Raw genomic sequence first — 72089 nt, 5'->3', positions numbered from 1 at the left:
TACTTCTGGAAAGAAGAGTTCTTCCCAAAACAAGAGAAAGGAAAGAGTTCCCTTCTCAAACAACAAGTTCGAAGTGGGTGAAGGTAGTGGGGGCCCTAAAGTGAAAGTCAGCAAGCAGGCTGATGATGTTTGCCATCACTGTGGAAAGAAAGGGCATTGGCGCCGCAACTGCAAAGCTTACCCAAAACTGAAACGTTCTAAAAAGGGTACGTATTTCATTGACGTATTTTTTCTGTAAACTCTTCTTCTTGGGTATTAGATACAGGTTGTGGCTCACATCAATGTAATGATTTGCAGCTAATGACAAGAAGTAGAAAGCTTAGAGCGGGTGCGACCTACCTAAGGATGGGGAATGCAACAAGAGTTGTTGCTGAAGTCATTGGGACTATTTACTTAAATGTTTTGGTTTCCAGTTTTCCTATTGTTTCGAAAGATTATTTATTTGTTCCGTCTATCATTAGAAAAACCGTATTTCTATTCTTGTTTTCGATATTGAAGGTTTTACTTTTGTGTTTGGAAATTCGATTTGCATCATACAAAAGAATGAAAATGTGATTTGCAAGGGATGACTATTAAAAAACTTATATGAACTAAATGTTGGGAATATGGCACGTGTGCGTAGCGCAAAACAAAAATTTTACATTAAATAAACAATTTAATTCACATAATCACATGCTCGATTCATATTAAACAATTAATTGCGTACCTTAGCGCTTCTAGCGACAACATGCATACAATTAATTTGATAATAAATCACATAGTATGCTCGAAATAAATCATGGATTTCATATAAAAGATAACATATAGCAATTCACGAAAAACATACTGTGAATATAAACATATAATTTAATCTAATTATATTAATACCTAATTAAAAACGGATCCAAAAAATACCTCTTGAAGCGTGAGGCAAGCACTCGGATCGAAGCAAACTGCCACGGAAACCAATCCGTGCAGTCGGGTGCAGCGGCGGCGACGGACGCGCTCGCAGCGGCGGCGCGTGTGGATCACGCACTGTCTTCGGGCGGCGCGTGCAGCATCTGCTCGGCGGATGCTTCTCTACGATTTGACTCTTTGGTCTTCTTCCTCTCGGATTTCACCTCGTATACCGAAATCAACTAACTACGTGGCACTAGACACGTAAAAGTCAGAATAAACGGAAGAAAAAGACAAAAGGTAAATACTACCAATAGTATTAACAGTGCGTGAGGCCGACTCCGGCGACGATGACGACAACGGTGGCGATGGCGGCGGTGGCGGAGAAGGGGAGATTGGCCGAAGATGTGAGAGACAGCGGCTAGGGTTTTTCTAGTGTGTTGTGTGTTGCAAGACCTATAAATCATGTATTTATAGTGTCTTGTATAAAAGCCCTCACGGGCTTAAGTTGGACCGGGCCCAACAACTTAAGTTCGTTAGTTCTTTACGTGCTTGTTTCTCACAACTCAATGATCGGAAAATTGTTACGATTACACTTTCGGAATTATTGTAACATTCTTGTCATTACGATTGCCAATTCTCGATTTCCAATTTCTAAAAGTGGAAACCCTAATTTAGTGGACCTTCTAAATTTGGAAACTTCCCAATTTAGAAAGTTGACTAAGATGTTCGTCTATTCTTTTCATTTTCTTATTCTCATTCATAATTCTAAATTACAAATGTTGGACTCAATCACATTGACTTCTAATCATGCAAAGATTAAATATTTTTATCTTTGACCGTTTATTCAAAGATCTCGAGTGCAAGAGCAGTGTGACCCTCGATGGTTCAGGTGTCAGCTAGTCGTGGGTCCACAACCCTTTGTGGCCTAAACTCCTCCCATAGAGTTACGATTAAGATGAAGCTCGTTTCAACTTAATCACCCAACGAATCAAGATTGGCGTCTAGCAACTACATGATTCCCTAGATACAAATGAAGTGCGTGCAAGAACCTTCTGATACAGTTAACGTACAGTACGATCCCTTCGATTCATATGTCCCGATTGAACTAGAGGCATTGGTTCATCGAGACCTTCTTAGTAGTTCAATAACTGTGCGATCGTTCTAAGTGTTGTAATCGGTACGTGCATGACTTAGAGAATCGAATTCTCTAAAACATCACTTAGTCAGCTCTGGCCAGAGACTTAAAGATTACAAACTATGAGAACACACAGGACATCCAAGACTATTCTAGCAATCGAATCCCCGACTACAATGCACATACCTCCTACTAGATTTCGGACTGCACGAACACTGGCCCTTGGGGCGGTCCTCGATGGAACTCAGGGACAAGTCACGATACAGCTGGTCCTCTATTAAAGTCATGGTGATGTCTAGGTCATAAGGACTAATGGTGTACAACTATACCATAGATATCTCTACTCGATTATTGAGATCCTAACGATCAATTACTAGTAGTTGTAATAACTCTAAGGACTATATATATGCTTGTGACAAAGGGAGAAAGATATAGAATGCCAAGTTGTTTTATCATTAATACGAATAAAGGTTCGTTTATTACAATAATAAATACGAAAGACCACAGCCACATGTTGGCTTGTTGGTCACCTACTCTAACAATATCCCACTTGACCTAAAGCCAACTACCCATAAATCATAATCCCATCGATTCTCGATGTTTCTCGTGGACCGACCTTGGTAAAGGCTTCGTGAAGGGGTCTGCAACGTTCTCTTCTGATGTGACTCGTTCTACTTTCACTTCAACTCTATCAATGATCTCTCGGATCACGTGATACTTCCTCAGAATATGATTGGACTTCTGATGAGATCTTGGCTCCTTAGCTTGCGCCACGGCTCCGGTGTTATCACGGTACAACGGTACTGGATCATTAGCATTAGGAATGACACCCAGCTTGGATGAATTTCCTTATCCAATTCCCTTCTTTTGCAGCTTCAGACACTGTAATGCATTCAGCTTCGATAGCGGAATCGGCCGTCGTGCTTTGCTTGGAACTCTTCCAACACACGGCACCACTATTAAGCGTGAATATAAATCCCGAGTTCGACTTTGAGTCATCCACATCCGATTGAAAACTAGAGTCGGTGAAGCCCTCTAATTTCAACTCGGCACCCCCATAGACCAAAAATATATCCTTAGTTTTTCGTAAGTACTTGAGGATATCTTTCACAGCCTTCCAGTGAGCTGGACCGGGGTTAGACTGATATCTGCTTGTGACACTCACAGCATGCCATACAATATGATTCCTATGGCAGAAGTATAAGGCGTCATTTTCATCTCCTCGATCTCATTAGGTGTCTGAGGACACATGGATTTTGAGAGACGAACCCCATGGGACATTGGCAAGAATCATTTGTTGGATTCTTCCATGCTAAAGCGTTTCATAACGGTGTCTATGTATATGCTTTGGGATAACCCAAGCATCTTCCTTGCTCTATCTCTATAGATGCGTATTCCTAATACATAAGATGCTTCTCCCAAATCCTTCATTGAGAAACGTGTGGACAACCAAGCTTGGATTTAGTGTTAGAGTAGGTGACCAACAAGCCAACTTGTGGATGTGGTCTTTCCATTTATTCTTATAATAAATAATCATTTTTCGTATTAATGATAAAACAACTTGGCATTCTATATCTTTGTCCCTTGTTTCAAACATAGGTATAGTCCTTACAGTTATTACAAGTACTAGTAATTGATCTTTTAGGATCGTGAGATATTTACTAAAGTATTATAACTGTTAAACGTGTTCTTATTTGAAGGGTTACGCCACCAATGAGGATATCGGCCTTTCCCATTAAGAGACTAGCACTTAGTGTATGTGTACTGCGTCTCATCAGTAAACAGTATTGTGATATCGGCATGCATAAGTGGGTGCTCGTAAGTTGACGAGTTCACTGAACTCCCTCACCCTAGAAATTAGAAATCTCTAAGTGGTTCCCAATAATCGAGTAGAGATATCTATGGTATAGTTGTACACCATTAGTCCTTATGACCTAGACATCACCGTGACTTCACTAGAGGACCAGTTGTATCGGGACCTGTCCCTGAGTTCCACCGAAGACCATCCCAAGGGCCAGTGTTCGTGCAGTCCGAAATCTAGTGGGAGGTATGTGCATTGTAGTCGGGGATTTAATCGCTAGAATAGTCTTGGATGTCATGTGTGTTCTGATAGTTTGTAATGACTTTAAGTCTCTGGCCAGAGCTGACTAAGTGATGATTAGAGAATTCGATTCTCTAAGTCATGCACGTAACGATTACAACACTTAGAACGACTGCGCGGTCATGGAACAAATAAAGAGGTCTCGATGAACCAATGCCACTAGTTCAATCGGGACATATGAATCGAAGGGATCGTACTGTACGTTAACTATATCTGAAGGTTCTTGCAGGCACTTCATTTGTATCTAGGAAATCATGACGCGTAGTTGCTAGACACCAATCTTGATTCGTTGTGTGATTAAGGTGAAACGAGTTTCATCTTAATCTTAACTCTAAGGGACGGGTTTTGACAGCAAAGGGTTGTGGGCCCACGGCTAGCTTACACCTGAACCACCGAGGGTCACACTGCTCGTGCACATGAGATCTTTGAATGAACGGTCAGAGATAAAATGGTCAATCTTTGCATGATTGGAAGTCAATATGATTGGGTCCAACATTCGTAATTTGGAATTATGAATGAGAATAAGAAAAGGAAAAGAATGGGCGAACATCTTAGTGGAATTTTTAAATCGGGAAGTTTCCAAATTTAGAAAGTGCACTCAATTAGAGTTTTCACTTTTGGAAAGTTGGAAATTGAGAATTGGCACTCATAGTTACGAGAAAATTATAATGATTCGGAAAATGTAATTGTTGCAATTTTCCGATCATCGAATTGAGAGAGAGAGACGAGTAAATAAAAGAACTAACGAACTTAAGTTGTTGGGCCCGGTCCAACTTAAGCCCGTTAGGGTTTTATGCAAGACACTATAAATACTTGATTTATAGGTCTTACATAGAGTAACGAACACACAACACACGAAATAACCCTAGCCGCTCCCTCTCTCTCGGCCGTTCTCCCCCCGCGGCCAACACCGCCGTTGTCGCCGACGACTCATCGGAATCGGCCACTCTTTGGCCGATCCTTTTGGTAATTCTTTCCTTCTTTCTTTTCTTCCGTTTTTCTAACTATTACGTGTCTAGTGCCACGTATTTAGTAGATCGAACTATACGAGGTGAAATCCGAGAAGAGGAAGATCGAAGATCGAAGAATCGAGGAGTAGCCACCGAGCCGACGACGCACGCGCCCCCACGCGCCGCCCGAAGATAGCGCGTAAACCACACGCGCCGCCGTAGCTTGGATCATCGCCGTTGCTGCCCCGGATTGCACGGATTGGTTTACGTGGCAATCTAGCTTTGCTTAGTCCGCCTACCTCACGCTTCAAGAGTTAAAGTTTTGAATCCATTGTCGTTCGATTCGTTTTGGTTTAAATTAATATATACATGTTCGTTTTAATAATGTGATTGTATGATTTTATGTGACTACATCAAATTGTTTATTTACTACGAGCATGTTATTTGATTTAAACGCGAGCATGCTAATTGATTTAATTTCGATTAAGTAATTAAGCATGTATGTTGTTTTTAAATTTCGCTGGAAGCGCAAAGGAACGCAATTAATTGATTTCAATTATCGGGCATGTGTTTATGTGTTTCAAATTTGTTTAAACCGCATAAAATTTTTGTTTTCCGCTGCGCGTACACGTGTCTGATTCCCAACAGTGGTATCAGAGCTCGTTGCGCAATTAATTGCGTTCGTTTTAATATGCTATGAATTTATGCATGTTCGATTTATTAAAGTAGCGATTGTTGTATTATGTAATTGGGAGTTTTCGTAAGTTTAAAATATTTTTGAAATATTGTTTATAATTTTTCCAGCTTTAAAATTGTTTGAAATTGGAAAATCGGATCTGAGATTATTTTTATAACATCGGTTTTTAATTATTCGGATCGAACCGGTCGAACCGGCCGGTTCGATGGTTGTGTGCGATCCAATTGACCGAATCCACGTGGATTCGGGTCGGTCAGACCGGTTCTCGGTCCGACTGACCCGGCCCACTGATTTGGGTCAACTGGACCGGGCAGAACCGGACCGATTCGGCCCGAATCGGTCATACCGGTCGGCCGAACCGGTTCACTGAAAATAAAAAAATAAAAAAATTATTTCAGATTTCTAAAATTAAACTTAAAACAAATTGATTTTAATTTTCGGAAAATTATTTTCAATTAATCCCAATTAGATAATCGAGTCAACAATCATCTATTTTAGTAAATAGGTGTTAGATTAATTAATTAATTTAAATTGTTAAATTGATTTTAATTAATAGAACACACATATAATATTGATTATAGTTCAACTTAATTGCTAGTACCTCAAACTTATTTGATTGATTTATGCTAGTTGAGGTTCTATAATTATTTTGAAAAACTCGATAATTAATTATTGTAATTAATTATGTAGTTAGGTCGTATGTTCCTCTTAGGACAATATGCGTTTCCATATACCTTTAGAGAACATAGATGTAGGAATCGCATAGACCAATCTGAACCTTCTGATGAGATAAATTTTTTTAATCAAATCCCTCATTCTTAATCTAATTAAGAATCATTTCAGGCTATAAAGAAAAACCAACATGTTGAATTTTTTTTACTTCTGCCAACGGTTGAATTATGTGTAGCCCTTTACTGTAATGCAGTAAGCCGTGTTAGCGGGGAGTGCTATGGTAATGTAAGCTGTAATTCAATTGACATAACGATGAAGGTAGCCATAGAAAAGGGTTATGCTAGATTAACGTGGTTGTCTAGATTAACTAGGGACTGCATTAGTTTGGCATAATCAAGTTCTATGAACATCTTTGATTGGTAGGTTAGACTTGACACACGACGATTTTGATATTCGCGAGATTAACTCAGGTCATTATCAAGTGTGAGGAAAATTAATTTAGGGTCATATTGTGGATATGACTGATTGTGATCTACCTTTGGGCAAATATAATCAGGCTAGATTAACTACGGGTTATATTTGTCTATTGAACCTAAAGCCCATTAAGAATAAAATCAGTTTTCTCGTTTGTCTACTAGAGGGAAGTGGAACTCGATAAAATTAGTGGGAGAACAATTAAATAACATAAGGCCAAACATTTAATTGTAACAATCACTTAACGCGAATCTTTAATAATCCTCTTCTCTAAACCTCTCAGATAATCATGTCTAAGAATCCCCTTATGTCAATCATCGACAATAAACTCAATGGCCCTAATTACCTAGATTGGTTGCGTAGTCTTAAGCTTGTGCTAACTGTTGAGGGGCGTCTATATGTTCTTAACGAGAGACTTCCTGCCACAACGACTAATGCTGAAAAGGAAACTTATGAAGCATGGAAGAAAGATGACATTCATGCTAGGTGTTATATGATAGCCACCATGGAGCCCGCATTTGCGAGGAAATATGAGTCTCACTTGCATGCTTTCGATATAAAGTCTCATCTCGATCGCATGTACAGTGAGAATATTAGGGCATCGAGGTACGCTGCTACAAAGGATTTGATCACGGCGAGACTGCGCGAAGGAACTTCGGTCCACGAGCACTGTCTCAAAATGATCACTCTCCTTGAAAAGCTAGTGAATCTCGATGTCACCCCCCCGGCCGATCTCTCGTTGGATTTGATCCTGTTGTCTCTTCCTAGTTCCTATGAATCGTTCATAGTGAACTTCAACATGAACAAACTAGATCCTCCCTTGGATGAGTTAATGAACATGTTGGTCAGTTTCGAGTCCACCATTAAGAAAGCGAAGTCTGTTCTCGTTGCTGCTACTTCTGGAAAGAAGAGTTCTTCCCAAAAGAAGAGAAAGGAAAGAGTTCCCTTCCCAAAATAGCAAGTTCGAAGTGGGTGAAGGTAGTGGGGGCCCCTAAGGCGAAAATCAGCAAAACGTAAGGAGATAGATCAAAACCCCGCACAACTTTGGCACGCTAGATTAGGTCATGTTTCTTTAAGAAGGATGAACAATTTTGTTAGTGAAGGATTGTTCTCTTTGGATGACGTGAAATCACTACAAACTTGTGAATCTTTCCTTAAAGGGAAAATGACCAAGTCACCCTACAAAGGGAAAATGGAACGAGCCGAGGGTCTTTTGGATTTGATCCATACAGCGTATGTGGTCCACTAAGTGTTAGTGCGAAGGGTGGATACAACTGCTTCGCTACCTTTACCGACGATTATTCTAGGTATGGGTATGTGTACTTGATGAAATACAAGTCCGAAACGTTTGAAAAGTTCAAAGATTTTAGACACGAAGTAGAGAAGCAACTCGGAAGAAGTATTAAGAAACTGCGATCCGATCGTGGTGGAGAATACTTGAGCATCGAGTTCATTGACTATCTAAAAGAGAATGGAATACAATCTCAATGGACTCCACCTGGAACTCCTCAACTTAATGGAGTTTCCGAACGTCGGAATAGGACCTTATTAGATATGGTTCGATCTATGATGGGGTTCACGAACATACAGGCATACTTGTGGGTTCATGCACTTTGTACTGCCGCGTATTTGCTGAATAGAGTTAACACCAAAGCAGTTAAATCCACACCTTATGAACTTTGGCATTCCCGGAAACCCAACTACAAACATATTAGGATATGGGGTTGTCACGCTTATGTGAAGCGATAAGTGGGAGATAAGTTGGATAGTAAATCCGACTTGTGCTATTTTGTGGGGTATCCCGAAGACTCAATGGGATACGAATTATATTATGTCAAGGAAGCAAAAACGTTTGTCTCGAGAAATGCCACCTTTATGGAAAGGGAGTTTCTATCAGATAGAAAAGGCAGCATGATAGAACTTGAAGTAGTTCAAGAACCGCAAAGTGCAGTTCAAGCGCAAGAACAAGTAATCGAACCAATACAACAATCCACTAATATACATCCTGAACCTACGGTACGTAGATCCGAAATAGTTCGAAAAATGCCGGATAGGTTATTCCTCCTCGAAAATGATGAAGATCATGTTGATCTTGGACAAGATCCAAGAACATACAATGATGCCGTATCGGATGCGGACATGGGACATTGGCTAAGTACCATGAAATCCGAAATGGACTCCATGTACTCCAACAAGGTGTGGACCTTGGTAGACCCACCTAAGGGAATTGTTCCTATAGGCTGAAAGTGGATCTATAAGAAGAAAATTGGAGTGGATGGAAAGGTATCGACCTATAAAGCTAGATTGGTAGCGAAATGATATACTCAAAGGCAAGGAGTTGACTATGAGGAAACCTTTTCGCCAGTCGCGATGCTGAAGTCCATTAGGATTTTGCTGGCCATAGCTGCGTGGTACGACTATGAGATATGGAAAATGGATGTGAAGACCGCCTTCTTTAATGGAGATATTGAGGAAGAAATTTACATGGCGTAGCCGGAAGGCTTCATATCTTCTGGAAGTGAGCAAAAGGTTTGCAGGCTCCAGCGATCCATTTATGGATTGAAACAAGCATCCCGAAGTTGGAACATTAGGTTCGACTCAACAATCAAAGAATTTGATTTTGAGAAGAATTCGGAGGAACCTTGTGTATACAAGAAGGTTAGTGGGAGGGCAGTGATATTTTTAGTGCTTTACGTTGATGACATTCTACTCATTGGGAATGACGTAGGAATGTTGCAACAAACGAAAGCATGGTTGTCCACACGTTTCTCAATGAAGGATTTGGGAGAAGCATCTTATGTATTAGGAATACGCATCTATAGAGATAGAGCAAGAAAGATGCTTGGCTTATCCCAAATCCTGTACATAGACACCGTTATGAAACGGTTTAGCATAGAAGAATCCAAGAAGGGATTCTTGCCAATGTTCCATGGGGTTCGTCTCTCAACATCTATGTGTCAGCAAACACCTACTGATATCGAGGAGATGAAAATGACGCCTAATGCTTCTGCCATAGGAAGCATAATGTATGGCATGCTATGTACGAGACCCGATATTGCGTATGCTGTGAGTGTCACAAGCCGATATCAGTCTAACCCTGGCCCGGCTCACTGGAAGGCCGTGAAAGATATCCTCAAGTACTTACGAAGGACTAAGGATATATTTTTGGTCAATGGGGGTGCCGAGTTGAAATTAGAGGGCTTTACCCACTCTAGTTTTCAATCGGATGTGGACGACTCAAAGTCGAACTCGTGATTTATATTCACGCTTAATGGTGGTGCCGTGTGTTGGAAGAGTTTCAAGCAAAGCACGACGGCTGATTCCATTACCGAAGCGGGATACATTGCAGCGTCTGAAGCTGCAAAGGAAGGGACTTGGATAAGGAAGTTCATCCAAGAGTTGGCTGTCATTCCTAGTGCTAGTGATCCAGTACCGTTGTACTGTGATAACACCGGAGCCGTGGCGCAAGCTAAGGAGTCGAGGTCTCATCAGAAGTCAAAGCATATTCTGAGGAAGTATCATGTGATCCGAGAGATCATTGATAGAGGTGAAGTGAAAGTAGAACGAGTCACCTCGGAAGAGAACGTTGCAGACCCCTTCACGAAGCCTTTACCGAGATCGGTCCACGAGAAACATCGAGAGTCGATGGGATTGCGATTCATGGGTAGTTGGCTTTAGGTCAAGTGGGAGATTGTTAGAGTAGGTGACCAACAAGCCAACATGTGGCTGTGGTCTTTCGTATTTAATATGGTGATAAACGAACGTTTTTCGTATTAATGATAAAACACCTTGGCATTCTATATATTTGTCCCTTGGTCACAAGCATAGATATAGTCCTTACAGTTATTACAAGTACTAGTAATTGATCGTTAGGATCGTGAGATATTTACTTAAGTATTATAACTGTTAAACGTGTTCCTAGTCGAAGGGTTACGCCACCAATGAGGATATCGGCGTTTCCCATTAAGAGACTAGCACTTACTGTATGTGTACTGCATCTCATCAGTAAACGGTATTGTGGTATCGGCATGCATAAGTGGGTGCTCGTAAGTTGACGAGTTCACTGAACTCCCTCACCCTAGAAATCTCTAAGTGGTTCCCAATAATCGAGTAGAGATATCTATGGTATAGTTGTACACCATTAGTCCTTATGATCTAGACATCACCGTGACTTCACTAGAGGACCAGCTGTATCGTGACCTGTCCCTGAGTTCCACCGAGGACCATCCCAAGGGCCAGTGTTCGTGCAGTCCAAAATCTAGTGGGAGGTCTGTGCATTGTAGTCGGGGATTCGATCGCTAGAATAGTCTTGGATGTCCTGTGTGTTCTGATAGTTTGTAATCACTTTAAGTCTCTGGCCAGAGCTGACTAAGTAATGATTAGCGAATTCGATTCTCTAAGTCATGCACGTAACGATTACAACACTTAGAACGATCGCACGGTCATTGAACAAATAAAGAGGTCTCGATGAACCAATGCCTCTAGTTCAATCGGGACATATGAATCGAAGGGATCGTACTATACGTTAACTATATCTGAAGGTTCTTGCAGGCACTTCATTTGTATCTAGGGAATCATGACGCGTAGTTTCTAGACGCCAATCTTGATTCGTTGGGTGATTAAGGTGAAACGAGTTTCATCTTAATCGTAACTCTAAGGGACGAGGTTTGACCACAAAGGGTTGTGGGCCCACGGCTAGCTTACACCTGAACCATCGAGGGTCACACTGCTCGTGCACATGAGATCTTTGAATGAACGGTCAAAGATAAAATGGTTTATCTTTGCATGATTGGATGTCAATATGATTGGGTCCAACATTCGTAATTTGGAATTATGAATGAGAATAAGAAAAGGAAAAGAATGGGCGAATATCTTAGTGGACTTTCTAAATCGGGAAGTTTCCAAAATTAGAAAGTGCATTGAATTAGGGTTTCCACTTTTGGAAAGTTGGAAATTGAGAATTGGCACTTGTAGTGACGAGGACATTATAATGATTCTTAAAATGTAATTGTTGCAATTTTCCGATCATCGAATTGAGAGAGAGACGAGCAAGTAAAAGAACAAATGAACTTAAGCTGTTGGGCCCGGTCCAATTTAAGCTCGTTAGGGTTTTATGTAAGACACTATAAATACTTGATTTATAGGTCTTACACAAAGTAACGAACACACAACACACGAACTAACCGTAGCCGCTCCTTCTCTCTCGGCCGTTCTCCCCCCTCCCCCCCCCCCCCCCCCCACGCGGACAACACCGCCGTTGTCGCCGACGACTCGCCGGAATCGGCCACTCCTTGGCCGATCCTTTTGGTAATTCTTTCCTTCTTTCTTTTTTTCCGTTTTTCTAACTATTACGTGTCTAGTGCCACGTATTTAGTAGATCGAAGTATACGAGGTGAAATCCGAGAGGAGGAAGATCGAAGATCGAAGAATCGAGGAGTAGCCACCGAGCCGACGACGCACGCGCTCCCACGCGCCGCCCGAAGACAGCGCGTGAACCGCACGCGCCGACGTAGCTCGGATCATCGCCGTTGCTGCCCCGGATTGCACGGATTGGTTTCCGTGGCAATCTAGCTTTGCTAAGTGCGCCTACCTCACGCTTCAAGAGGTAAACTTTCGAATTCATTGTCGTGCGATTCGTTTTGGTTTAAATTAATATATACATGTTCGTTTTAGTAATGTGATTGTATGATTTTACGTGACTACATGAAATTGTTTATTTACTACGAGCATTGTGACACCCTCTCTCGATTACTCTTATTATATGAATCTCAGTGGAAGACTTTTAAAAATGATTTTTGTGGATATAAAATTTACGTAAAAAATTTTCTTTTTAAATCAGAGGGAGAGAGGTCACACTATACTAAATCCTAATCAAATAATTAACACAAATACATGCTACACGCAAGACTAGAAATTACCTAGGCATGATGGACTTATTGCAAGTTCGGACAGATTCAATGCAGAAACTTTAAAAATTAATTCCTCTTAACCTACTCATGCAAATGACCCCAAAATAATACCATATCATCTAAAATGGGTCTAGATCACTCAATTAAAACAGTTTTGAAAGATGCATGGCCATTTAGGCGAAATAAATAAAATGGCACAGTCACTCAGTTTAAAATCCAGAACACGGGAGGGAGTTTTGAAAACTCATAATAAATTCCTTACTGACCCAAAAGCTGAAACACCCCACCTTCCCAAAACTCTGAAAACCCGAACTTAAATCGTCCCAAACTCAAAATATTCCTTACGTGAGATTTTACTTGAATTTAATTATGTGAATTATTTATGTGCTATATTTAATTGGTAGATTTATTTGATAGCAAATTATGTGAAATATGTGAATAAGACTACTATATGCTATATTTGATTAACTAAATACACTAGCATATACATACAATATATATGTGTATATAGGACCTTACTTGATAACATACATGCATACATACATGGATATATTTTACATGCATTGCTTGATTTTATAATATTATATTATAAATGTATATGTATAGTGCCGTGTGAGTGTGTGTTAGTCAAAGAAAGAGGCTAAATAATTATTTAAAAATATTTCACCTAGTCTAATTCTACACTCCTCTTCTTCCACCTTCTTCTTCCACATCACCATACTATTTGTCCTCCTCCCATCCTTCCACCGAGACATCACCACCACCTCCATTCTTCATCTTCTTCCACCTCACTTCCAATTTTTAAAGAAAATGAAAATTAATTTTAAAAGTCCTCTATTTAATCATGGACTAGTAGTAGCCTAAAACACCATTCTTCAAAAGAAAATCTATCTTGAAAATCCCTCCATCTCCTTCACCATCAAAATAATTTCGCTAGAGCTTGGCACCAACCTTTGAAGCATTTTCCTTTGGTTTTCCTTAATTTTCCTTTCGGGTATTAAGGTAAGAAATTTCTATTTCTTGCTGCAATTAAAGGATGTCAATAGTATTAAAAATGGTTTTCAAAATTACTTAAAAGACTTGGAAAGATTTCGAGATAATTAGGCCTTTTTGGGGAAAAATGGAAAAGTTATGTTGATTCTTAATTTCTTGTTCTTGCATGTATCATTTATGTTTAGATAAAAGTTTTATTGGCCAAGAACTTAAAATAAATTTCAGATTTTAAAGAGTGTTGCGAGAAAAATGAATATTTGAACTTTTATGGGGTTGCATGTGTAGATCTAAAGATTTTTGGGTCAAATTCGTAATTTTCAAGAAGTCAGTCCTAAATATGTTTTCAAAACTGTTTTTCAGCATTTATCGAGTGAAATTCGAATTTTAAAAAGGATTGCACAAGAAAATGAATTTTTAAACTTCTAGTGGTCTTCATGTATAGATCTAGAGATTTTGGGGTAAAATATGTAATTTTCGAAAATTCTGCCTCAAGTAACTTTTTAACTTTGTTTTCTGCATATATTAAATTAAATTTCAGATTGTTAGGGGTTTTTCATGAAAAATCAGATTTTGAACTTTTAGTGTGGTTGCATGTGTAAATCTTGGAACTTTGGGGTCAAAATTGTAATTTTCGAAAAATCAGTCCCTTCTAAATTTTGAGAGTCTGTTTTTCCAGCAAGGGTTAATTAAGAAGAAAGTTGTGTTTTTTAAGTTTTATTGGGGTCATATTAAGAATTTGCATTTTTAAAGAAAATGAGTTTTTCCTAGTTTTTATTTTAAAGAAAATTCGAAACTTTATGAAATTTTAAAATGATTTCAGAAACTAAAACTTTGGTCAGTTAGGAACTCTAGGATCTAATTTGGGAATTTTTGGAATTAGTTTACTATTATTTCTAATTTTTAACATCATGTATGTCAATTATGATGTTTTGTGCTTTAACCTCCTTGTCTTGAAATAGTTGATTGTGAAGGATGAAACTTGGGATTGTAAACCTTAAATTGCTGCAGTAGATGTGTTAATTACTGCTGGAAATTAATCGAAATGGATTTATTGCCTAGAAGTGGTAATAAATTTGTTAAGTAATGGATGAAAATGGGTACATGTTTTGCAAGCATACTTAAGTATTAAATGGTGATATATTAATTGTGCTTGGCTGAATGTGTGTGTGGTTGTGTGTGTATATGTGTGCCGTGTGTGACTGTGGTTGCACACATATGTGTGAATTATTGCATAAGTATGTGGTAAGTTATGGTAATTATGTGATTATATGGCACTTGATTGATATTTGTGGTGTTATGTGTGAATTGCATAATTAGTGTGACAAAAGCACAATTTTGGAAAATTGCATTTCATTAATTTGAAAATTGAAAGATTAATGGAATGCTTAGTGAATAAACGGGATACGGTGGGCCGGTATCCGACTAATACGAAATACGTGGTTTGATTCCACAATAGAACGGGCTCGAAACGCTTTATAGTTTATTGCTAGGCACGGAAGTTAGTGCTTAGTGAATAAACGGGATACGGTGGGCCGATATCCAACTAGGATGAAATACGTGGTTTAAACGGGCTCGAAACGCTTTATAGTTTATTGCTAAGCACATAAATTAATCTTTCACGGATCCGATAAACGAAAAATGATTTTTCACGATTTTCATAAAAAATGCATTTTAGTCATGTTTGCATAAATAGGTGTTTATGTGTGAATGATGTGTTTTCGTGAACAATGTGATTAACCGTTTTGTGTTGTTTGGAATGTGAGTAAGGTTAACTTTATATATTATATATTATATATAACGTATTTTCAAAGTTCGATTCATCGGATTTCTTACTGAGCTTTATAGCTCATATAGATGCCTTTTAATTGCAGGTAATAGTGTTAGTAACCTTCCACCGGAATGGATCGAGTAGCGGATCGAGGTCTTGCCCGGGATTTTTGGGAAGTTGTACGAGTACCTATGAACGATGCTAAGGAATTTTGCTTTTTGGTGATGTAATAGGAAGATTGTTGTTTTCACGTCTCACTAGTGGTTTTCAAAATATTCACCAAAATACCTTTTCAGAACTCTGATTTCTTTTCGAACCAAAATCGATAGCTTGATAGTGTAGCACTCGAACAAAAATCCTCCTAAGAAGGTTTTCAAAAAAAAATCACAAAAAGGTTTTTAAATGTTCTAAAGAAGAGATTTCTAATAATTTCATTTTAGTCCCATTCCAAAGTTTTAAAAATTACAAAGAGATCCTGTTGCTTCCGCTAGTTAAATAAATATTCCGATAAACTGGTTCGATTTATCGCCCGATAAGAAGGGGGGTGCTACAGAGAGTGGTATCAGAGCATGGTTCATAGATACTCGTACGAACTTCACGGGCTTAAAGACTACTCGAGACGCGAAGCTCGGACCATCCGGTAAAGTATGTGCATTATTTTCTTTATGTGTTTTACTTGCTTTATTTATTAGTTGTGAATTAATATAGAAATAATGGCGAGACGTACAACCCGAGGAAACTCGAGCACTCCCACAAATGAACCACAAGACCCCAATCAAACCATTAACGATCTTTCAAACTTAATCCGAGAACAAACCCAAAACCACCAGCGCCAAATCGAACAACTCCTCCAACGTAACCAAACCCCACCTCAAAATAACGCGCCTCAAGCTATATACGAACGATTCCTCTGAATGAACCCATCCGAATTCCACGGTGGCACCGATCCCGCCATAGCCGAAGAGTGGATCAAATCTCTCAAAGTCATCTATGACTACATGCAAATGACAGACCGTGACCGCGTGCACTGTGCCATATTCCTACTCCGAAACGAGGCTCGTCACTGGTGGGAAGGAATCAAGGAAGGAACGAACCTCGAGACTCTGCCATGGACCGATTTCAAAGTCCAATTCTTCGAAAAATATTTCTCGAAAGATGTGCGAGCCCACAAACTCAAAGAATTCCTCGAACTCCGCCAAGGCGACTTACCAATGATCGAGTACATCCGTCGTTTCGAACGTGGCAGCCTCTACGCCCCATTCATCGCTCGAGACGCCGAAGAGAAGAAGAACCATTTCATTCGTGGCCTCCAACCCGAAATCCGCCGAGACATTCGTATGTCCGACGCCTCGACCTTCCGCCAACTAGTTGACAAAGCACTCATGGCTGCCCAAGACGAGGAAGAAATTCAAAACAAAGCCAACCTGCTCAAAGTGTGGAAAGAGTCACTTCGGAGAATGCATCCAAGGCACGAGGAATTGCTTCCGATGCCATCAGCCCGGACACATGGTAAAAGATTGTCCGAAGCCTCCACCGAACGTCCCCGGTCGAGTATTCGCCATGACTCAAGAGCAAATCGAGCAAGACCCATCTATGATAGCAGACTCAAATATCCGACATTCGAGCTGTCCAAGAATTCCCCGACGTATTCCCCTATGATATTCCCGGACTTCCGCCCGACCGAGAAATCGAGTTCGAAATCAATCTCATTCCCGGAGCTACGCCAATTTCCAAAGCCCCGTACCGTATGGCCCCGATGGAATTGAAAGAGCTGAAAGATCAAGTCCAAGAATTGCTCGACAAAGGCTATGTTCGACCCAGCCATTCCCCGTGGGGCGCACCGGTTCTCTTTGTCAAAAAGAAAGACGGATCCCTTCGCCTTTGCATTGACTACCGTGAACTCAACAAAATCACAATCAAGAATAAATACCCTCTTCCTCGAATCGATGATCTTTTCGACCAACTCCAAGGCTCATCGGTCTTCTCTAAAATTGATCTCCGATCCGGTTATCACCAGCTCAAAATCAAAGAATCCGATATCCCCAAAATAGCTTTCAGAACCCGATACGGCCACTACGAATTCGTCGTCATGCCCTTCGGTCTAACCAACGCCCCCGCAGCTTTCATGGACCTTATGAACCGAGTCTTTCATCAATATTTGGACCAGTTTGTAATTGTCTTCATCGACGACATTCTCATCTACTCCAAAACCCAAGAAGAGCATATGTCGCACCTTCGCACCATACTCCAAACCCTCCGATCGCATCAACTATACGCCAAGTTCAGCAAATGCGAATTCTGGCTATCGAGTGTGGCTTTCCTTGGTCACATTGTTTCAGAGAAAGGAATCTCCGTCGATCCCAGCAAGATAGAAGCAGTGTCAAATTGGTCAATTCCGAAGAATGCAAAGGAAATCCGAAGCTTCCTTGGACTAGCCGGCTACTACCGCAAATTCGTGAAGGATTTCTCGAAGCTTGCCTCTCCACTCACCCGATTAACTCGAAAAGACGTCAAGTACCAATGGACGCCCGAATGCGACGCCAGTTTTACCGAATTAAAGACTCGACTCACATCGGCACCAATTCTCGCACTACCAGAAAAAGTCGGAAAATTCATAGTCTACAGCGACGCCTCGAAATTAGGTCTGGGCGCCGTACTCATGCAAAATGGGAAAGTCATTGCCTACGCCTCACGTCAACTCAAAGAGTACGAACGTAATTATCCAACGCACGATCTCGAATTAGCCGCTGTCGTTTTCGCACTCAAAATCTGGCGACACTATCTCTATGGTGAAAAATGTACTATCTACACCGATCACAAGAGCCTGAAGTATTTCTTCACTCAGAAGTATTTGAACATGAGGCAACGAAGATGGCTCGAACTAGTTAAGGATTACGACTGCGAGATACTCTATCACCCCGGCAAAGCAAATGTGGTCGCCGACGCACTTAGCCGCAAATCAATCAACGCCCTTATAGTCCAACCTAACTTGGGAGAATCGATCAAATCAGCCCAACAACACGACCCACAAATCCTTAAAATCCGCAATAACCTCGAATCCAATCCCAACTTCCGAATTTCCGAAGAAGGTCTCATCCGATTCCAAAATCGCATTTACGTCCCCGATGATCCAAATGTTCGCCGACTAATCCTAACCGAAGCTCACCAAACCACGTACACTTGCCATCCCGGAGAAACCAAAATGTACCAAGATCTCAAAAAGCTCTTCTGGTGGCCTGGAATGAAGAAAGACGTGGCTCGATTCGTCGCCGAATGCCTAGTGTGCCAACAAGTCAAAGCGGAACATCAAAGACCCGGAGGTCTACTTCAACCGAACCTAATTCCGGAATGGAAATGGGAAGCTATCACAATGGACTTCGTACAAGGATTCCCGAAGACCCAAAGGGGATCCGACGCCATTTGGGTGATCGTTGACCGACTGACTAAAACGGCTCACTTTCTCCCGATCCGAATGACGTTCAGTTTAGAGAAGCTAGCCGAACTATACGTCCGTGAAATAGTCCGACTCCACGGCGTCCCCGTCTCCATTATTTCCGACCGAGACCCTCGATTTACGTCCAAATTCTGGAAAAGTTTACACGAAACCCTCGGAACGCGATTAAACTTTAGCACCGCCTATCACCCTCAAACCGATGGACAATCCGAACGAACTATCAAAACCCTAGAAGATCTTCTTCGCGCTTGTATTCTCGATTTTGGAGGAAATTGGGAATCCCCCCTCCCATTACTCGAATTCGCGTACAACAATAGATTTCACTCGTCAATTGGAATAGCCCCCTACGAAGCCCTTTGCGGCCGCAAGTGTAGGTCTCCGCTCCATTGGGACGAAGTTGGCGAAAGAAAATTCCTTGGTCCCGACCTAGTCCAACAAACCGTCGATATCATCAAAAATATCCGAGAGAAAATGCGAATCGCCCAAGATCGGCAACAAAGCTATGCCAACACTCGAAGAAGAGATCTCGAATTCGAAGTCGGAGACTCCGTATTCTTAAAAGTAGCGCCTTTCAAAGGAATTATGCGATTTGGGAAAAAGGGAAAATTAGCACCGCGGTTTATCGGCCCATTCGAAATTCTCGACAAAGTTGGTACTCGCGCCCACCGACTAGCCTTACCACCCAATTTATCCAATTTTCACAATGTGTTTCACATTTCGATGCTTCGAAAGTACATTCGCAGCCCGGACCATGTGTTAAAAACCGAACCAATCGAACTAAACCCTAATCTTTCCTATGAAGAGAAACCTTCCCAAATACTTGATTCCAAAACCAAAAACCCTTCGAAACCGAAACCTAAACTTCGTTAAAATCCTTTGGCAAAACCATATGCCCGAGGAAGCCACGTGGGAACGAGGAAAGGAAATGCGCAAACGTTACCCGAAATTGTTCGGGTCAGGTAACAAATTTTGGGGACAAAATTTCTTTAAGGGGGGGAGATTGTAACACCCCACCTTCCCAAAACTCTGAAAACCCGAACTCAAATCGTCCCAAACTCAAAATATTCCTTACGTGAGATTTTACGTGAATTTAATTATGAATTATTTATGTGCTATATTTAATTGGTAGATTTATTTGATAGCAAATTATGTGAAATATGTGAATAAGACTACTATATGCTATATTTGATTAACTAAATACACTAGCATATACATACAATATATATGTGTATATAGGACCTTACTTGATAACATACATGCATACATACATGGATATATTTTACATGCATTGCTTGATTTTATAATATTATATTATATATGTATATGTATAGTGCCGTGTGAGTGTGTGTTAATCAAAGAAAGAGGCTAAATAATTATTTAAAAATATTTCACCTAGTCTAATTCTACACTCCTCTTCTTCCACCTTCTTCTTCCACATCACCATACTATTTGTCCTCCTCCCATCCTTCTACCGAGACATCACCACCACCTCCATTCTTCATCTTCTTCCACCTCACTTCCAATTTTTAAAGAAAATGAAAATTAATTTTAAAAGTCCTCTAGTAGCCTAAAACACCATTCTTCAAAAGAATATCTATCTTGAAAATCCCTCCATCTCCTTCACCATCAAAATAATTCGCTAGAGCTTGGCACCAACCTTTGAAGCATTTTCCTTTGGTTTTCCTTAATTTTCCTTTCGGGTATTAATGTAAGAAATTTTGATTTCTTGCTGCAATTAAAGGGTTTCAATAGTATTAAAAATGGTTTTCAAAATTACTTAAAAGACTTGGAAAGATTTCGAGAAAATTAGGCCTTTTTGGGGAAAAATGGAAAAGTTATGTTGATTCTTAATTTCTTGTTCTTGCATGTATCATTTATGTTTAGATAAAAGTTTTATTGGCCAAGAACTTAAAAGAAATTTCAGATTTTAAAGAGTGTTGCGAGAAAAATGAATATTTGAACTTTTATGGGGTTGCATGTGTAGATCTAAAGATTTTTGGGTCAAATTCGTAATTTTCAAGAAGTCAGTCCTAAATATGTTTTCAAAACTGTTTTCAGCATTTATCGAGTGAAATTAGAATTTTAAAAAGGATTGCACAAGAAAATGAATTTTTAAACTTCTAGTGGTCTTGCATGTATAGATCTAGAGATTTTGGGGTAAAATATGTAATTTTCGAAAATTCTGCCTCAAGTAACTTTTTAACTTTGTTTTCTGCATATATTAAAGTAAATTTCAGATTGTTAGGGGTTTTCCATGAAAAATCAGATTTTGAACTTTTAGTGTGGTTGCATGTGTAAATCTTGGAACTTTGGGGTCAAAATTGTAATTTTCGAAAAATCAGTCCCTTCTAAATTTTGAGAGTCTGTTTTTCCAGCAAGGGTTAAATAAGAAGAAAGTTGTGTTTTTTAAGTTTTATTGGGGTCATATTAAGAATTTGCATTTTTTAAGAAAATGAGTTTTTCCTAGTTTTTATTTTAAAGAAAATTCGAAACTTTATGAAATTTTAAAATGATTTCAGAAACTAAAACTTTGGTCAGTTAGGAACTCTAGGATCTAATTTGGGAATTTTTGGAATTAGTTTACTATTATTTCTAATTTTTAACATCATGTATGTCAATTATGATGTTTTGTGCTTTAACCTCCTTGTCTTGATATATATAGTTGATTGTGAAGGATGAAACTTGGGATTGTGAACCTTAAATTGCTGCAGTAGATGTGTTAATTACTGCTGGAAATTAATCGAAATGGATTTATTGCCTAGAAGTGGTAATAAATTTGTTAAGTAATGGATGAAAATGGGTACTTGTTTTGCAAGCATACTTAAGTATTAAATGGTGATATATTAATTGTGCTTGGCTGAATGTGTGTGTGGTTGTGTGTGTATATGTGTGCCGTGTGTGACTGTGGTTGCACACATATGTGTGAATTATTGCATAAGTATGTGGTAAGTTATGGTAATTATGTGATTATATGGCACTTGATTGATATTTGTGGTGTTATGTGTGAATTGCATAATTAGTGTGACAAAAGCATAATTTTGGAAAATTGCATTTCATTAATTTGAAAATTGAAAGATTAATGGAATGCTTAGTGAATAAACGGCATACGGTGGGCCGGTATCCGACTAATACGAAATACGTGGTTTGATTCCACAATAGAACGGGCTCGAAACGCTTTATAGTTTATTGCTAGGCACGGAAGTTAGTGCTTAGTGAATAAACGGGATACGGTGGGCCGGTATCCAACTAGGATGAAATACGTGGTTTAAACGGGCTCGAAACGCTTTATAGTTTATTGCTAAGCACAGAAATTAATCTTTGACGGATCCGATAAACGAAAAATGATTTTTCACGATTTTCATAAAAATTGCATTTTAGTCATGTTTGCATAAATAGGTGTTTATGTGTGAATGATGTGTTTTCGTGAACAATGTGATTAACCGTTTTGTGTTGTTTGGAATGTGAGTAAGGGTAACTATATATATTATATATTATATATAACGTATTTTCAAAGTTCGATATTCATCGGATTTCTTACTGAGCTTTATAGCTCATATAGATGCCTTTTAATTGCAGGTAATAGTGTTAGTAACCCTCCACCGGAATGGATCGAGTAGCGGATCGAGGTCTTGCCCGGGATTTTTGGGAAGTTGTACGAGGACCTATGAACGATGCTAAGGAATTTTACTTTTTGGTGATGTAATAGGAAGATTGTTGTTTTCACGTCTCACTAGTGGTTTTCAAAATATTCACCAAAATACCTTTTCAGAACTCTGATTTCTTTTCGAACCAAAATCGATAGCTTGATAGTGTAGCACTCGAACAAAAATCCTCCTAAGAAGGTTTTCAAAAAAAAATCACAAAAAGGTTTTTAAATGTTCTAAAGAAGAGATTTCTAAGAATTTCATTTTAGTCCCATTCCAAAGTTTTAAAAATTACAAAGTGATCCTGTTGCTTCCGCTAGTTAAATAAATATTCCGATAAACTGGTTCGATTTATCGCCCGATAAGAAGGGGGGTGCTACAAAAGCTACCAAATTTTACCCCGAGGCAGAAAAATTAGGTTAACACGTTTTCCAAGTGAAAACAAGGCATTTGAGTGAGTAAAACTCCATCGATTGGGTAATCCTAATTACTATTACACATATTTTCTTTTAATAATTTCCATCAATTGGAGGAAGCGAACGGTAGAAAATACCTAAAACCGTATCAAAAGTCTTTACAAACATATTATACAAATAAAACCACATAACTAAGTTAAGAGTCAACACAATCCACAACCCCCTCCATACGATCTTCTTCCAATTCTCAAGCTCGATTCCCAACTTCACTCTTCGGGCTCCAAATCGGGTATACCTACAAATACAACACATATATGAGCCTTTGAGGACTCAATGAGAATCTTGAAGTATTATCGAATACACATAACACATAGAGCATATATATATATATACATATATATATATATATATATATATATATATATATATATATATATATATATATATATATATATATACACACATATCTTATACATGGACATGCAACATAAATTAAAACAATCATATACTTCCCTTTTTCGTCGGCGTTCTTCATCACATAATTGTCACACGCATAGAGTGAGATAATTCCCACTTTTATAACCCTATGATCCCAAGACCATAGAGTGAGAATATCCCACCTTTATAACCCTATGCCATGACATGTATTGAAGATTATAGGATGAGAATCTCCCACCTTTATAACCCTACGATCCCAAGAACATAGAGTGAGATTTTCCCATATATATCCTCAACACCATAATGCAACATGCATGACATGAAAAATTGTCGGGAATCCCTCGGAAGAGCCAATCTAAGTTACCGGTAAATAACCTCATATATATCGAATCATGTCTATCTACGTGGGATCAAACCACCCCTAGCCCCTACGGTACCGACTCGCCGTACCCGGGAAATTTACCGTAACCTCGAAAGACTTTCCATCATAGTTTTATCTTTTAAAAATTCATGACACTAATGCACCCACACATGCACCCTTCTACTTACCCTTCTCTCATCCTCACCCCCAATGATTCACATAAGCAAGCAAGAGCACATAGAAAATACACATAAAGTTTCGCAAATCATTTAGCCATAAAAACATAAAGTAACTGAAATCTTAACATGCAAAGACAATCTAACATCAAAGGTTCATTAAATCCAAGAATAAAATTCAAGACTTCAATCTTTGCATTTATTTAAGTAAATACGCTAGATCTTCACATGCAATAGTATTTCAAATCAAGTTAGTACAAATTCTTAGTTCTTTCATCATTTTACATAGAAAACACTAGATATTAACATGCAAGACTTTAGATCAACCATCAATCACTAGATCTTAACATGCAAGACCTTAGATCAACAATCAATCACCAAATCTTAACATGCAAGGCCTTAAAACAACAATCAACACAAGATCAACACATACAAGATAGCAAATAAACCAAATAAACCATTTTAAGCATTTTACCTCAAAAATTCGAAAGTTCCTTAGTTAAGTAAAAAATTCAATTTTGTTTTCACAAATCAACAATCAAACACTAGATTAACACATGCAAGGCACTAATTAAGACAAATAAGCAATTTAAGCATTTTTTTCCCAAAAATCCGAGAGTTTCATGGCTATGCCAAAAAATCATTTTCTTTTCACAACTCAACAATCAAACACTAGATTAACACATGCAAAACACTAATTAAGCCAAATAAGCAATTTAAGCATTTTTCCCCAAATTTTCGAAAAAGCATAAAACTTTAAGAACAAAGTTATCTTTTCAAAACACTAACATGCAATCATCATCTAAGCCATATAATCACATAATATGCAAGAATAAACAATTAAATCACATAAAAACCGAAAATACTAGTGGTGTTGCATGTTTGAGCAAGAATTCAAGAATTCTCACCTTAGGTGAAGGATTTGTTAGCTCTTTTCTCTCTAATACAAGAAGAGATAAAGAGTTAGATTATTTATTAAGAAAAGAAGAAGAAAAACAAGAAGAACTTGGATGAAGAAGAGCTTTGCTCTTTCGGAAAAAGAAGAAGAAAAGAAGAGGAAGAAGAAGCTTACTCCTAAGCTTGGCCGAAAATTCTCCTTTTGTTGAAATAGAAGGAGACCTTAAACTTATAGATAGTGAGATTGGAGGTGGAGATTGTATTTTGATCTTGGGCATTGGATGTATTTATAGAGTTTTTGGAACGTTCAAAGCCAATGGAGAAGAAAGGAAAATACATCTTTTTGTGGGGGTGATTTTGAAATTTTCGAAAGTGGGAGTGGTGGTGGTTCTAAGGTGGTTCAAGCTTGAGAAGGTGGTGGTTATGGTGGAGGTGATATGGCTGCCGAAAAATGAAGGGGAGAGGAAGAAGAAAGAAAGACTTTTGGCCTTAAAGTGGTGTGTGGGAGTGGAAAAGCATACCTAGTCTATAGAGTAGGGGGCTAGGCTTGGGTATTTCTTTCTATGCTCAAAGTACAACCACACTAATGCATGTCTTCTACTAATTAATATGAAATTTTAAAATCATGTGTGTGTGTGTGTGTGTGTGTGTGTGTGTGTGTGTGTGTGATGTCCGAAAATTCAAGAAAATGTGGGGAGGATTTTCTAATTTTCTACATTAATTAAAAATCCTAAAATGCATAATAAAAATTTATTTTCCAAAATTTTGTGCATGCATAAATATGATGAAATGCTCATTTAAATTCATATGCAAGAATAAAATCCTAATTCATGAAAATAATTTATTTCGACATAATATCTCGAAATATTACCTAAGCACATAATCACATAATTCGCATAATCACATAATTCACATAATCACATAATTCACACAATAATCACATAATTACCTAATTCACGTAAATACTAATCATGCAAGAATTATTATAAATCTAATTTCACAAATATGCACATAAAGGTGGTAAAATTATTTTACCGAAAATGCGGGGTGTTACAAGCATGTTATTTGATTTAAATGCGAGCATGCTAATTGATTTAATTTCGATTAAGTAATTAAGCATGTATGTTGTTTTTAAATTTCGCTGGAAGCGCAAAGGTAAGCAATTAATTGATTTCAATTATGGGGCATGTGTTTTAAATTTGTTTAAATCGCATAAAATTTTTGTTATCCGCTGCGTACACGTGTCTGATTCCCAACATAGTCCTTATGACCTAAATCCAAGCTAGGTTGTCCACACGTTTCTCAATGAAGCATTTGGGAGAAGCATCTTACGTATTGGGAATCCGTATCTATCAGGATAGAGCTAGGAAGATGCTAGGATTATCCCAAACCCTGTACATAGACACCGTTATGAAACGGTTTAGCATGGACGAATCCAAGAAGAGATTCTTGCCAATGTCCCATGGGATTCGTCTCTCGAAATCTATTTGTCCTCAGACACCTAGTGAAATCGAGGAGATGAAAAGGACACCATATGCTTCTGCCATAGGAAGCATAATGTATGGCATGCTATGTACAAGACCCGATATTGCGTATGTTAGTGTCACAAGAAAATATCAGTCTAACCCCAGTCTAGCTCACTGAAAGGCTATGAAAGATATCCTCAAGTACTTACGAAGGACTAAGGATATATTTTCGGTCTATGGGGGTGTCGAGTTGAAATTAGATGGCTTTACCGACTCTAGTTTTCAATCGGATGTGGACGAGTCAAAGTCGAACTCGAGATTTATATTCACGCTTTATGGTGGTGCCGCGTGTTGGAAGAGTTTCAAGCAAAGCACGAAGGCTGATTCCACTACCGAAGCTGAGTATATTGCAGCGTCCGAAGCTGCGAAAGAAGGGACTTGGATAAGGAAATTCATCCAAGAGTTGGGTGTTGTTCCTAATGCTAATGATACAGTACCGTTGTACTGCGATAACACCGGAGCCGTGGCGCAAGCTAAGGAGCCGAGATCTCATCAGAAGTCCAAGCATATTCTGAGGAAGTATCATGTGATCCGAAAGATCATTGATAGAGGTGAAGTCAAGGTAGATCGAGTTACATCGGAAGAGAACGTAACAGACCCATTCATGAAGCCTTTACCAAGATCGATCCACGAGAAACATCGAGAGTCAATAGGATTACGATTTATGTGTAATCATATAAACACGTACCAATTACAACTCTTAACCCTAGTCTGCTGCCATCTCCATCAGTCCGTCGCCGCCGTCGCCGGAAATCAACACCCCACGCGCCGCTTGTTTTTAGTAGCTTTTTCCTTTTATTATTCTTCCGCTTTATTCTGAGTTTTGCGTGTCTAGTTCCACGTATCAGTTAAATTCGGTATACGAGGTGAAATCCAAGAGGAGGAAGACGTAGGAGTCGAACTGCCGAAACACCGCCGCCGCACGCGCCGCCCGAAGACAGCGCGTGAATCACACGCGCCGCCATTGCCCCGCGCGTCTGTCGCTGTCGCTTCTCCCGACTACACAGATTGGTTTTCGTGGTAGTTTGCGTCAATTCCGAAAGTTCGCCTCACGCTTCAAGGGGTAATTTTCGGATCCGATTATTTTAATTAGTATTAATTTAATATGATTAAATTATATGTTTATGTATGCAATATGATTTTCCATGAATGATGTTATGAAATTGTTTATGCATGATTTGTGATTTACTGCGAGCATGGTACGCGATTTACTTAGCGAATAAATTATATTCACGTTTGTTTATAATTTGCGCTGGAAGCATTAAGGTACGCAATTAATTGCTACTATCGAGTATGTTTTATATGATTAAATTCGTTTTTTCATATAATTTTTTTTTATTTTTCCGCTACGTACACGTGCTCGATTCCCAACACAATCTCCTTGCATACTTTGAGATACTCTTTTTCGGCATCTTCTTACAAAGAGTGATGTTCGAACATGTTTTTATGCGATACAAAACAACAACGTCACAGGTAACACTATCTTTTGTTGTGGCACATCACTGCCTGCTTTTCTCTTGATCTTCTTCAGTGAAGTCGTGGTTGAGGGCAAATCTTTTCATGCCATGTGTTGGAACAATATAGATCAACATTATGTAACCAACTAATTTGCAGTTTTTTCGTGGCATAATTAATTACGTAATGCAAACAAAAAATGCGATTCCCATCATATGTGCAAAGAACACAATTACCAACTACTTTTATGAACTATTTTTTACCACATTGTTTTTTATAAATAAAATGCAAGAAATTGTCCACAAATACAATCAACTCAGATGATAAGCAACTTTTCATGTAAATCAACTCTTATGAAATTGACTAATATTTTTTTTATATCTACTATTACTTCTTCAATCAACATAAGTATTAAAAGTCAGATAGTGTCAACGTATATCCAACATTATTAGCATACAAATTTAACAACAACAAATACTTTAAACAACTATTTGTAGATGTAATTACCTATGTCCAGGAGTCAAAATTTGTTTGTCTTTTTTCATCTGTCATCCCCCTGTACAACAAAAACACAAATTAGGGTTGGTTTTTTGAAAACAATGTAGTGGGTTTTAAACATGATTGTTTGGATGAGGCGAACATACCGATAAAAAAATAGCACAAAGATAGTTCTTCTTGTAGTTGTTTGCCGTCGGCTTTGATTAAAGGAAAACACGGTGAAATTATAGTAGATTTAGAATCCTGTACGATTTTGCCGGCGACTCACATCGCTGATTGGAAGCTTCGTCGATTTTTTTTCTGGCCTACAATGGTCGCCGACGTAGTTGAATTTGGAGGTTTTAGAGATTTTTTTTTGGTAGTGGCAGTTGAAAATGAAGGTGGGTGCGAGGAATGGGGGATTCGGGGGAGTTATTATAGCAGTGCTTTGTCATGCGAGATTTTAGATGCACTTTTTCTTTATTGATGCGTGTCTTCAGAGGGGCATAAGGGGTATGAAGAAAATAGTGGATCTAGTATTAATATGAAAAATGTGAGTGGATCCACTCTTATTAAAAAAACACTAGAAGGGTTTTTTTACTAATTGACCAAAAAAAAACCTTACATGTCGAAAGCAGCAGTGTTTTTTTTTTTTTTTAAGCAGTAGTGTTTTTTTGAAGCACACATGTCGAAAATTTGAAAAATTTCGACATATATGGGTAGAAATTGTTTTTTTTTAATAAATTTTTCGATAAGTTGGTGTCGAAAATTGACCAAAAATTCGACATGTATGTGTTGAAACCTGTAGGTAGATTTCAAAAAAAAAACTTTAAAATAGACATTGAAGCTCAAAACAAATATGGATACATACCTTAATGGGTTCTCCTTGGTCGTAAACTACCATTTTGTTGTCATTTGACTCCATTTTGCATGTTCTGTGAGGTTTTGATTTCTTTAGTTTTGAGTTTTTTAGCAGGGTTTGTTGTGAGGAAGAAAGAGGAGGTTTGAGGGGTTTGTGAAGAAGGAGAACTGGGATTTGAGGAGTTTTATGTGTTTGGTATTAGAAAACAAAAATGAATTGTTAATGTTTTATGAAATTGATTTTCATTAAGGATATTTATGTCATTACCTATTTATTATCTAATTTTTATTTTAATGGTATTCAAGTAAGAAAAAATTGGTATTAGTTTTAGCTGCCCCTTAGAAAAAATCATCACATCTAACATGATATAATGAATAAATGATATAACGAATAAATATATAGGGATTGTTTTTATAAAAAAAAATGTGCAACTGCAGATCTTAGAACTACAGTGGATCTGTCGCTGGCCAGGCCCCGATTTTTTTTTAAGAATTCTAGGGATGTATGTATATATAAGTTCCCAACCAAGCATCTTTATTATTCTAGGTTTAGGGGCTATATCTCTTTCACCAATAAACCCATTCCTTTAATATTTATTATAAATAAAGGAAACATTCATGTACATGTCAATATTACCCCCAACCCTTTATACCCAATTCTTAATTGTAACCCCAATTTAATAAATTATTATCCACAAAAATCCAATTTTGACTTTTTTTTTTCAAAAAAAAATTTTTGCCGCCGGATTCCGGCGTTGACTTTTCGAAATTTTTTTCCTGATTTTTTCGCCAGTTTCCGGCATTGATTTTGTTTTTTTTAATTCTTCCGGATTTTTTCGCCGGTTTCCGGCGTTGACTTTTTTTAGTGTTTTTTTTTATGTTTATTTATTTTATTATTTTTTTTGTTTGTTTTTTTTTACGTCTGCCGCTAAACGTTGACCGTAATTGTGCTGTTACTGACAGTAAATTAACGTAATTATACTGTCAATGACAGTTAATTAACACAATTGTACGGCCGTTGACAATACATTTATGTAATTGTTCTGCCGCTGACATTAAATTAACGTAATATTATTATTTTTTATTTTTTGTTATTTTATTTTTTATTTTTTTGATTTGTTGACAAGTCAACGTAATTATATTACTGTCGTTGACAATAAAATAACTGTAAACACAATAATATTACTGTCAACAACATCAATGTTATTATTTTTTTGGGTTTTTTGTTTTGTTTGAGTTATTCACGGAGTAACGTAATAATATTACTGTCTATTATTGTAATATTACTATAAAAACAATAATATTACTGTGGTTGACGGTAATATTACTGTTGTTATAGTAATATTGCTGTCAACCACATCAATATTATTATTTTGTTTGGATTTTTTTGTTTGTTTGAGTTATTCACGAGTAACGTAATAATATTACTGTCTATTATTTTAATATTACTGTGGTTGATGGTAATATTGCTGTCACTCACAGTAATATTAATTCTTTTGGCTTTTTATTATGTTTACATTTGTTAAACGGTCAACATTGTAATATTACTCTTTACACAATAATAATGAGTTTTGTTGTGTTAATATTACTGTGCTAGAGATTAATATAGCAATATCACTATGTTAAACTGTAGCTTAGTTAATTTTACTATGTTTAACAGTAATATAGTTAATATTACTGTCAATCACAGCAATATTGCCGTTTAAACGAAAAAAAATATAACATAAAGAAGAAGAAAAAATATTCGAAAAAGTCAACACCGGAGATTGGCGAAAAAAACCGGAAGAAATTTATTTTATTTTTTTGAAAAAAAACAAATTTTGGTCAAAATTGAATAATTTGTGAAATTTTGGGTCAAATTGAGGTTAAATTAAGTTAAGAATGAAATTGGAGCATACTAAAGTATGAGGGCCTATTTTAATCTCTTATAAATTTCTGGACCATGTGTGGACTTATTTGTAGAGGAGTTTTTTCTCTGGATCTCTTTATGAATAAGTACCCATTGATGGACTTATTTGTAATGAGCCCATATATATATATATATATACATATATATATATATATATATATATATATATATATATATATATATATATATATATATATATATATATATATATATATATATGTATATATATATATATATGATGATGATGCTAATTACTTAGATCACCTGGGGTAGTGTAGAAAACGAGCTGGGAGAGCAAATCGGATCATTTGTGTGAGAACTTGATGATCCTGAGGTCCATGCGAAATGAGCACACGTGAACTAAGCCGGGGGTTGATCCAGCGGAAACCCCTCTGACGCTCAAGTCAGATGTACGGATCGTGGATGTAATAGAGAGAATAAAACTCTAGATTACTTGTGAATAATAGAACGTACCTTAACAAATGAGTAAAACATCTATTTATATGTCGTTGAGTGGGTTGGGCTTACTTTGTTGGGCCCAAGCCTTATTTTGAAGGTGCTTGGGCTTTCGTGTGGTGGGCCTAATTATTAGGCGAATTAGAGGGCCCATTGGGTCGGCCCAATTAGGTATATCATTAAGCCCCCAACTCTCGAGTCGAGATGGGAGACTTGTCGAGAGGGTTCCGGATCGTGTCGAGAGTTTAAAGTGCCGTGATTTATCGGATCGGAATTGTAATAAATTGGCTTTTGAGCCTCGTCTTTTTTTTTTTTTTTTGTATTTATTTGGCAACAAGATATATATTTAAGGGTATTAAATAATATACCAGGGCCAAATAAACAGAATCCTTTTGCGGTGAGGAGTATAAATTCCAATCCTTGTGAAGAATAAATATGGGTGAGTATCTGTAACTTTGTTGGTCTTCTCTGTGCTCATCTTCTTTTATTCTATTGCGGTAGAGTAGCAATTTTTTTTTTCTCTTGATTATTTCTCCAGGGAGACATGGATAGTAACTTACACGGATTTGAAGTAAAGTTAATATATACCTCAAGCGTAGAATCTTTTGAGGTTTCCTATATTCCAGGTTCTGGGTATAGGATGTCCGTCAATGTTCTCGAGACGATATGCTCCACTATTGACCACTTGTGTGATTTTATATGGTCCTTCCCACTTCGGGTCGAGCTTACCAATGGGGCGCGAGGCTTCAGCTTTTCGGAGGACTAAATCTCCCACTTGGAAGGATCGAAGGCGGACCCTTGAATTATAGGCCTTGGCCATGCGTGTTTTATACATCTGTTGTCGGATGCATGCGACCTCTCGTAGCTCATCTACGAGGTCCAGGCTTCCCCGCATAGCTTATTCGTTAGCTACTGGATCATACTTGGTGATTCTCCAAGATGGTTCACCGATTTCAACGGGTGCGATAGCCTCTGTGCCAAACGCTAGATTAAAGGGCGACTCTCCGGTTGCTGCTCGTGGGGTTGCGTGATAAGCCCATAGGGCGCAAGGCAATTCTTCCACCCACTTCCCTTTGGCACTTCCAAGCCTTGTTTTAAGGTGTTGGAGTATAGTGCAATTCGTGACCTCCGTCTGACCGTTGGCCTGTGGATTGGCTACGGATGTGAAAAACTGTTTGATGTCCAAGCCGAGGCACCAATGCTTTGTTGGGTTTCGGGCACGCATACGCAGCGGAAAACAAAAATTTATGCGATTTAAACGACTTTAAAAACACATAAGAACATGCCCGATAAATTAAATTCAATTAATTGCGTACCTTTGCGCTTCCAGCGAAAATAAAACGACATACATGCTAATAAACTTAACCGTACTTAAATCAATTAACATGCTCGCAATTTAAACCAAATAACATGCTTGCAATGATTTAAAACCGATTACACATAATCACATAAAATCATACAAACACAAGCATGAAATCATAGTTTAAACTAAACCCTAAACGAAACTAGGGTTTCGTATATTTACCTCTTGACGCGTGAGGTAGGAGCGATTAGCACTTCGTGATTACTACGGAAACCAATCCGTAGAATCGGGGCAGCAGCGGTGCAACGGCAGCAGCGGCGCGTGAGGTCACGGCGGCGCGTGTAGTGTACGCGCGGCTTCGGGACGGCGCGTGGGGCAGCGTGCGGCTTCGGCTCGTGCGTTGCTCCTCGACTTTTCGATCTACAGTCTTCCTCCTCTCGGATTTCACCTCGTATACTTCGATCTACTAAATCGTGGCACTAGACACGAAGTAGTTAGAATAAAACGGAAGAAAAAAAAAGGTGAAAGAATACCGAACAAGGAACGACCGACGAACGGCCGGTTCCGGCGACAAAGCGGCGACGGAGGTGCGGTGGTGGCCGCGCGGGAGAGAGGGCGAGAGAGAGAGGGTCGGCCGCTTTAGGGTTAGGGTTTCATGTGTTTGTGTAAGGGCTATAAGTCATGTATTTATAGTCCCTTGCATATAACCCTAGCGGGCTTAAGTTGGACTGGGCCCAACAGCTTAAGCTCGTTAGTTCCTTTACTTGCTCGTATCTCTCAATTCAATGACCGAAAAATTGCAACGATTACATTTTCGGAATCATTATAACTTCCTCGTCATTACGAGTGCCATCTCTTGTTTTTCAACTTTCCAAAAGTGGAAACCCTAGTTCAGTGGACTTTCTAAATTTGGAAACTTCTCGATTTAGAAAGTTCACTAACATGTTCGCCTATTCTTTTCCTTTTCTTATTCTCATTCGTAATTCCAAATTACGAATGTTGGATTCAATCATATTGACTTCCAATCATGCAAAGATAAACTATTTTATCTCTGACCGTTTATTCAAAGATCTCATGTGCACAAGCAGTGTGACCCTCGATGGTTCAGGTGTAAGCTAGCCGTGGGCCCACAACCCTTTGTGGTCAAAACTCGTCCCCTTCGAGTTACGATTAAGATGAAGCTCGTTTCACCTTAATCACCCAACGAATCAAGATTGGCGTCTAGCAACTACGCGTCATGATTCCCTAGATACAAATGAAGTGCCTGCAAGAACCTTCAGATATAGTTAATGTACAGTACGGTCCCTTCGATTCATATGTCCCGATCGAACTAGAGGCATTGGTTCATCGAGACCTCTTTATATGTTCAATGACGGTGCGATCGTTCTAAGTGTTGTAATCCTTACGTGCATGACTTAGAGAATCGAATTCTCTAATCATCACTTAGTCAGCTCAGGCCAGAGACTTATATTGATTACAAACTTTCAGAACACACAGGACATCCAAGACTATTCTAGCGATCGAATCCCCGACTACAATGCACAGACCTCCCACTAGATTTCGGACTGCACGAACACTGGCCCTTGGGATGGTCCTCGGTGGAACTCAGGGACAGGTCACGATACAGCTGGTCCTCTAGTGAAGTCACGGTGATGTCTAGGTCATAAGGACTAATGGTGTACAACTATACCATAGATATCTCTACTCGATTATTGGGAACCACTTAGAGATTTCTAGGGTGAGCGAGTTCAGTGAACTCGTCAACTTACGAGCACCCACTTATGCATGCCGATATCACAATACCGTTTACTGATGAGATGCAGTACACATACACTAAGTGCTAGTCTCAATGGGAAAGGCCGATATCCTCATTAGTGGCGTAACCCTTCGACTAGGAACATGTTTAACAGTTATAATAATTAAGTAAATATCTCACGATCCTAACGATATATTACTAGTACTTGTAATAACTGTAAGGACTATATCTATGCTTGTGACAAAGGGACAAAGATATAGAATGCCAATGTGTTTTATCATTAATACGAATAAAGGTTTGTTTATTACAATAATAAATATGGAAGACCACAGCCACAAGTTGGCTTGTTGGTCACCTACTCTAACAATCTCCCACTTGACCTAAAGCCAACTACCCATAAACCGCAATCCCATCGACTCTCGATGTTTCTCATGGACCGATCTTGGTAAAGGCTTCGTGAAGGGGTCTGCAACGTTCTCTTCCGAGGTGACTCGTTCTACCTTAACTTCACCTCTATCAATGATCTCTCGGATCACGTGATACTTCCTCAGAATATGCTTCGACTTCTGATGAGATCGTGGCTCCTTAGCTTGTGCCACGGCTCCGGTGTTGTCACAGTACAACGGTACTGGATCACTAGCATCAGGAATGACACCCAACTCTTGGATGAACTTCCTTATCCAAGTCCCTTCCTTTGCAGCTTCGGACGCTGCAATGTATTCCGCTTCGGTAGTGGAATTAGCCGTCGTGCTTTGCTTGGAACTCTTCCAACACACGGCACCACCATTAAGCGTGAATATAAATCCAGAATTCGACTTTGAGTCGTCCACGTCCGATTGAAAACTAGAGTCAGTGAAACCCTCTAATTTCAACTCGGCACCCCCATAGACCAAAAATATATCCTTAGTCCTTCGCAAGTACTTGAGGATATCTTTCACGGCTTTCCAGTGAGCCGGGCCGGGGTTAGACTGATATCTGCTTGTGACACTCACAGCATACGCAATATCGGGTCTCGTACACAGCATGCCATACATTATGCTTCCTATGGCAGAAGCATAGGGCGTCCTTTTCATCTCCTCGATTTCACTAGGTGTTTGGGGACACATAGATTTCGAGAGACGAACCCCATGGGACATTGGCAAGAATCCCTTCTTGGATTCTTCCATGCTAAACCGTTTCATAACGGTGTCTATGTACAGGCTTTGGGATAAGCCAAGCATCTTTCTTGCTCTATCTCTATAGATGCGTATTCCTAAAACATAAGATGCTTCTCCCAAATCCTTCATTGAGAAACGTGTGGAAAACCATGCTTTCGTTTTGCTGTAACATTCCTGCGTCATTCCCAATGAGTAGAATGTCATCAACGTAAAGCACTAAAAATATCACTGCCCTCCCACTAACCTTCTTGTATACACAAGGTTCCTCCGGATTCTTCTCAAAATCAAACTCTTTGATAGTTGAGTCGAACCTAATGTTCCAACTACGGGATGCTTGCTTCAATCCATAAATGGATCGCTGGAGCTTGCAAACCTTTTGCTCACTTCCAGAAGATATGAAGCCTTCCGGCTGCGCCATGTAAATTTCTTCCTCAATATCTCCATTAAGGAAGGCGGTCTTCACATCCATTTGCCATATCTCGTAGTCGTACCACGCAGCTATGGCCAGCAAAATCCTAATGGACTTCAGCATCGCGACTGGCGAAAAGGTTTCCTCATAGTCAACACCTTGCCTTTGAGTGTATCCTTTTGCTACCAATCTAGCTTTATAGGTCGACACCTTTCCATCAACTCCAATTTTCTTCTTATAGATCCACTTGCAGCCTATAGGAACAATTCCCTTAGGTGGATCTACCAAGGTCCATACCTTGTTGGAGTACATGGAGTCCATTTCGGATTTCATGGCAGTTAGCCAATGTCCCATGTCCGCATCCGATACGGCCTCGTTGTATGTTCTTGGATCTCGTCCAAGATCAACATGATCTTCATCATTTTTGAGGAGGAATAACCTATCCGGCAATTTCCGAACTCTTTCGGATCTACGTACCATAGGTTCAGGAGGTATATTAGTGGTTTGTTGTATTGGTTCGATTGCTTGTTCTTGTGTTTGAACTTCACTTTGTGGTTCTTGAACTACTTCAAGTTCTATCATGCTGCCCTTTCTATCGGATAGAAACTCCCTTTCCAAAAAGGTGGCATTTCTTGAAACAAACGTCTTTGCTTCTTTGACATAGTAGAACTCGTATCCCATCGAGTCTTCGGGATACCCCACAAAATAGCACAAGTCGGATTTACTGTCCAACTTATCTCCCATTAATCGCTTCACATAAGCGGGACAACCCCATATCCTAAAATGTTTATAATTGGGTTTTCGGGAATGCCAAAGTTCATAAGGTGTGGATTCAACTGCTTTGGTGTTAACTCTATTCAGCAAATACGCGGCAGTACGAAGTGCATGACCCCATAAATACGCCGGTAAGTTTGTGAACCCCATCATTGATCGAACCATATCCAATAGAGTTCGATTCCGACGTTCGGATACTCCATTAAGTTGAGGAGTTCCAGGTGGAGTCCATTGGGATTGTATCCCATTCTCTTTTAGATAGTCAATGAACTCGATGCTCAAGTATTCTCCACCACGATCGGATCGTAGCTTCTTAATACTTCGTCCGAGTTGCTTTTCCACTTCGTGTCTAAAATCTTTGAACCTTTCAAAAGTTTCAGACTTATACTTCATCAAGTACACATACCCATACCTAGAATAATCGTCGGTAAAGGTAGCGAAGTAGTTATATCCACCCTTCGCACTAACACTTAGTGGACCACATACGTCTGTATGGATCAAATCCAAAAGACCCTCGGCTCGTTCCATTTTCCCTTTGTAGGGTGACTTGGTCATTTTCCCTTTAAGGCAGGATTCACAAGTTTGTAGTGATTTCACGTCCTCCAAAGAGAACAATCCTTCACTAACAAAATCGTTCATCCTTCTTAAAGAGACATGACCTAATCTAGCGTGCCAAAGTTGTGCGGGGTTATGATCTATCTCCTTACGTTTTGCTGATATAACATTAATAGGTATTTCATTTGGATTTAGTTCATACAAGTTGTTTAATAGTCGTCCTTTGCAAATTAAATTCTCATTCTTTTGTATAATGCAAATCGAATTTCCAAAAACAAAAGTAAAACCTTCAATGTCTAATACAGGAATAGAAATAAGGTTTCTAATGAGCGACGGAACAAATAAACAATCGTTCAAAACAATAGGAAAACTAGAATCCAAAACATTTAAGTAAATAGTGCCAATGGCTTCAGCAGCAACTCTTGCTCCATTCCCCATCCTTAGGTAGGTCTCACCCGCTCTAAGTCTTCGACTTCTTGTCATTAGCTGCAAATCATTGCACAAATGTGAGCCACAGCCCGTATCCAATACCCAAGAAGAAGAGTTGACAGATAAATTTACGTCAATGAAATACGTACCCTTTTCAGAACCTTTCTGCTTTAGGTAAGCCTTGCAGTTGCGGCGCCAATGTCCTTTCTTTCCACAGTGATGGCAAGCATCATCAACTTGTTTGCTAACCTTTGCTTTGGGGCCCCCACTACCTTCACCCACTTCGAACTTGCTGTTAGGGAAAAGAACTCTTTCCTTTCTCTTCTTTTGGAAAGAACTCTTCTTTCCAGAAGTAGCAGCAACGAGAACAGACTTCTCTTTCTTAATGGTGGACTCGAAGCTGACCAACATGTTCATTAACTCATCCAAGGGAGGATCTAGTTTGTTCATGTTGAAGTTCACTATGAACGATTCATAGGAACTAGGAAGAGACAACAGGATCAAATCCAACGAGAGCTCGGCCGGGAGGGTGACATCAAGATTCACTAGCTTTTCAAGGAGAGTGATCATTTTGAGACAGTGCTCGTGGACCGAAGTCCCTTCGCGCAGTCTCGCTGTGATCAACTCCTTTGTAGCAGCGTACCTCGATGCCCTAATATTCTCACTATACATGCTATCGAGATGAGCCTTTATATCGAAAGCATGCAAGTGAGACTCATATTTCCTCGCAAGCGCGGGCTCCATGGCGGCTACCATATAGCACCTAGCATGAGTGTCATCTTTCTTCCAAACTTCATAAGTTTCCTTTTCAGCATCAGTCGCTGTGGCAGGTAAAGTGGCGGGAAGCCTCTCGTTCAAAACGTAGAGACGCCCCTCAACAGTTAGCACAAGCTTAAGACTACGCAACCAATCTAGGTAATTAGGGCCATTGAGTTTATTGTCGAGGATTGACATTATGGGATTCTTAGACATGATTATCTGAGACATATAGAGAAGAGGATTATTAGAGATTCGCGTTAAATGATTGTTACAATTAAATGTTTGGACTTATGTTATTTAATTGTTCTCCCACTAATTTTATCGAATTCCACTTCCCTCTAGTAGACAAACGAGAAAACTGATTTTTCTTAATGGGCTTTAGGTCCAATAGACAAATATAACCCGTAGTTAATCTAGCCCGATTATATTTGCCCAAAGGTAGATCACAATCAATCATATCCACAATATGACCCTAAATTAATTTTCCTCACACTTGATAATGACCTAAGTTAATCTCGCGAATATCAAAATCGTCGTGTGTCAAGTCTAACCTACCAATCAAAGATGCTCATAGAACTAGATTATGCCAAACTAATGCAGTCCCTAGTTAATCTAGCCGACCACGTTAATTCAACATAACCCTTTTCTATGGCTACCTTCATCACTATGTCAATTGAATTACAGCTTACTCTACCATAGCACTCCCCGCTAACACGGCTTACTGCACTATAGTAAAGGGCTACACATAATCCAACCGTTGGTAGAAGGAAAGAAATAACTCAACAGATTGGGTTTTTCTTTATAGCTTGAAATGATTCTTAATTAAAAGAATGAGGGATTTTAATTAAAGTGTTTTATCTCATCAGAAGGTTTTGGATTGGTCTATGTGATTCCTACATCTATGTTCTCTAAAGGTATATGGAAGCGCATATTGTCCTAAGAGGAACATACGACCTAACTACATAATTAATTACATTAATTAATTATCGGATTTCCAAAATAATTATAGAACCTCAACTAGCATAAATCATTCAAATAATATTGAGGTACTACTAATTAAGTTGAAGTATAATCAACATTATACGCGTGTTCTATTAATTGAAACTAATTTAACAATTTAAATTAATTAATTAATCTAACACCTATTTACTAAAATAGATGATTGTCGATCCAATTATCTAATTGGGATTAATTGAAAATAATTTTCCAAAAATTAAAATCAATTTGTTTTAAGTTTAATTTTAGAAATCTGAAATAATTTTTTTTTTTTTTTTTTTTTATTTTTTTTATTTTCAGTGAACCGGTTCGGCCGACCGGTCTGACCGGTTCGGACCGAAACGGTCCGGTTCTGCCCGGTCCAATTGACCCAAATCAGTGGGCCGGGTTAGTCGGACCGAGAACCGGTCTGACCGACCCGAATCCACGTGGATTCGGTCAACTAAACCGCACACAACCATCGAACCGGCCGGTTCGACCGGTTCGATCCGAACAACAAAAACCGACGTTTTTTAAAACCATTTCAGATCCGATTTTCCAATTTTAAACAATTTTAAAGCTGGAAAAATTCTAAACAATATTTCAAAAATATTTTAAACTTACGAAAACCCCCAATTACATAATACGACAATCACTACTTTAATAAATCGAACATGCATAAAATCATAGCATGTTAAACGCGAACGCAATTAATTGCGCAACGAGCTCTGATACCACTGTTGGGTTTCAGGCACGCATACGCAGCGGAAAACAAAAATTTATGCGATTTAAACGACTTTAAAAACACATAAGAACATGCCCGATAAATTAAATTCAATTAATTGCGTACCTTTGCGCTTCCAGCGAAAATAAAACGACATACATGCTAATAAACTTAACCGTACTTAAATCAATTAACATGCTCGCAATTTAAACCAAATAACATGCTTGCAATGATTTAAAACCGATTACACATAATCACATAAAATCATACAAACACAAGCATGAAATCATAGTTTAAACTAAACCCTAAACGAAACTAGGGTTTCGTATATTTACCTCTTGACGCGTGAGGTAGGAGCGATTAGCACTTCGTGATTACTACGGAAACCAATCCGTAGAATCGGGGCAGCAGCGGTGCAACGGCAGCAGCGGCGCGTGAGGTCACGGCGGCGCGTGTAGTGTACGCGCGGCTTCGGGACGGCGCGTGGGGCAGCGTGCGGCTTCGGCTCGTGCGTTGCTCCTCGACTTTTCGATCTACAGTCTTCCTCCTCTCGGATTTCACCTCGTATACTTCGATCTACTAAATCGTGGCACTAGACACGAAGTAGTTAGAATAAAACGGAAGAAAAAGAAAGGAGAAAGAATACCGAACAAGGAACGACCGACGAACGGCCGGTTCCGGCGACGGAGGTGCGGTGGTGGCCGCGCGGGAGAGAGGGCGAGAGAGAGAGGGTCGGCCGCTTTAGGGTTAGGGTTTCATGTGTTTGTGTAAGGGCTATAAGTCATGTATTTATAGTCCCTTGCATATAACCCTAGCGGGCTTAAGTTGGACTGGGCCCAACAGCTTAAGCTCGTTAGTTCCTTTACTTGCTCGTATCTCTCAATTCAATGACCGAAAAATTGCAACGATTACATTTTCGGAATCATTATAACTTCCTCGTCATTACGAGTGCCATCTCTTGTTTTCCAACTTTCCAAAAGTGGAAACCCTAGTTCAGTGGACTTTCTAAATTTGGAAACTTCTCGATTTAGAAAGTTCACTAACATGTTCGCCTATTCTTTTCCTTTTCTTATTCTCATTCGTAATTCCAAATTACGAATGTTGGATTCAATCATATTGACTTCCAATCATGCAAAGATAAACTATTTTATCTCTGACCGTTTATTCAAAGATCTCATGTGCACGAGCAGTGTGACCCTCGATGGTTCAGGTGTAAGCTAGCCGTGGGCCCACAACCCTTTGTGGTCAAAACTCGTCTACGATTAAGATGAAGCTCGTTTCACCTTAATCACCCAACGAATCAAGATTGGCGTCTAGCAACTACGCGTCATGATTCCCTAGATACAAATGAAGTGCCTGCAAGAACCTTCAGATATAGTTAACGTACAGTACGGTCCCTTCGATTCATATGTCCCGATCGAACTAGAGGCATTGGTTCATCGAGACCTCTTTATATGTTCGATGACGGTGCGATCGTTCTAAGTGTTGTAATCCTTACGTGCATGACTTAGAGAATCGAATTCTCTAATCATCACTTAGTCAGCTCTGGCCAGAGACTTATATTGATTACAAACTTTCAGAACACACAGGACATCCAAGACTATTCTAGCGATCGAATCCCCGACTACAATGCACAGACCTCCCACTAGATTTCGGACTGCACGAACACTGGCCCTTGGGATGGTCCTCGGTGGAACTCAGGGACAGGTCACGATACAGCTGGTCCTCTAGTGAAGTCACGGTGATGTCTAGGTCATAAGGACTAATGGTGTACAACTATACCATAGATATCTCTACTCGATTATTGGGAACCACTTAGAGATTTCTAGGGTGAGCGAGTTCAGTGAACTCGTCAACTTACGAGCACCCACTTATGCATGCCGATATCACAATACCGTTTACTGATGAGATGCAGTACACATACACTAAGTGCTAGTCTCAATGGGAAAGGCCGATATCCTCATTAGTGGCGTAACCCTTCGACTAGGAACATGTTTAACAGTTATAATAATTAAGTAAATATCTCACGATCCTAACGATCAATTACTAGTACTTGTAATAACTGTAAGGACTATATCTATGCTTGTGACAAAGGGACAAAGATATAGAATGCCAATGTGTTTTATCATTAATACGAATAAAGGTTTGTTTATTACAATAATAAATATGGAAGACCACAGCCACAAGTTGGCTTGTTGGTCACCTACTCTAACATGCTTCACTTTGTCGCCCAAAATTGGGTTCCATTATCTGAAATAATGGAATGTGGGATCCCAAAGCGACATACAATATTCTTCCATAGGAATTGGATGACTTCTTCTTCTCGGATGCGTCCTAAGGGTTCAGCCTCCACCCATTTTGTGAAGTATTCCACGGCTACAATGAGGAATTTGCGCCCTCCCGTTGCGGGCGGGAATGGTCCGACTAAATCCATCCCCCATTGGGCGAAAGGGATGGGGCTGTCAATCGGTTGCATTAATGTTGCTGGCAGGTGAGGAATGTTGGCATGCTCTTGGCAGGGCTTACATCTCCGGACTAATTTCTTTGCGTCTTCGTGCATTGGTGGCCAGTAGTAACCTTGTCTTAATAATTTGAGAGCCAAGGTTCTACCGCTCAAATGATTTCCGCAGATGCCTTCATGTACTTCTCGAAGCACGTAGTTTGCTGTAGTTGGGTCGAGGCACTTGAGATAGGGGAATGAGAATCCTCATTTGTAAAGTTCTTCCCCCAGTATAACGAAACAAGCGGCTCTCGTTTTCAACTTCCGTGCTTCGGCGAGGTCAATTGGGAGTTCTCCCTTCTTGAGGTACTTTATGTTTGGAGTGAACCAGCATGGTTCGTCTTCCTCGTTGTACTGTACCTCATTGGTTGAAGCTATCTCCGGCTGAGGTGAGGTGAGAAACGTCACCTTCTGGCTTCCGATGCCTGCCATGGAGCTTCCCAACCTAGCTGATTTGTCCGCATGAACGTTACATGAGCGAGGTACTTGTTTAATTTCGTAGCTCTCGAACTTGGATAATAGAGTGTGTGTAAGAGCTAAGTATTTAGCCATGGTGTCTTCTTTGGCCTCGTAAGCTCCGAGTACCTGGTTGACGACGAGCTGGGAATCACTTTGTATTAGGAGCTTACGCGCTCCGGCTGCTAAGGCGAGGCGGATTCCTGCTATCAGTGCTTCATACTCAGCGACATTGTTTGAGGCTGTGAATTGGAATCGTTGAGCATATTCGAACTCATCTCCATCGAGGTTCGTTAGTACGATACCTGCGCCATCTTCTGTGGTAGTGGAAGATCCATCAACGCTGACAGACCAAGTAGGGAGGGAGGTGCTCTCTTCTACTGAGGTCATTTCTACTAGAAAGTCAGCTAATATTTGCGCTTGGATAGCGGGGCGGGGTTTGAATTCTACCCCATATTCACTCAGCTCTATCGCCCATTTGGCTAACCGCCCCGATGTCTCGGGACTCCTTAGTATTTGCTTTAGGGGGGTAATTGGTAAGAACCACCACCTGATGTGATTGAAAGTACGGTTGAAGCTTTCGAGCTGCGTTGATGAGGGCGATGGCGAGCTTCTCCATATTGGTGTAGCGTTGTTCGGCTCCTTGAAGGGTGCGACTAATGTAGTATATGGGCTGGTGGCCTTTTTCTCCATCTCGGATGAGTACTGCGCTGATGGCATCAGCAGAGGTAGCTAAGTACAGGAGAAGGGTGTCTCCGGGCTGTGGTTTTGTGAGTAAGGGTGGTGATGCAAGATATGACTTCAGCTCGATGAACGCCTTTTGACATGCTTCATCCCAATTAAATTTTTTTCCTCCCCTTAAAATCTTGAAGAAGGGGAGAGCCCTGTCCGCTGATCTTGAAATGAATCTATTCAAAGATGCCAGACAGCCGTTAAGGTGTTGTACTTTCTTGATAGATGTTGGTGGAGCCATGGAGGTAATGGCTTCGATTTTTGTGGGATTAGCTTCGATTCCCCGCTGCGAGATCATATATCCCAAAAATTTGCCTCCCCTTACTCCAAACGAACATTTGAGGGGGTTGAGTTTCATCTTATATTTTCGCAGGGTGGCGAAGCACTGATCCAAATCGGTTAAATGGTCCGAGACCTTGACACTTTTGACGAGCATGTCGTCGGTGTACACCTCCATATTCTTGCCGATTTGATCGGCGAACGTTGCGTTCACTAGACGTTGGTAAGTGGCTCCCGCGTTTTTTAACCCGAAAAGCATGACTTGATAGCAGTAGATGCCTTGGTCAGTGACGAAGCTAGCCCTCTCTTGATCTTCTGGGGCGAGTAAGATCTGATTGTACCCTTGATATGCATCGAGGAAGCTGAGGAGCTCGTACCTCGAGGTCGAATCGATGAGTTGGTCGATTCTAGGTAGAGGAAATGGGTCCTTAGGACAAGCTTTGTTGAGGTCAGTGAAGTCCACGCATAACCTCCAATTGCCACCGGGCTTGGGAACGAGTACTACGTTCGACAACCATTCAGGATACTGAACTGGTCGTATATGACCTGCCTCTAGAAGTTTCGCCACTTCCGCCTTGATGTGTTTGTTGCGTTCGGGCCGAAATGTCCACTTCCTTTGTTTGATCGGCTTCAACCTTTTGTCGACGTGGAGCCGATGTAGAGCTACATGAGGGGGAATGCCCGACAAATCTTGAGCTTTCCAAGCGAACACATCTCCATTGTGTCGCAAGAATTTGACTAATTGCTTCTCCATCTCAGGATCTAAATCGGATCCGATGCGTAGGAGTTTGGAATCATCTCCAGGTGTGAGCTCTATGAATTTAAGCTCTTCGACAGCCGCTAGCTTGATGATATCGTCAGGTACACTGATGAGGATTTCTCTATCGTCCTTAATGATCGCATTGACCCATTTCCGTTTGTCGGGTTTTTGGGTGTCGTCTCCCCTTCCGGACGGTTTAGGTTTCTTGGATGGTTCTCGCAGGGCCCTTGCATAGCACTCTCGGGCGAGACGTCGATCTCCAAGTACTTCCCCCGTTCTATAAGGAGTGGGGAATTTCCACTTTTGATGGTGGGAGGAAGGTACTGACTTGAATGTGTGGATTGCGGGCCTCCCTAGGATGATGTTGTAGGGGGACGGCTTGTCGACGATGAGAGATTTGATTATCTTGGTGATTCGACAAGGGTTTTCCCCTAAGGAGATGGGCAATTCCACTTCTCCCATGGATAACACGCCCTCTCCCGTGAATCCTTTTAGGGGCGTGGAGATGGGGCTAAACCGGGCATTATCTATGCCTAGTTGTTTGAAAGGGTGGAAATACATTATGTCGGCTGAGCTTCCACCGTCCACCAATATCTTCTTAACTAGGAAGTTGGCAACTGATGCTGTGATTACTAGTGCATCGACATGATCTTCATCAAGACCTTCAAGGTCCGAAGAGTTGAAAACTATGCTATGATCAGGTCTTCGTATTTGGTAGATAGATGCGGATGAAGAGGCATGCTCTTGATTCATGCGTGCTGACCGAGCGAGGGAGCGTCTTGCATTTTGTGAATCGCCACCCGCCGGTCCTCCAGAGATAAAGGCAATGACTGCCCGAGTGGGTTGATTATCATTGTTATCTTGCTCTCGCCGATGACCCCCATCCTCTCGTCGTTGCGGTTGATCTCGATTGTTATCTCGGCGTGGGGGGTCATCACGACGCTTGTTTCGAGGCTTATCGATGTATTCGCCTAAATGGCCCTGCTTGATCAACCTCTCAATGGCCACTTTGAGTTGTGCACATTCCTCGATAGTATGTCCTTTATCCTTATGGAATCGACAGTAGCGATCCGACTTTTCTCGTTTCGCATTTGGCTGCATAGGGCGTGGAGGTTCTGTTAAACCTCTTTGTTTTATCACATGAATGATTTCAGTGAGGCGAGTGTTTAACGGAGTGAACCTATTGTAGGAGGAAGATGATTGGCCTTGAGGTGGAAGTGGTGGACGTCGATCATCCCGCCTCCTAATGTCCTGACGGTCATCTTTCCTCTTCCTTTTAGGAAGAACATGGGTAGAGGCTTCCTCTATACGTACGTATTTCTCGGCTCGATTCAGCAACTCCTCTAGGTTGCCTGGAGGCCTTCTGGCGATAGATTCTTTGAATCTACCCGGCTTCAAGTTTTGTTGCATAATCCCGGAGAGCATGTCTTGCCCTACACTGGGGACTTCATGGACGGCTTCTACAAAACGCTTGATGTAGTTGCGGAGCGTTTCGTTATCTCTCTGTACTACAGAGAAAAGGTGGGCTGGGGTCTTGGCATACTGCTTGATGACGGCAAATTGATTAGTGAACCGTGTTGACAATCGAGCGAAGGTGTCAATCGATCCTGTGGCTAGAGAGTTGGACGAATTCATAGCTCTCTTGGAGAGAGTGGTGCGGAATATTTTGCACATCGCAGCGTCTGTCGGGCCATACAAATCTGCCATGGCGTTGAATTTCTCTATATGCTCTTGTGGATCAGTGGTCCCTTCAAGTTGAGGTAACCCCGAGATCTTCACTCCTTGAGGTAATACCTCTTTGAGGATGTCGATGGTGAAAGGACTGCGTCTTACTGGGATGGGCATTCTTTTGCCAATTTGATTGTTCGGTTGAGGGAAGGGAATTTGGCGAGACATTCTGCTGTTTACCTCGCCTTCTCCCTCATTAAAGAGATGGACTCTCTGTGGAGACGCATTCCCCCGTGGGGGTGAGCGCTGACGTTGCTGTCTGGGTTGTGCCCCCCTGTGATTGGTGGATAGCTGCCACTCGGGACCGTGGGTCCGAGGTGGAGGAGGAGACACTTATTTGGTTCTGGACTGGCGGTGGTGCCACAGGTTGCACCACAGGTGGAGCTGGTGCTGGTATCGCATTGGGAGCATTTGCTCCCATCGTGGCGATATATTGGGTCACGGCCTCGGTGGCGGCGCGAGTTGAGGCTTCTGCTATCATGCGTTGGAGCGCATCCTGGGTTATTTGAACCGTTCGAGGAGCAGGGAGTGGCGGATCGGCGAGTGATGGGTCCCGAGGGGGGATCACCTGAACCTCGCGAGGCGGATCCGCGGCACGTGGAGGAGGTGGCAAGCCAGAGCCTCCATGGACTGGGAGGTTGTTAGCTGTGTCATTTTCTCCCTGAGCAGACGCCTCAGGAGGATCTTGTTGGCTACGTGATCTGGTTTGCATCGTTCCCACAGACGGCGCCAAAATGATGATGCTAATTACTTAGATCACCTGGGGTAGTGTAGAAAACGAGCTGGGAGAGCAAAGCGGATCAGTAGCGTGACAACTTGATGATCCTGAGGTCCCTGCGAAATGAGCACACGTGAACTAAGTCGGGGGTTGATCCGGCAAAAACCCCTCCGACGCTCAAGTCTGATGTACGGATCGTGGATGTAATAGAGATAATAAAACTCTAGATTACTTGTGCATAATAGAACGTACCTTAACAAACGAGTAAAACATATATTTATAAGACGTTGAGTGGGTTGGGCTTACTTTGTTGGGCCCAAGCCTTATTTTGAAGATGATTGGGCTTTCGTGTGGTGGACCTAATTATTAGGCGAATTAGGGGGGCCGTTGGGTCGGCCCAATTAGGTATATATATATATATATATATATATATATATATATATATATATAGATATATATATATATATATTTGGTTCAAATTGCATTAAACTTTACTTATATTTTCTATAAAAAAAAATAATAGATTTTAACCTACTACCGATGTATTATTTTGAACGGTAAATCTTGTTGGTCAGATTCTGGCCAGCCAGAAAAGGTGAATTTACCAATATATCCTGCATTGTAATTTGACTTTTCATATTGAATTTATTTATTTTCTCTTAATCTCCTGTATATTTTATGTAATCTAGGAAATTAATAAATGTGTTTAGGGGATTGAGGAGCCACCCAAGCAACCCAAACTCCAATTGTAGCTGTAGAAAACTACCGTGGTAATAATAATAATAATAATAATAATAATAATAATAATAATAATAATAATAATAATAATAATAATAATAATAATAATAATAACAATAACAATAACAATAACAATAACAATAACAATAACAATAACAATAACAATAATAACAATAACAATAACAACAATAACAATAAGAACAATAACAATAACAATAATAACAATAACAATAATAACAATAACAATAATAACAATAACAATAACAATAATAACAATAATAACAATAATAATAATAACATTAATAACAATAATAATAATAACAATAATAAGAATAATAATAATAATAATAATAATAATAATAATAATAATAATAATAATAATAATAATAATAATAATAATAATAATAATAATAATAATAATAATAATAATAATAATAATTATAATAATAATAATAATAATAATAATAATAATAATAATAATAATAATAATAATAATAATAATAATAATAATAATAATAATAATAATAATAATAATAATAATAATAATAATAATAATAATAATAATAATAATAATAATAATAATAATAATAATAAAACTGAAATTTAAAATAAATTAACATGTTTATTTAAAAAAAATTATAACTCATTTCAAATTTGAATCGCTTAACTTCATTTATTGACAAGAACATATTTATATTACTATAGTACGATAATTAATAAAGCAAGTTAATATAAAAAAAATATTAATTATTTTACTATAGGACAATTATTGACAAGAATATATTTATAAACTACAAATTATACATGTTGTTTATTTTGACAAGAATATATTATAACTCATTCCAATTAATTTTCCTACATTAAAAAACTACAGATTATGAGTAGAATCAAAATATTATGTTGTGATTTTCCTTTAATACTATTAATCGAATTGACTATTTATAATTAAAGTATAGTCTTTTTTAATTCAATTTAATTATAAAAATAATAAAATATAATTCATTAAAATTGTAAGATTAAATTTGTTAATCCTAAGATTTGAATCAGTTTAAATCAATTTTTTCCAATTCGTAAGCTTTATTCAAGATTTTATTTTGATTATGCTCAACTATTGACAAAGACGTATTAATCAAATTAACTATTTATAATTTAAGCAATATATTTTTTAATTGAATTTTATTACAAAAAAAATAACAAATTTATTTTGTAAAGATCATAAGAATCAATTCGTAAATTGTAAAATTTATTTAATTTTTTTTACATATACATTTTATTCAAATCTTTAAATAGAATCTTAAGATTTAAATCGATTAAGCTCAGGTCCTTTTAATATCGTTGTCTTTATTTTAATAGTTCATTATATTACATTTTTTCAATAATATAACTAACATTATTTAATAATAATGAATATGCTAACTAATAGTCTTTATTTCTTTTTAGGAGAATATACTAATTAATAATATTATTTATTATAATTATTTTACACTTTTAGTTTAAATATATACAAGTTTTGCTAGTTATCAAATAAATGTTTTGCTATGTCACAGTGGTAGAGGTTGCTATCCATTTTCGAGCAACCTGCGTTCGATTCTCGGTCATCGTATTTTTGATTTAAAAATAAAAAATCCGCCATGCATCCTGCTCGAACCCGTCATGACCCGCCCCAGACCGGATCTGCCTCCCGCGGGTTGGGTTTCGGGGGCCACAAAACTCGGGCCAACCATTAAATTTGGAACCAACACCCCATTAAGGGTATAAATGGTATAAAGTTTAAATAAAAAAAAAATAATTAAAAATTAAATTCTGGCCGGCCAGATTCTGGCCATTTAGCATTGTCCTAATTCGAATAGGATATCTCCCTTACAATTTTTACTGAGCAGCCTTGTTTGAGCTCCATTTAGAACCCAAAGTTCTTAGAAACGAGCTTGGGTCGGTCAACTATTTAGCTCATAAAATTACTAAACAATTTGGCGACTCATTAATGAAGATTTGATCATCCCTTTGACTTTGGCGAGTTAGGACTAATGAAATTTCATTTTCACAAAGAAAAAACGGCGCCAACCAACAATCTACATACAATACCTAACGACAAATTACTAAGTACATAATATTAATATTTAGCCCCATGTTCCATTAAATATTTGATTTGAGAAATACCTAATTAACTTTATTATTTGTCCAACTTCAAAGCCAACTATGTGAAATCAATACATGCCGTCAAGCAACTTATTTCAAAACCATATATTAACTAGCCGCATTTTTCATTAATTATTTTAGGGTGAATTACGGATACCGGCCACTGAGGTAAAATTAAATAATTTACAAATATCTGTGGTATTGATGATTATAAATAATCTTTAAAACTAACAGCCTGATATAAACCCTAACCAAATGAATGAAACGTCTAAATTACCCTTTTATGAAACAAATAAATTACAGCTAAATTACGGAACCTCTCAGGTCAGTAAAATATTACATTTTTTGCCCTCCTCGGAGTATATTACATTTACCCCCGAGGGTAGCTTTGTAAACTCATAACGAATATTCGATAGAATCTTCAAGATTATGTTACTCATAATTCTATAAGGGTGTAGCTTTAAGATGGAGAAATAGCTGAGGAGAAAATTTGTAATTACCACAAGTTACTTAGTCTTACCTCAAGAGGGTGTTCGCAATGTATCCATTAGTTTATTAGAAAATATTATCCATTTTTCATCCTATAATACCTCGTATTCTTTTTACGTAAAGGCGTGAATTGCTGAATCTTTCCTTTGCTTTTCTGATTTTTTTAAAAATCCTATATAATTTTTAGTTCTCGTTATAAATATATACTAAAGAAATTAAACAAACAAAATAAAGGATTTAGAGAACAAGTATAGGGAAGATGACTGTTATATTTCTTCTTCTCAACTGTGTTCCATATTTTTACAACAATGTGCTATTTACAGCACTAAGTGATGATCTAAAAGAATGTGGTACAAATTTCATCAAGGCCTTCATACCTACTCTAAATGGACATACATTAATCTAAATACTTAGTCAATGTATTTACAACATTCGCATATTTTTTTTTTTCATATTTTTTTTATATTTTTCAACTCTTTGTGCCATCCGTCATTCTGATTTACGAATATAAAAATAACATAACTTACCCTAAAAAAAGAGGCATTTACATAATAGCCCATGGTGGCCTATTTATTAACAAATAGGTCCATCCAAAAAATATATATACAGAAAATGACATACAAGCCCAAAGGGTCAATAAAAGACAAAAATACATTCTCAAACTTTAATACCCTAACTAGGGCTGGGACTTTGGGATCGGGATCCGGGATCCCGTCCCGTCCCGAATGGAATTTTACTATTTGGGACTAAAACTTCGGGAATTCGGGATTACGGGATTCGGGATCGGGATTAGGAACAAATACGGGATCGGGATCGGGAATTGGTTCAATCCCGATTGGGATATTTTAATCCCGAATTAGGAATTAAGAAAAAAAAACTAATAAAACCACACACACACACACACACACACACACATATATATATATATATATATGAGAAATACAATATAATATATCGTTTCAACTTATTTTTAAAATTTTTAAATTTTATTTGTTCCAAGTTTTGTGGTAAAACTAAATAGTGCAAGAACAATAGTATGTATATAATATATTCAAACTGGTTTAGTGTATAAAATAATACTAATGGAAAAAAAAACAATATTTCTTAGTGTTTTAGGCAAAATATGGGATTCCCGATCCCAATCCCGAATTCCCGAAATATTTAGGGATACCGATATTATCGGGATTTAATAGTATGGGACGGGATTGGGATTTAAAATTTCTATCCCGAATCCCGAAATCCCGATCACGAAAATCCCGAATTCCCGAAATCCCGTCCCGAACTCACCCCTAACCCTAACCCAATTTTGACTGTCGCCTTTACCTGTTGTTTTTTTTTAGGGCAAATGGCAAAAAGGCCCATCACATGGGACTTAAATGCATTTTGGTTCACAAAAAAACAGTCTATCAATTAAGCTCATCCCCATGTCTTTAGTCTAAAATACCCTCAATAATATAATTCTTATCAATTCCACCCATTATACTCTAACTTCCTTAATATTACACATTGACCCCGAATTTAAACAATATATCACATTAACCCCCAAAACTTTTTTTTTTCAGAAAATAATTTTTTTTCTGAAATGTTTTTTTTCCGGCCAGATTCCGGCGTTGACCACCGGAGACCGCCGGTCTCCGGCGTTGACTTTTTTTTTTTTTTTTTTTTCTTTTTTTGAATTGTTTTTCTTAGAAAACAATTATTTTAATTAATATTACTGTCTTGGCTACTAAATTACTGTTTGGGACAGTAATATTATGAATATTATTTTTTCGAACAGTAATATTATTAATATTATTGTCTAAGACAGTTAAATTACTGTTGGAGACAGTAATTTAACATCCAAGGTAGTAATATTAATTAAAATAATTTTTTTTAAGGAAAAAAAAAAAAAAAAAAGTCAATTAACAGTTAAATTACTGTCTCCGACAGTTAAATAACTGCCGTAGACAGTAATTTAGCAACGAATACAGTAATATTAATTAAAAATATTTTTTTTAAGAATAAAAAAGTCAATTAACAGTTAAATTACTGTCTCCGACAGTTAAATAACTGCTGGAGACAGTAATTTAGCAACGAATACAATAATATTAATTAAAATATTTTTGAAGAAAAAAAAAAAAAACAAAAGAGTCAATTAACAATTAAATTACTGTCTTCGACAGTTAAATAACTGCCGGAGACAATAATTTAGCAGCCAAGACAGTAATATTAATTAAAATATTTTTTTTAAGAAAAAACAAAATTATAAAAAAAAAAAAAAAAGTCAACGCCGGAGACCCGGCGGTCAACGGCAGTTGACCGGCCGGAAAAAAATTTCAGGAAAAAAAAATTTCAAAAAAAAAAAAAAAAAAAAAAGTCAACGCCGGTCAACGGCGGCGACCAGCGGTCTCCGGCGGTGGCGGGTCAAAATTGGGGTCAAAATTGAAATTATGATTAAAATTGGTTAATTGATTAAATTGGGCTAAATTGGGGTGTAAATCATGAAATTGGAGTTAAATTGGGTTTCAATGAATTGAGGGTAATTTTGGTATATATAAAAGGATTTTCCTTATTTGCAAATAAGTTTGAATGGACTGGATTTATTTGAAAGACAAAAAAGTTGGATGTCCCTCTTTTAATTAAGTGCCCTTGTCATGGGCCTATTTGCCATTACCCTTTTTTTTTAAACTGTTTTTCTTTCTATGGGAAAAATATTTTTATGCTAACCGGATTCTAAACAATTTTTGCTTGGCAAAAATAGTAATATTAATGTGTTAGAAAGTAATATTAACTATATTCCTGTATAATATAGTAATATTCAAAAAATATATATGTTAGTGTGTAACATAGTAACATTAACAACCATATTACTATGTTACAAAATAATTATTGTTTAACACAATAACATTATTATCTTAACCGGTCAACACACAAATAACGAAAGAAAAAAGTTCCAAAGAAAATAATAATGTCTTACACAATAATATTATAAGTTCGTAGCGCAACAAAATTACTATTAATATTAGGGTAAATTACAACCATATCCTGAGGTATGGTAAAATTACGAAAACCCCCTCCTGTTTGTGTAATTACAACCACCCCCTTAACTATAAAACTTCTTACACGTGCACCCTTGCGGTTTCAAATTTAGTGGAATCTTCGAGATTATATAGAATATTATCACTTTTGTATCCGTTTTATCCCATTCGAACTCTACATTTTGAAGCAAGATGATCATAATATATGTTTTTTGGCTTGTATATATCAGATTGTGGTGCATTAGAAACTGTTTTTTTACACAAAACAAGTACAAATTATAGCATATTCAACGAAATCTAGATGATTATGTTGAATTTGACACCATAAGGGTGGAGGTGTAAGAAAAAATCATAGTTGAAGGGGTTGAGTAATTATCCAAACAAGAGTGTTTTTTTCGTAAATTAACCATACCTTAGGGGTGGTTGTAATTTACCCTTAATATTATACAGTACCATATTTTGAACGAGAAGCCAAACCACTACATCATATTATAAAGGGCGAATGGCAAAAAGGTCCATTCCAAGGGACTTAAATGCACATTGGTACACAAAAAAAAAAACACTGTATTTCAAATACACCAATCCCCATGCCTTTAGTCAAAAATACCCTCCATAATCTAATTTTTGTCAATTCCATCCATTATGCTCTAACTTTCTTAATATTACATATTGACCCGGTTTTAAAAAAATATATCACATTGATCCCCATTTTAATAATTGTTTGAAAAAATATTTATTTTTCTGAAATTTGTTTTTCTCGGCCAGATTCCGGCGTTGACCGCCGGTCTCCAACGTTGGCATTTTTTTTTAAACTTTTTTTTTTTCTGAAATTTCTTTCCGGCCCGTCAACCACCGTTGACCGCGGGTCTCCGGCGTTGACTTTTTTTTTCGAATTTTTTTTCCTTAAAAAAAATATTTTAATTAATATTACTGTATTGGCTGCTACTGTCTCAGACAGTAATATTACTGTTTGGGACACTAATATTATGAATATTATTTTCCCGAACAGTAATATTATTAATATTATTGTCCCAAACAGTAATATTATCGCATGAGAAAGTAATATTACGGTCAGAGACAGTAATATTACAATCAAGCACAGCAAAAATGCAGGCCAAAACGATAAAATTAATTAATACAGTAATATTATTGTCTAAGACAGTTAAATTACTGTTGGAGACAGTAATTTAGCAGCCAAAACAGTAATATTAATTAAAATAATTTTTTTTAAGAAAACAAATTAAAAAAAAAAAAGTCAATTAACATTTAAATGAATGTCTCCGATAGTTAAATAACTGCTGGAGACAGTAATTTAGCGGACAATACAGTAATATTAATTAAAATATTTTTTTTAAGAAAAAAAAGTCAATTAACAGTTAAATTTCTGTCTCCGACAGTTAAATAACTGCTGGAGAGAGTAATTTAGCAACAAATACAATAATATTAATTAAAATATTTAATAAAAAAAAAAATCAATTAACAGTTAAATTACTGTCTCCGACAGTTAAATAATTGCTGGAGACAGTAATTTAGCAGCCAAGACAGTAATATTAATTAAAATATTTTTAAAGGAAAAAAAAGTCAATTAACAGTTAAATTACTGTCTCCGACAGTTAAATAACTGCTGGAGACAGTAATTTAGCAGCCAAGACAGTAACATTAATTAAAACATTTTTTTTAAGAAAAAAAATTATAAAAAAAAAAGTCAATGCCGGAGACCCGACGGTCAACGGCGGTTGACCTACCGTAAAAAAAATTCCAAAAAAAAAAAATGGTCAACGCCGGAGACCGGCAGTCTCCGTCGGTCAACCGTGGCTGACCGGCGGTCTCCGGTGGTGGCGGGTCAAAATTGAAATTAGGCTTAAAATTGGTTAATTGATGAAATTGGGCTAAATTGGGATGTAAAGCATGAAATTGGAGTTGAATTAGGTTTCAATGAATTGAGTTTCAATGAATTGAGGGTAATTTTGGTATATATACAAGGATTTTCCTTATTTGCAACTAAGTTTGAATGAGTTGGATTTATTTAAAAGATAAAAAAGTTGGATGTCTCTCTTTTAATTGAGTGCCTTTGTCATGTACCTATTTGTCATTTGTCCTATTATAAATTGGCAAGAATTCTCAGAAAAGATTGAGTAGATCAAAATACTAACAATATGGAAGTCACTCTCTTGTACGCTTCTCTAGTTGCTATGTTTTTCATCTTACTAATCTTCAAAAGGAAAAAGTATCACAACCTGCCACCAAGCCCAGCCGGAGCACTCCCCATCCTCGGCCACCTCCACCTCCTAAAACCACCGTTCCACCGAGCCTTCCACCGCTTCTCTCAAAAACACGGCCCCATTTTCTCGCTCCGATTAGGCGTCCGCCCCGCGGTGGTGGTGTCATCACCTAATCTAGTTGAAGAATGCTTCACCTCGTCCAACGACATCGTTTTCTCAAATCGGCCGCCAGCTCATGTAAATGAATACATAGGCTACAACCACACCACTATGGCCGGCGTTCCCTACGGCCACCAGTGGCGCAATCTCCGCCGGTTAGGCGCTCAGGAGGTTCTCTCCTCCTCCCGTCTCAATTCTTTCTCTCAGATCAGACAAGAAGAAGTGAGACGAATGCTGCAAAGCATGATCGGAGATATCGATCGTGCAAAAGTAGTGCAACTGAGGCCCAAACTGTTCGAACTTATATTCAATATAATAATGAGGATGCTCGTGGGGAAGATATATTCTACTAGTGAAAATAAAGGGGATGAAAAATTAGGTATCCAGTTCCAAGAGATTGTAAAGGAGGTTTTTAAGGAAGCTCTATCGTCGAATCCAGAGGATTTTTTGCCATTTTTGAATTGGGTTGATTACAAAGGTTTGAAGAAGAAACTTGATGCACTAGGTAAAAAATTGGACGATTTTTACCAGGGTTTATTGGAGGAGCACCGCCATCACAAAACGAATAATACCATTGTTGGACATTTGTTGTCCCTGCAAGAATCGGATCCAGATTTCTACACAGACCAAACCATCAAAGGGTTTATGACAGTAAGAAATTTATGTCCCTTTTTTGGTTCATATGGTTTGAAGAATATTTAATGGTCAGCTAAATACAGCGAATGATCTTAACCATTGATCTACACATAATAACACATTGGTCAGCTTAGTAAATAGTTATTTGTATAGATCTATGGTGCAAGATCACCCAGTGCGTTTCAGGGAGTCTACCATCTCATAGAACTACACCAAATTGAGAAGAAAAAAAATCTTCTTTTTGTATAATTATTTTACCTACTTAGATAGGCTTCCTCTAACATTTTTCCCCTACGGGCCTCAATAGAATCTTTTAACTTCATTCCTTTTAATTTATAATATTAACCCTTTAGCTAGTAGGGTACTACTGTAAGAACTTTTATTATTAGAGCCTAATTATCATATTTTGGATAGTTTAAATATTTAGCTAATTTATAAATGTTGCATAGCTGATTTTTTTCTCTCTCTTTTTCCTATCACGTTTACTTAGCATCCTCTACTCAAACATTGTAGTAATATTTAAAATAAAAATGTCTTGTGTATGTATATCTCTAGTTTCGATATGTTAGACTTTGTTTTCGTAAAATAGCCATGTTATACAACTTTAATCAACGAACCATAATACGCCGAGGCCAAATTTTGAAACCTTTTGATTATTTGTAGAGAAAAATGAATTTTAAAAATTCGCTTGTTGCGGAAAAAGTTTCTATAATATCTATATAAAATTCTAGGAATTTAAAAAATATTGGGGGCAGTCGCCCGACCCTATGCTATTGCTGGCTTCCTGATGGACATTATTAATGTTTACAGAACATGATAATTGCGGGCACCGATACATCCGTTGTAACTATAGAATGGGCAATGTCCCTTTTGCTCAACCATCCAGAAGTACTCAACAAGGCCAAACTAGAGATGGATTCACATGTAGGGAACCAACGTTTGGTGGTGGAACAAGATCTACCTAACCTTAACTACCTTGGTAACATTATTCTCGAGACATTTCGCATGTTCCCTGCGGCACCCTTGTTGGTGCCTCGTGAGTCATCAGCTGACTGTAAGATCGGTGGATACGATGTGCAACGTGGAACTATCTTAATTGTCAATGCATGGGCCATTCATAGGGACCCACGTGTTTGGAAGGAGCCCACGAGCTTCAATCCGGATAGATTCCAAGGAAAAGATAATAATCATGTTGAAACGCAAAAATTAATGCCCTTTGGAATGGGGAGGAGGGCGTGCCCTGGGGCTGGCTTGGAGCACCGAATGGTGGGATTGGGTTTAGGGTCATTGATTCAGTGCTTTGAATGGGAAAGATCGAGTGTCGAGAAAATTGATTTGAATGAAGGAGTTGGTCTCACCATGCCAAAATTGAAGCCACTAGAGGCTCTGTGTAGACCGAGAGAAATTATGCTCAGGCTTCTTCAGGACGATGCCCCTTAAAAATATTCTCTCGCCATATTTAAAAAATGTATCAAAATAAGATTCACATTCAAAGTTTGTGAAGCTACTAACTAGTGAGTGCTCAAATGTTTTTTTACTTGTATAATAAGTATGGGCAACCGCAAGAACGAAATTACGTATACATATATATAATCGATGCTTTGTATTTATATGTTTTCCTCGTGCTACTCCTTCCCGTTATAGGGGTCTTGGGTGGCATTTTTGTAATTCTTGGGGAATTTTCCATCATGAAGTGCTTGGTGAGTGCTTCAAGCACTATACAGTCACAAGTTGTAACAATAATAACATTAATGCACGGACATGTTGACATATATTTTTAAATACAATCTGATTCTTACAAATTCTCTTGATTTTGTACTAAGTACAATTAGTCACATCTTAGAAGCCTCATCATCCAAATTTACAGCTCTATAAATATCTTAAAATATATAACCTATATATATGGGCTCAAAGATCTTTTAAACAAGTTCAATCTCATTCTCTTAAGAATACTCTTGAGGGATGTCATTTTCAAAAGCTAGTAATGATTAATCAGTTCATCAGGTTGTTCGTCAAATTCGATTGCAACAAAGTTCAACATGCTAACAGTGCATTTATGCTCCTCATGGTTGGCAAAAATAGTCAAAATTAACTAAATAGTAAGGTTTAGTTTGATGTTTGGTTAGTTCTATTATTTTACCGGTCTACCCTCCAAAATGATTTTGCCATGGCTTATCTTGGCTAATAGGGAGATAACTAATTGGACCTTGAGAGGTCCAATAAAAGTTTTTTGCTATGACTAGATACATTAATTACACAATTGTCCTTCTAGTTTTCACCTATTTATCACAATGACATATTCAATTATTAAAAAAAATTTATATAAAATAAAAATAAATAAAATTCGAAGAAGGTAAAATCGAATTTTTTATTTTCGAACAAAAAACAAAATTGAAAAAAAAATCAAAAAATATATTTTTCGAAAAAAATATTATTTTTATCGAAAAGAAGTTCGAAAAACATTAAAAAAAAAAAAGGAAAAGAAATTTCAAAATATAATTTTTTTTCCCGAAAAGAATATATTTTTTATTCGAATTTTATTTTCGAAATATAAAATAAATATTGGAAAACCTGAAGAAAAAGAAATTCAAGTTTTTTTTAAAATAACCGAAGTGTTTTTTTAAAAAATCGAAAAATAATAATAATTTTTTTTCCAAAACTAATTTTTTTTTTGAAAAAAAAAATCGAAAATAATTTGTTTTTTCTGAAAAAAAAAAATATTTTTTTTGTTAAATAAAAAAAAATATTGGAAAAACAGAAGAAGACAAATCATATAATTGGGTTGATCCTTGCAATTACTTTTTTTCGAAAAAAGTAAAAAATAACAAAATATATATATTAAAAACAAGAAGAAAAAAGCTGTGTACAATAAGAAGGGCTAATTCGCTCATTTTCATGTAACTGCCTTGATGGTAAGGAAACCAAAAATCAAATACTATTAAATAATTAGGAGATACAATTTTTAAAATGTGATAACAAACATCTTATTAAATAATAAGCCTATTATTTTATACGGAGAATTATCTTATCTTGGCTAAATTTATCTTGGAAACCAAACGAGGTCTAATAGAATAAATACATATAAACAAATGCCAAAAAAAAAACCCAAAAACAAAAACAAATAAGAACAAGCTTGTTCAACCTCGACGAAAGTTCTTGAAAGGAATATCTTTCCTAGGTGAAAGAGGGGCATAATTATAACAAAAAAGGGCTCCTCGAATTATCAAAAGGCTCGAAACTAGCACGAGACGAGAGACAAAGTACAAAAACATCAAAACAATTATGCGTTGTTTACTATCATTGATCCAAACAACACCAAAGATAAGGATGTTGGATCATTAATCCAACATTAGATTTATATGTGAAATAATTATGCGTTGTTGACTGTCATGCTATGATAAGCCCGGTAAAAGTGATTTATCGGTTTTAAGTAATTGGGCTCTAAATGTGTCGAATAGGATGTGAACCTTCTACGTGTTGAGGTAAATGAGATAGTTTTATTTTATTGATGGTCCCTAGGTTACACGATGTACCGTTTTCATTCTCTTCTACCCCATCCAGAGAGAGAGAGAGAGAGAGAGAGAGAGAGAGAGAGAGAGAGAGAGAAGGATTTCTTATCTTCCATCGTGCTAATCTAGAAGACCACAAACTTGATCAATTTCATGGAGCCATGTATGCGCTTCCGCCTTTGATCAATTGTTATTGATGATTTAAGCATTTTGCTATTTCAATTATTATTTGTACATGTTCTAACAAGTGGTATCAGAGCCACATGCCTCGAATCATCGAGAATTTTGAATTTATGAATTCTCGTGACTTTGAAATTGTTTGGTTCTGTCTTCATGAATTGTTGGTTGTATATTGAAGTTCCTCAATACGTGGTTATTATGTTGGTTGTTTGATATGAATTCAAGTATTTTGGATTCATCTGTCTATTGCTACGGTTCTGCTTCAATTATTTCTTCCCAAATTTGTTTGATTTTTTTTTTTTTTTTTTTTAGGTTACGGTCTTGGGCCAATTGGGGAAGAGGGTGTTCTGGAAGTTTTTTTTAGGACTGAATTGAACATTCTGAATAACTTCAATTTAGGGCTTATGAAGATTCAGGGGTCATTCTGTATTTTTTTTCAAACTTTTAGTGTCTGTTTCAAAAAAAAAAAAAAAAAAAAAACCTTTTTTATTATTATTATTTTTTAAATTTTAAATCTATAAATCCTGGTCCTCGTATATTTTTTGAAAATCTTGAATGTATATGGAATTAATTTAAGGTCCAACATGAAATAAAGCTCTAAATTTTGGAATAATTCTAAATTCGAATATTGGACTAGTTTATGTATTTCAGAATAAATTAATTGAAGCAGCATCTCGCCTAAGTGAGCTCTCATGTGAATATTAATCTATTTTGAAATACAATAGGTTTTGTACTTATAAATATGTGGGAGTTGTACAGGCCCTAATGAAGGACAATATTTCATATATAATTATATATATGTGCACTTGAAGTAATGAACGCGTGATGATTATTTTGTTTCTTTGCATATGAATAATAGTTTGGCCCTAAGGTAGAATTATTATTTGATATGCTCTTATTGTCAGTGTTCAATTTATGTGCTAGGATATCACTTGCTCGTTAATATTGTTGTCCATAGTCAAAGTGTTGATGGAGTGTCCAATATCCTATGATGGGGTTTACCTCTATTTGAATTTCTTCTTCTTATTATTTTTATTATTTTGTTTTCTTATGTGAGCTTATTTGAAAAATTCAGCCATGAGTTCTCTTGCCAACATTAATTCAATACCTATGCTGAATGGTTCTAATTTTAAGTCATGGGTGATACGCGTTTTCCTCACGTATAAATTACTGCAAGTATACAGTATCGCATTTTGCAGAACAGTGGTTCCGGATATCGATCCACAGGGACCTTGTAGATTCACATGCTGAGTAGTGTAATTATATTATCGTTATATTATCTAGCCGATCGTAAATATTTGGAATTGTGAGAAACCCTAATTTGAAAGCATGCAAGATCGTAAACATGCAAATATAGAATGTACGTAAATAAAGTAACGACAACTCAACGCGGGGGGGACTTCGATTTAAAGGGGACTTCTAGGGCCAAATCCACCTATGTATAATCAATAACGATCTACAAATCCGTTATCTAATGTCACATTCCTATTCGTTAACCCAGACGCTAATGTACTCTAACCCCCGTCTCCAGTGTAGTTAGAGTCTACCCACAGGTCCGACGTCTCCGTTCAGAACCTGCTATTAAGAGAGCATTTAGGTCAAGTCCTTAAGGGCTACCCGAAGTGCATCACGTCTCCGTTTCCACACCCCGAGCTATGTTTTCCTAACTTCAAACAAGAAATCCTCTCTCGAGTTCATTCCTATTTAATATCAATCTGAGAGCTGATCAACACAATCAGAAGCATTTAATGCAGGAAAACATAAACGAAATCAAAACACGACAAATAGATAGCAGAAATGACGATCGAAATCAATATATACAAGGCTTCATTACCCTAGAAGAAAATGTTCTTAGTTCATAACAAACATAGTATCAAAAGAATGTACAAAGGAAATGAAGAACAAAACGTAAAGAAATTGCGTAAGAAAAACCCAAGTCGGAACCCCCGTTGATGATTCCCGCGAAGAACTGTCGAAAACCGTAAAAAGTCGAAGAAGAACGAAGAGTGAGGGCTTGCTTCTATTTATAGTAAATTGCAAAGCTTCCTCAAGAAGCTTTGCTTTTTAAAATATCTGCCCTCGAAAATCGTGCCAGATCGCGATCCAATAAAGTCAGATCGCGATCTGGCTTCTCGAAAAAACGTGAACCGCCATCCCAGATCGCGATCTAGGAAGTGCGGATCGCGATCTGCCCCAAAATCACGATGCTACTGGAATTTGTCACCAGATTGCGATCCGACTATCCTGGATCGCGATCTGGGTCTGAACTTGCTTGCTACTGGAATTTGCATCCAGATCGCGATCCGACTTTCCTGGATCGCGATCTGGGTCTTAATGACCACTTTCTCAGCTTGAAAAATCGGTTTCGCTTCCAAATGGCTTCGACTTGGCAACAAAAGCTAACAAAACCTAAAAAAGGAAATAAAACAAGAAACGCAATAATATATACAAATAAAGCCGAAACTCGGACGAACGAAGACCAAAACTCAAAGATTTGATAAGCAAAAATCGTGCAAAACGAACACTTATCACACCCTCAAACTTAGATCTTTACTCGTCCCGAGTAAATCAAAACGAAACTACAACGAAAATGAAATAAAAACAACAAACTAAACTAGGCCACTAACGTAGGGAAACACGATTGCATTTAGCGTATGCAACAAGCCGTTGAACCCCTGGATACCCCCAAAGGACGAGTTGTGTCTCGTGAGGGTTTTCAGACAACACACCCACAAAGTTGCCGGATTGGTCAAAGCATTGCAATTAATTCGAAAGATAAAACGAGCTAGATAACCTAAAATCTCATAATGGCCCATGGCTTTAAGGTATTCGACTTTCCTACCGACGCAATTAGTTGTTTCTACACCAAAATGAAAGATAGACTCAAGAATCCGTAATTAAACAATAAACACAATCATCGAGGGTTTTGAGTAGAAATGCGGGTGAAAAGTAAGTTTTGATTCTGAAATTCAAAAACTCGAGTTGGGCATAAGTAGGTCTTTTTATTCAATAAGAAATGACAACAACGATATATTGTGATTTTCATCACAACTTTCTTCTTTCTCTCTTCTTTTTTTTTTTTTTTTTTTTTTTTTTTTTTTTTTCTGACGACAATAAACGTAAAGACCATAGATAGACTTTTTAGCCAACAACTGGAAATCGTGAACACATAATTCAATTCTAACTCGCCCCCCCACACCTCAGACTATTATACCCCTCAGAAAAGTGCGCTCAAGCTTAATCGGAAAGGATTCGAAAGGCTATCCACACAAGTTGCAAAAACGCAGTCGGAAGGTTCATCTATAATTAGCCGGTTATCCATAATTTCAATTTTAAAATCAACTAGCCCATCTACTAATTCATTAATTGCTTTGCTTCAATAGAACCCGGAAATGCAACTTACACTCGATCCTAAATGAAATGCACGCGACAAACAAAACACAATTACGAGAATCGAAATACAAAAACGAACTAAATTATATGATATGCATGCAAAAGACCAAATCAAAATAAGATAAATAAAATGAAATAAAATCAAAGTCTAGCAAAGATACATCGTAAACGAAATATCAATCCAAACAAAATAAAAACAAACAGGATCAGCACACACCACCCTCAAACTTAAATTCTAGCATAGTCCCTATGCTCAAAAGCAGAATAAAAAATAAAAGGGATAGAAAACACAACGTCCCCTAGTTGTCTTGATCGTCCTTGTTGGCTCCTCCCTCCTCTTCCTGTCGTCCCCGCTCGTGCTCCTCCCAGGCCTGTGCCACCAGTGTAGTGGCTGCCGCTTGTGCTGGTTCGTCGGCGGCGGAGGTTGATGCTCCATCATATCGAGGCCGTGGTGGGAACGGCCGTGGCTCGACAATATCATTGGTCCTGCACTGAAGCGCTCCAGCCATGGCCTTCATCATTTTCTTGAACCATCCTACATTTTCCTCCATAACCTCCATCCATTGGCCGACCTACTCCGGGAGCTGTGGTTCTGCTTCTTGTCTGCCTCTTCTGCCCCTTTGTTCGGGTCGAGCTGCATGAACACCTGAGGGACCTGCATCTGGTAAGTCTGAGTCGCCCTCGCCCAGGGGTCCACTCACTGGCTGGAGCTTGTGGTAAGGGAAGATAGGCTGTGGTGACCTGGTGAGCCGGTCATCAGCGTATGTGGGGACCCCTGCACGATCACACAGTGTAGTGATAAGGGAATGGAACATCAGACCTAGAGAGGTATCACCTAAGCATCGTCGGATCTCAGCGTGTATTATCGCACCCACATTCACAGGTGTCCTCCTCATAATGGCATACATCAGTGTAAGACGTGGGGCATAGGTCTTGGCCGTCGACTTTGTGGGCATGAGCCTGCTACTGACGAAGTACATCCATACCTTCGCTTCTCTTGAAAGTTCCCCCCGACGGAACCAATGCTCTCCTCGTTTCCACTTCGAACCCCTAGGGCAAAGAGTCTGAATCAGCTCCTCATAGGTCGTTGCCATCTTCAGTTGTTGAAACGGCTCGGTCGGGACTTCGGGTATGTGGAAAAAATTGTTGATTGTAGCGGCGTCATAGTGCACCTCTTTGTCTCGAAGAACGACCACCGACCCCGCGTGAAAACCGGCATTGGCGTAGAAAAGCCTCACAAGATTCTCGTTGTAGTCCTCCGGTCGTTTGGCCAAGTACTTCCATTTTCGACGATCAAAGTTTGTTATGATCGATTCTTTTTCCATGCCATAGATATCTAATTCCCTTTCTGGAACAAACGGTCGGCTATGGCGACGTATGAATTCTCTCTTGGCCTCGACGTTCACGTACAAAAACTCATCTCCCGGTTCGAGGACTACGTGGTCAAGGATGGTGTGTTGATTAGCACGGGAGCCCATCTCAAGTTGCACGTTTCCCGTGCGTGGGGTTTGTTGCTCTTCCGGCACCTGAGATGGTGGTGGTGCGCTCAAAGTGCCTTCTTGGCTTCCCGTGCCTCGAGAAGCTGCCTTTTTCTTCGGTGCGGCTTTTCCCTTTGCCGGAGCCTTCTCCTTGGGTTGGGCTTTTTTTGTGGTTTCGCCCGTCTTTAAGAGTTTCTTGGCCGGCGACGTCATTTCGCTCGAATTTGTGCGAGATGGAAGGTCGAAAGCTTTTGGAAGTTCGTTCGGGAATTTTGTCGAACACTTGGCGTGCCCAACTTGGTAAGCCCTTTGGTTTCCACCGGTTGTTCGGTACATATCCCTCCTACATCAATCACAACACCCAAGTGAGAATCCACCACTACATACAACAATAGGTAGCTAAACAATCAACCCAAGTCATTCAAATTTTTATTTTATCCTTCATTTCGAAATTAAGAACAATAGGGCAATTCCTATATCTAAACATTGGTTCACCCGCAAATTCATGTTTTGAATCCCAACACCAAGTACAAAATCTCGTACTAGCATACACAATTAACAAACAAGGGGAAAAATCATGAAATTTTGGGGAAATTGGAAAGAATTGAAGAAAATAAAAGAAATGAGGACTAGATTTAAAATTTACCTTTTCTTGAAGATTCACCCACAAATTCTTGGAGTAAATGTGCAAATCGTGAATTTGTGATGTTCAAGTGTGTGATTGATGTGCTTTTTATGAAAGAAATTGAAGATTTTGAAATTGGGGAGGGGTTAGGGTTTGGAATTAGAAAAAGGGGAATAAGAAAATGAGGGGGGGGGGGGGGGGGGTTGTGCCTTATGAACTGTTTTTCGACCCCAGATCGCGATCCACAATGCCCGGATCGCGATCTGGAGACTTACCTTGCAGCTTCTGGAAAAAGGCCCAAGATCGCGATCCGACTTACCTGGATCGCGATCCGGCCCTTAAAATCGCAGTTTCTGGAAAAACGTCCCAGATCGCGATCCGACTTACCTGGATCGCGATCCGGGCCCAAAATTGGTGGCTACTGGAAAAACACCCCAGATCGCGATCCGACCTACCTGGATCGCGATCCGGCCCAAAATTCGCTGCTACTGGAAAAACACCCCAGATCGCGATCCGACTTACCTGGATCGCGATCCGGGACACCTAAAACCTGCCAATACGAAAATTTAAATGGGTGAGATAGAGATGTTGAACCCTAAAATATAAAAATGCACGAAAATGCAAAAAAATAAAAACGAAAACAAGATCAAAAGGAAAATGACAGATAATGAGCAACAATGGGGTGTCTCCCATTTAGCGCCTGTTTTACAGTCGACGGCTCGACTTCTTTTGGATTTATTGGGAGAAAATTAGTGCGACATGCTCCACTTCTTCGGGAGCACCATTCAGGTAGTAATGCTTAACTCGTTGCCCATTCACTTTGAACGACGGACCGTCTCGTCCTCGTATTTCGATTACTCCTTGTGGGGTTGCGCTCAGGACTACGAATGGTCCTGACCAACGGGACTTGAGCTTTCCCAGAAATAGTCGTAGTCGAGAATTGAATAGCAGGACTTGGTCACCTGCCCGGAACTCTCGCTTTGTAATTCTTTTGTCATGCCACTTTTTCGTCTTTTCTTTGTAAATCTTGGCATTTTCGTAAGCATCATTTCTGAACTCCTCCATTTCGTTGAGTTGAAGCAATCGACGATCGCCGGTAGCTGTTTGATCGAAATTGAGCTTTTTGACTGCCCAATAAGCTCGGTGCTCCAATTCCACTGGCAGGTGGCACGCTTTCCCATACACGAGTTTGTACGGAGACATCCCAATCGGTGTCTTGAATGCGGTTCGATAGGCCCAAAGTGCATCATCGAGCTTCAATGCCCAATCTTTTCGGTTCGTGCTCACGGTCTTCTCCAGAATCTGTTTGATTTCTCGGTTTGACAACTCAGCAAGGCCATTTGTCTGTGGATGATAGGCTAGCCCAATTTTGTGTCGGATCCCCAACTTATTCGTGAGATTAGTGAGCAGTTTGTTGCAGAAGTGAGATCCTTCATCGCTAATGATCGCCCTGGGTGTCCCAAACCTTGAGAATATGTTCTTGTGGAAGAATTTGAGGACCGTACGAGCATCGTTGGCTGTGGTGGCAATTGCTTCGACCCATTTGGACACGTAGTCCACGGCAAGCAGAATGTATAACTTCCCGTTCGAAGAAGGGAATGGTCCCATGAAGTCTATGCCCCAAAAATCGAAAAGCTCCACCTCTTGCATGTTGTTCAAAGGCATTTGGCTTTTGTTGGATAGGTTCCCTGTTCGTTGGCATCGATCACATCATTTCACGAACTCGTAACTATCTCGGAATAGGGTTGGCCAAAAGAAGCCTGACTGCAGAACCTTGGCGGCTGTGCGAGATTCCCCGTGATGCCCGCCACAAGGTGAAGAGTGGCAATGTGTGAGAATCTCACGTACTTCTGTTTCCGGAACACATCTTCGGATGACACGATCGGGGCCGGTTCTGAAAAGCAATGGCTCGTCCCAAAGATAGAAACGACTGTCGTGAAGGAATTTTTTCTTTTGATGATAAGAAAGATCGTCAGGAATGATTCCACTGGCCAAGAACTTGGCCACATCAGCATACCACGGAGTGTGAGTACTAATGGCGAGCAGTTGCTCATCTGGGAAGGATTCCTGAATATTTCCTTCGGCTGGAACTTCTTCTAGTATTAGTTTGGAAAGATGATCTGCTACCACATTCTCGCTCCCTTTTTTGTCTCTGATTTCCAGGTCGAACTCCTGGAGTAGGAGTACCCATCTGATGAGTCTGGGCTTGGCGTCCTTCTTTGCGAACAAGTATCGAATAGCTGCGTGGTCGGTGTAAATGATCACCTGAGACCCCAAAATATACGGTCTGAACTTGTCAACAGCATAAACGACAGCAAGCATTTCCTTTTCGGTCGTTGAATAGTTCTTCTGTGCCTGGTCAAGTGTACGACTCGAATAGTAGATGGCTTTGAAGATTTTGTCCCTCCTTTGTCCCAATACTGCACTTACGGCATAGTCGCTCGCATCGCACATGATCTCGAATGGTTCCTCCCAATTGGGAGTAATCATAATCGGTGATTGGGTCAGCTTCTCCTTAAGAAACGTGAAAGCCTGCAAACAAGCAGAATCAAAATCAAAGACAGCTTCCTTCTCAAGCAAATGACATAATGGTTTTACTATTTTCGAAAAATCTTTAATGAATCTACGGTAAAACCCAACATGCCCTAAAAAACTTCTAACTACCTTGACATCCTTCGGTGGAGGCAATTTTTCAATCGTTTCGATTTTTGCCCTATCCACCTCAAGACCCTTTTTCGAGACCTTGTGACCTAGAACAATACCTTCACGAACCATAAAATGACATTTTTCCCAATTTAAAACAAGGTTCGTTTAAGTACATCTTTTCAAAACAAGTTCTAGATTGTGTACACAATGATCGAAAGACGATCCAAACACAGAAAAATCATCCATAAACACCTCAAGAAACTCTTCTACCATATCGTGAAATATAGACATCATACATCGTTGAAAGGTAGCAGGCGCATTACACAAACCGAAAGACATCCTACGAAATGCAAAAGTACCGTAGGGGCAAGTAAAAGTAGTTTTCTCTTGGTCTTCCGGGGCGATTGAAATTTGATTGTACCCCGAATAACCATCAAGAAAACAGTAGTACTCGAAACCTCCTAGCCTGTCTAGCATTTGATCGATAAAGGGAAGGGGGAAATGGTATTTTCTAGTGGCTGCATTCAATAATCGGTAATCGAAGCATACACGCCACCCAGTGACTGTTCTAGATGGAATAAGTTCATTTTTGTCATTCACAATAACCGTCATCCCACCCCTTTTTGGCACAACCTGCACCGGACTGACCCACGGACTGTCAGAAATTGCATAAATCATACCAGCGCCTAACAGTTTTAAGACTTCTTTTTTGACTACCTCTTTCATTGACGGGTTTAACCGCCTCTGAGGTTGGACTCTCGGTTTATAGACGTCTTCCATTAGAATTTTGTGTTGAACAATAGACGGGCTAATTCCCTTAATATCCTCAATAGACCAACCTATAGATGACCTATATTCTCTAAGGACCTCCAGCAGTGTGTTTGTTTCGGACTCGCTCAAACTAGAAGAAATAATCACCGGATAAGTCTTGTCTGCTCCAAGAAAAGCATAACAAAGATAATCCGGTAATTGCTTCAATTCCAGTAAGGGGGCCGTTTTCACACTAATTGGTATCTCGGGGACGATCCCTACCTCGTCTATGCCTAAAATCTCGGCACACTCAAGAAACAACACACAATCAAGCACATCATTTTCAATAGGAGTTTCAGGGGAGGCAGAATGCAAATCAATAGAGTTAACAATGCAGTGCTCAACAGAATCACATAATTCATACAAATCAAAAAAGGAGGAAACACAGTCCTCGATAACGTCTATTCTACTGCAATGCTCAACATGCTCAGAGTGTTTAAATGCATCTGTCAAATTAAAAACAACTTCTTCCCCATTTACCCTAAGCATTAAAGATCCTAATTCCATATCAATCATCGCCTTACCAGTGGCTAAGAATGGACGACCTAAAATGATTGGTGCTTCATCATCTTCAGGCATTTCAAGTACCACAAAATCAACAGGCAAAATGAATTTATCTACTTTAACTAGCACATCTTCTACAATCCCATCGGGATATTTCAATGAACGATCAGCTAATTGTAAAGTCCTGCGAGTGCGGTTCAAATTTCCTAAGCCCAGTTTTAGAAACACAGACATAGGCATCAAATTAATACTTGCCCCCAAATCACATAAAGCTTTATCGAAAGTAGAATTGCCAATAATACAATGAATAGTGTAACTCCCTGGATCTTTCATTTTCGGTGGTAGATTCGACTGAAGAATGGCACTGCAAGTTGCCGTGAGTGTCACTGGTATGTCTTCTTCGATCCGAATTTTCTTGGATAGGACTTCCTTCATAAACTTGGTGTAGTTTGGCATTACCTCCAAGGCTTCTGCAAAAGGGATGTTGATTCGAATCTGTTTGATCCTTTCAATGAACTTCTTCAATTGATCCTTGAACTTCTTCTTCTTCTGTCTTTCTGGAAAAGAAATAGGAGTTATCATAAGAGGGGGATTATCAGGAAAAGAAATGTTATTGGGCTTACTAGCCTCTTTTGTACTACTCCCTGAAATGGTGATTTCCGGCTCGACCGGGGTCGGTTGTACAGCTGGCCTTGGTGACTCGTCTGTCGGATAAGGAGGATCGGTCATTTGCAAACCACTTCGGGTGGTTATGGCTTGACAACTTTCTTTTGGATTGACTTCGGTATTGCTCGGAAATCCACCCTTTGCCATTGTGGACATGGATTGGGCGATTTGTCCTATTTGCTTCTCCATGTTCTTCATTGTTGATTTCAGGCCCTCCATTTCCTGTTCTTGTCGGTGAAGACGCTCGTCATACGTTGGCCCTCGTTTCTTTCTTTGATGGTTGAAATCGGGAGGTGGTTGTAGAGCATTCTTTGGATTGGCATAGGAGAAGTTCTCGTGATTCCGAATTCCCGGGTGGTAATGAGTAGGGGTTTGGTTCTGATTGTTGGTTCCCCGGAAATTGTTGAATCGGTAGTTCATAAAGTGTGCCTGCTCCCAATCGTCGTTGGTGGCTTGTGAAGTACTTGCTGCTGCTACTCGTTCGGTCTGTGGCCCTCGAACTGATAATTGGGCGACCTGATTTGATAGAGTAGCTAATTGTGCTGAAACTGCGGCTAAAGGATCGAGTTGGTGGACTCCGGCCACCTTTTGTACACCACTCCGTTCGGACGGCCAATGGTAAGCATTCTCACACATTCGCTCGACAATGTCTCGAGCGTCTGTGGGAGTCTTGTTTTGCAATGATCCACCTGAGGCAGCATCGACTAGAGATCGGGCTGGTTGATCGAGCCCATTGTAGAATAACTCCATTTGATCCCACGGGTTGAATCCGTGTTGAGGGCATTGTCGTAATAAGTCCTTGAATCTCTCCCAAGACTCGTGCATCGGCTCTTGACTCATCTGTCTGAAGTTGCCTACATCTCTTCGTAGTTGTGCGGTCTTCGAGGGTGGAAAGAATCGTGCTAGAAAGGCTTGTGATAATTCTTCCCAACAGGTGAGTGATCCTGGATTAAGACTCAGAAGCCAACTCTTCGCTTTGTCTCTGACAGAAAATGAGAATAGCTTCAACCGAATGGCATCATCAGAAACGCAGTTAACTTTGATCGTGTCACAAATCTCCAAGAAATTGGCAAGATGGAGATTCGGATCCGCAGTGGCTGCTCCGGAGAATTGGTTCGCCATGACCATGTTGATTAGCCCCGTCTTCAGCTCGAAGTTTTTTGCGGCTATCGTCGGTTTCCTGATTCCCGAATAATTCTCATTCACAGCTGGAGTTTGG

The 72089-nt window shown here is 38.8% G+C and overlaps 3 protein-coding genes across 3 annotated transcripts; 1 reads left to right on the top strand and 2 right to left on the bottom strand.

Moving 5' to 3' along the window:
* Positions 1–32546: 32546 nt before the first annotated feature.
* On the bottom strand, positions 32547–32873 carry LOC148770161 (uncharacterized). The gene has a single exon (XM_088819017.1). It carries the CDS (start codon positions 32871–32873, stop codon positions 32547–32549), a length of 327 nt encoding a protein of 108 aa, XP_088675143.1.
* An 11029-nt stretch (positions 32874–43902) lies between these two features.
* LOC148770160 (uncharacterized) lies at positions 43903–47061 on the bottom strand. Its single transcript, XM_088819016.1, has one exon. It carries the CDS (start codon positions 47059–47061, stop codon positions 43903–43905), a length of 3159 nt encoding a protein of 1052 aa, XP_088675142.1.
* A 9080-nt stretch (positions 47062–56141) lies between these two features.
* Positions 56142–58669, top strand: LOC105951153 (cytochrome P450 81Q32). Its single transcript, XM_012974541.2, has 2 exons — positions 56142–57074; positions 57870–58669. Exons 1-2 carry the CDS (start codon positions 56199–56201, stop codon positions 58497–58499), a joined length of 1506 nt encoding a protein of 501 aa, XP_012829995.2. The 5' UTR covers positions 56142–56198; the 3' UTR covers positions 58500–58669.
* The last annotated feature ends 13420 nt before the right edge of the window (positions 58670–72089 follow it).

This window comes from Erythranthe guttata, chromosome 6 (genome assembly GCF_056151865.1).
Source record: "Erythranthe guttata isolate IM_541 chromosome 6, IM_541, whole genome shotgun sequence".
Classification (NCBI taxonomy): Eukaryota; Viridiplantae; Streptophyta; class Magnoliopsida; order Lamiales; family Phrymaceae; genus Erythranthe; species Erythranthe guttata.
The sequence above is the reverse complement of the archived record's forward strand: the minus strand, read 5'-3'. Positions and strand labels throughout refer to the sequence as shown.

Excerpts from the sequence above, each read along its gene's own strand:
- LOC148770161 (XM_088819017.1), bottom strand. The coding sequence starts at position 32,873 with ATGCGTGCCCGAAACCCAACAAAGCATTGGTGCCTCGGCTTGGACATC.
- LOC148770160 (XM_088819016.1), bottom strand. The coding sequence starts at position 47,061 with ATGCCCATCCCAGTAAGACGCAGTCCTTTCACCATCGACATCCTCAAA.
- LOC105951153 (XM_012974541.2), top strand. The coding sequence starts at position 56,199 with ATGGAAGTCACTCTCTTGTACGCTTCTCTAGTTGCTATGTTTTTCATC. Across the intron at positions 57,075-57,869 it reads CCATCAAAGGGTTTATGACA|AACATGATAATTGCGGGCAC; the intron begins GTAAGAAATTTA and ends TAATGTTTACAG.